This window comes from Citrus sinensis, chromosome 2, assembly GCF_022201045.2.
Source record: "Citrus sinensis cultivar Valencia sweet orange chromosome 2, DVS_A1.0, whole genome shotgun sequence".
In the NCBI taxonomy this organism is placed as follows: domain Eukaryota; kingdom Viridiplantae; phylum Streptophyta; class Magnoliopsida; order Sapindales; family Rutaceae; genus Citrus; species Citrus sinensis.
In genome coordinates this window covers 13152533-13211505 of record NC_068557.1, presented here as the reverse complement: position 1 = coordinate 13211505, position 58973 = coordinate 13152533, and the positions used below count along the sequence as shown (strand labels likewise).

Here is a 58973-nt window from a genome sequence, read left to right as displayed (position 1 = left end):
ATAATAAATTAAGATTTACAAAATTCACATGCAAGTTAATAGTTTTTCATGTATCCTTTAAACTGCCAAATAAATAAACTTTCGCAGATTTCTTTACCTCTTTGTTGTTTACTCATTATCCAAAATATCAACAAACTTTTTTTGTGGTCAAATAATTAACATAATACTTATGAGGCTTCATTGAAAGAAAAACAACATTTTCGTTCTAAAATTCATTAGAAATTTTCTCTTTAGGAAGTAGATTATTCGTACATATTTTAAAATATCACATTTTTAACTAATGTAGTGAGTTTTAGGCCAGTGACTCCCAGATTAATTGGTCTTAGGGCACTAGGTGTTGAAACACCCCTACGAACTTAATTACTCATGTTCTAGATATAGCAAAATTAAACACATTCAATTTTTCTTTTTTTTTTTTGCAATATACAATTTCTACTACCTTAGATATTATCCCTAATAAATCAAAAGAATTAAATGCTGCAAAAATTTTAACTTACAACCCACTAGTATGTGTCATAGTGTGTGTGTAAAGAATGATTTAATAATACCTGTTAAATGAGTAAACAATTAAATGACTTAATAAGCAATTGGAGAGTTTACAAATTTGAGTAATTCAAAAAAAATGGAACAAAAACAACTTCCTATAAATTTCAAAATCAAAATATAATACAACAGGACTATTAGGATGTGTCTCAAAAGTCATAACTCTTTATATAGCCATCCTAGACAAAAGAAAAAAAAAGGGTATTTAAAAAAAAAACACACATCAACTATCCCCACCCCCAACCTAATCTAAACATTATCTCAACGTTTTATAATTTTACAGATATGCATACAAAAAAAAAAAGAAATAATAAAAGAAGAAAACTCGATGCAGAAGCTTAAAAGAAGATGACAAAGAACAAGTGAATGTTACATTTTTAAAAAAAAATAAAACTCTAAGATTAAGAAGATGCATTTCTAGAGGTGCTGATTGCACTCTCCATATCCGGGCATCTTCAACTCAAATTTAGTCTAAACTAGTTTTTACAGCAAAACTTTGTAAAAACATTATCAGGACTAAGACATTCCACATCACCAGAACTAATTAAATGACTCAAAATTATAAAATTCTTTATAATTTTATGTTAGTGATGATTTTGAATGTGAGTCTTGATAAATGATCAGCAACAACATTTTTGACACCTTTTTTTATCTTTGATAGTAAGGTCAAATTTTTGAAGTAATAAATCCAACAAATTAATCTCGATTTGGCATCCTGTTTGCTCATCAAATATATCACAGCTGCGTGGTCAATAAAAATAACATATATAAAGCCAAGCAAATATGAACGAAATTTATTTAATGCAAATATCACAACAAGTAATTTTTTTTCAGTTGTAGAAGAATTTATTTAAGCACTATCCAAAATCTTACTCGCGTAATAAATCATAAAGGGTTTATCATCCATTCTTTGTTCTAAAATAGCACCAACAACAAAATCACTTATATCACAAATTAATTCAAAAGGCAAAGACCAGTCAGGAGATTGCATAATAGATGTAGATGTTAAAAGATAAATTATTTTCTCAAAAGATTTTTTATAATGATCAATCCTTCAAACGGTGCATCTTTTAATAAAAGGTTACAAAGTGATTTAGATATGGCACTAAAGTTTTTTATAAATCTCCTATAAAATCATGCATGTCCTAAAAAGGATCGCACATCTTTAACTATTTTTTGTTGTGGCAATTTAGATATGACTTCTATTTTTACTTTTTCAACTTCAATCCCTTTAACAAATACAACTGAAGTAACCATGTAGTGACATATTTTCCAATTCCACACGAGTTCTTTTTCAACACATCCTTTTAAAACTTTTTCCAAATTATCAAGGCAATCATCAAAAGAATTCTAAAACACAGTTAAATCATCCATAAAGACCTCTAAACAATGTTCAACCATATCACAGAATATGCTCAGCATACATCGTTGAAATGTTGTAAGAGCATTACAAAGCCCAAATAACATTCTTTTAAATGCAAATGTTCCAAAAGGAAATGTAAACGTGGTCTTTTCTTAGTCCTCAAGTGCTATATAAATTTGATAATAACCTGAATAAAGCAGTAGTAGGGATGTCCAGCTACTCTTTCTAAGATTTGGACAATGAATGGTAATAGAAAATGATCTTTTCTAGTGGCTTCATTTAACTTTCTATAATCAATGCACATGCACCAACTAGACGTAATTCATGATGAAATTAATTCACCTTTGTCATTTTTAACAACAATTATTCCATATTTTTAGCCACTATTTGTGTAGGATTTACCCACTAAAGTATAAGGGTGTCTTGTTATATTATAACTCGGTGAGTCCGAGGTCGATCCATAGAGAAAAGATTTAAATTGTTATTTTATTTTATCTAAAAATGAAAATAAAACTAATGCAACTTAATTTAAATAAAAATATGAAATTGGATTAGTTAGGGCTATGAATCTACTCGTAGTAGTAAATAAAAATTTAACAAATTCTTTTTGCCTTTTTTTTTAGATTTAATGCCCAAAAGATTAATTATATAAATTATTATTATTTTCCCCTTAATTTTATTATAGATTAAGTATTTATTGTGCCAAAATTTGGTCTACAATAAATCAAAAGTTCAAAAAATAAAATATGTATAAAATTAAATAAAAAATAATTTAATTTATTTAATTAAAAATAGAATTTTTTTAAATCATATTTATTTCCTAAGAGTTTCACCTTACCCTAACTATTATTATTTCGCTAAGCAGATGATGTTGATGAACAAAAGGAATTACTTGAATCTTGTATAGAGGAAAATATTCAAAAAAGTGATTTTTCTTAACTTTCTGATGTTTATTTAGTTAATTCAATTGAGTCAAATAAGCAACTTGAACGTGATATTTCTAATATAAATTCATGTCTTGATTATGTACAGACTTTATAAAATTATGATGAAGAACCAAAATTTAAGAAGTTTAGAATTATTGTAAACACAAAACAACAAGAAGCGCCTAAACTAGAATTGAAACATTTGCCTGAAGGATTGAAGTATACTTTTCTTGGAGGAGAACAAACTTATCTTGTTGTGATTTCTTCAACTTTAACAAGCAACCAAGAAGGTAAGGTACTAACTATTCTTAAAAAGCATAAAAATGTAATTGGATGAACTTTAAATCATATTAAATGCATTAATCCCTTAATTTGCACACATAGAATTAATTTGGAAGAAAATACTAAAATATGTCAACAATTTCAAAGAAGATTAAACCAACGCATGGAAGATATAGTCAAAACAGAAGTCCTTAAACTGCTTGATGTGGGAATTATCTATCTTATTTCTAATAGTAAGTAGGTAAGTCTTACACAAGTAATGCCTAAAAAATCTAGAATAATTGTTGTTAAAAATAAAAAAAGATGAATTAATTCCATCACGAATTATATATAGTTGGCGCATGTGCATTGATTAGAGAAAGTTAAAAAAAGCCACTAGAAAATATCATTTTCCATTACCATTCCTTGACCAAATCTTAGAAAGAGTAGCTAGACATCTCTAATATTGCTTTTTAGATGGACATTCAAATTATTATCAAATTCTTATGCCACTTGAGGACAAGAAAATACTACACTTACATGTCCATTTGGAACATTTGCATTTAAAAGAATGCCATTTGGGCTTTGTAATGCTCCTGCAACATTTCTACGATGTATGCTAAGCATTTTTGTAATATGGTTGAACATTGTTTAGAGGTCTTTATGGATGATTTAATTGTGTTTGGGAATTCTTTTGATAATTGCCTTGATAATTTGGAGAAAGTTTGATTGGTCAAAAAGTGTTGCTTTGTAATTCTCATCTTCATTTGTTTCCAAGAAAGTTAAAGTCAAAATAGAGTGACTCATTTGTTGTAAAAAATGTATATTCATATGGGGCCATAGAAATTAAGAATCCAAATAACGATGTCATATTTAAAGTTAATGGTCAAATATTAAAATCATATCTGGAACATCAACCATGTGAAGAAGACAGTGAAATCAATTTGGGTGACCCACCAAATCTTGATTAAGTCTTTAATGGGTGACTTTTTTTTTGTTTTTGTTATTTTCTTTTACTATTATTTTGTTGTTTGATTGTTTGATTTTTTTCTCGAATGATGCACACCATACATTTTTTTAGCATTATTTTTCTTGCTTAAGCTTGTTTGTTTGACAATTCAAAAATATTTGTGTGCTTTCTAGGTTTCACTATGGGAAGTACAAGGAATTCATTCAGGCAGCTGTAGATCTTGGTCGTATCATAGTAGAAAGGAAACTACACCTTGTATATGGAGGAGGTGAACGAGGGTTATCAAGACTTGTCTCAGAAGCTGCTTTTACTAAAAGAAGTCAAGTATTAGGCATTATCCCAAAAGCCATTAAACCTCTAGGATGCCTGTCTGGCTTACCAATTGGAGAAGAATTAGTGGTATCAAGTATGCAAGAGAAAATATCTGAAATGTTAAATCATGTTGATGCTTTTATTTTCTTGTCAGGAGATCTTACAACTCTTGAGGCACTAATTACATTTGCATCTTGAGCTCATTTGGACATTTATCAAAAACTCATCGGTTTGTTAAATGTTAATAATTTTTATGATGGCTTGCTAACTTTTATTAACCATGCAATTAAGAATCATTTTGTTTCACACACTGTAAAAAAACTCTTTATTTGTACTTCTACTGCTAATGAGTTACTTGATTTTTCACAAGGTTATACACCAGAGCCAGATCCCAAGACTTAGCGCTAGATTGGTCAACTGATGATGGTAGCAATAGCAGTAGTAAGAAGCGTAAATTAGATTTAACTCTCCGTTTGTAAATATTTTTTGTTGTAGTGTTCATGTGATGTCTTATAAACTCTTCCTCTTTCCTTTTAAAACATTGACGATAATATCTTGTTCAGGTTGGGGGAGTGAATAATTGATAATTGTGGAATATCTTAGTCCTAGTGATGTTTTTATATAGTTTTGCTGTAAAGACTAACTTTGGACTAATTTGAGTCGAAGATGGCCGGATATAAAGAGTGCATAACCTTTAGAAATGCATCTTCTTAATCTTAGAGTTTTATTAAAAAAAATTTAACATTTGCTTGTTCTTTGCCATCTTCTTTTAAGCTTCTGCATCGAGTTTATGTGAGATCTCCCCTGCGTCTTCTTTCATTATTTTTTCTCTTTTATTATTTCTTTCTTTTTTTTTTGTATGCATATCTGTAAAATTATAAAATGTTGAAATAATGTTTAGATTAGGTTGGGGGGAGGGGATAGTTGATGTGTATTTTTAAATATGTGTGTTTTTTTTCTTTTTCTTTGAAAAAAAACCAAAAAAAAAAATTGTCTAGGATGGCTATATAAAGAGTTATGACTTTTGAGACGCATCCTAATAATCATGTTGTATTATATGTTAATTTTGAAATTCATAGTAAGTTGTTTTTGTTCCCTTTTATTTGAATTACTCAAATTTGTGAACTCTCCAATTGGTTATTAAGTCATTTAATTGTTTACTCATTTAACATGTATTATTGAATCATTCTTCACACACACACTATGACACATACTAGTGGGTTGTAAGTTAAAAATTTTGCAGCATTTAATTCTTTTGATTTATCAGGGATAATATCTAAGGTAGTAGAAAGTGTATATTACAAAAAAGAAAAAAAAAATTTGTTTAAATGTGTTTAATTTTGCCATATCTAGAACCCAAGTAATTAAATCCATAGGAGTGTTTCAACATCTAATGCCCTAAGGCCAATTAATCTAGGAGTCACTGGCCCAAAGCTCGCTACATGAGTTATAGATATATTGTTTACTTATTTATTAGAAACTCGAGTAATTAAGTATGTATAGGTGTTTCAACACCTAGTGCCCTAAGGCCAACTGATCTGGGAGTCATTGACCTAAAGCTCACAACATGGATTAAAAATATAATACAATTTAAAAGTGATTTCTAACTCTCAAGTATAAAAGTGTCTTGTTATATTATAACTTGGTGAATTCGAGGTCGATCCACAGAGAAAAAATTTAAGCTGTTTATTTTACTTTATCTAAAAATGAAAATAAAACTTATGCATCTTAATTAAAATGAAAATATGAAATTGAATTAGTTACGGTTATAGATTCACTCTTAGTAGTAAATAAAATTTAATAAATTTTTTTTGCCTTTTTTTAGATTTAATGCCCAAAAGATTAATTGTATAAATTATTATTATTTTCCCCTAAATTTTATTATGAATTAAGTATTTATTGTGTCAAAATTTAATTTGTCTACAATAAATCAAAATATCATTTTATCATACCTTATATTAAGATATTAAGAATTTATTGTGTCAAACTCCCTTGTTTGTCTACAATAAATCAAAATTTCAAAATATAAAATATGTATAAAATTAAATAGAAAATTATTTAATTTATTTAATTAAAAATAGAATTTGTTTCAATCATATTTATTTTCTAAGAGTTTCACCTTACCCTAACTATTATTATTTAGCTAAGCATAATTGAAGTATAAATAATTATTAAAATTAAATTACTCATAATTAAAAGGAATAAAAACAACTAAAATTGAAAATAAAACTAAATTTATTTATAAAAATAATTATGCAAAATATTAAAACACACCTGAAAAACAAGATTACAAGGAAATTGAGAGACATTAAGAAGAAGAGAGATGCTCAAAACATAAAAATGAGACTCTATTTATGGAAAAATACATTTATAATCCAGTGTTTTGTGTTCCATCATAAACTGTATGCATACACTTCTTACAGCCGTTAGATCAAGATTGAACAGTTGGTCAAACTTCAAAAGTCAACACTACAAGTGGCATCAAGTGAATCGTCCGATTTGGTCAAAAAACGGTTGAGATTTGGCGGGTTAATAGTTGGATCGGGTTGACCCAAATACAAAGGTTCGAATCCTACAATTTGCTTCACCAACCATTACCACGTGACATGATCATGGCCATTGAATCATGATTGGTTGATATTTAGTCAAAATTGACAGCTATCCAATACACTCATATCTATTATAAGCTCATTTTATCATCTAATAAGTGCTTGGTTAACAAAAAAAGTCAACTTTTTTGCACAAGCTTAATTTTAAGCCGGTCTTGACTCATCTTAAGGTTTTCGGACCTTTAAAATCTAAATTTGACATCCGTTTATCTGTTTGGAGCCTCAAATATCACATGAATTTAATATTTTACCTAATAAACACACAAAATTAAATATAGTTAAAACATAATTAATAATCCTTAATATATTGCAAAAACACAAATATAAATTATAATATAAGCACAAAATAATATTTTTTATCACTTGATAATTAAACAATTTTTAATACTAATCAAAATACATAATGGTTCTAGAACAAAGCAATTTTATTTTACATCATTGACAAACAAAGCAAATTAAAATCAGATAAAATAAAGCAAAATATTTAAGATGAGAGATAAAGTACTATGCAAACTTGAAAAAAGTCCGACCCAACCCTGACCCTCCCAAAATATAAATAATCGGACTTTTTTTAAGTTGAACCTTTAATTTTAGTAATGGACTCCGAGTCAAGCTCAAGCTCAAGTCGACCAATTGCCATCCATACTTGGTAAAGAAGGTGAGTCAATATTGAGCTTTTTTAAATATGGGCTTTTTGGTTTTGGGGATTTGGGCTCTTTGGGATCTTTCTGAAAGTGTTGTGAAAGAGTAATGCTTTTTACACCTCCTTAATATCAGTATGACAGTATCAAACCCCATTTGCATAATCATGAATCCGTTTGTTAGAAGAAATTATGTTAAAGAACAAAAAATGAATGCTAAGTTCCTAACTATCATTAAATGATTAAATCCTAATATATGATATAAATAATTTTTTATAAAATCATAATAATTTTGAATCAATGAAGAAATAAATTATTTTTGAAATAATATGGTTACAAATTAATTTATTTATTCTAGATCATAGTAAAATTTAATTCAAATCCTACTATAATATTTAGTCCTTTTTTTTAATTTTCATCAAAGAAAGAGCTATAAATATAAAAAGTGGAGTTTCATAAGAGTTTTAAAGGGATGTTAGAAGCTCCACTCATTGTGAAAATCTCAACCGCACGGCATACAATATTAAACAAGGATACATCTTCTAATCTATGAGTAAGCATTTTTAATTGAAATTACATAAATAATCAAAGACAAATTTATTCATTTCTTATTTTGAATGAAAATTCAATTAAATCCTTAAATAAGTTATTCTTTTAACAAATTTTTTATACTCACTTGATTTCATAATTTATATTTATATTTTTGTTTTAATTAAACATATTTTTTAAGAAAATTATAAGAGTTTAGATTTATGGGGACAGAAACTATATAATAAGAACGAAATGATTTAAGATTCTAAGATTTTTATGTATTTTATAAATAAAAACTTTAAAAAAAATTCTTTTTTTCTTTTTTCTTTTTTGCTGAAATTTTATGGGATGATGGTTAATTTTAATAGATGATTTTATGTTCTATAAACTAAACTAGAGGTATGTTGGGAAATAAAATTCAAAAGAGTTATTATAAGGATTTTAGAGGAGTGTTAAAAGCCCACTCCTAACCTATATGTGACCTTAATGTAATCAATAATATGTCCAGAAACTTGACTAAATTTGTTAGGGGATCATATGAGTTCAAAATCAAATTCTTGAGAAGATAGCGGCTAAAAATTAATTTGGACTTACTTTTGAAAAAAAAAAAGAATTAGTGTAAATGAGAGCAATATCATTTTCTAAATACAATTATTTTTTACTCTTTTCTATTATCCAGTGTATAAATATCACTTTAATGGACAAAAAATTTATAATGGCAAGAGCAGAATTTATCCTTTTTTTGGGTGTAGTCCAAAAACAACGCTTCTCAAAATCAAAATCAAAATCACAAAACCAGACCAAAAAAAAAATGATCTTAAAAGAGTAGTATTCATCTGCACAAATCCGGCTTTCACATTCAATTGAAGAATTGAATCATTAGTATTTTGATTCTTTGCATTGAATTTCACAGAGCATCATGATCATTCATTTCCGTATTTTATTACTTATTTTTATATTATTTTATCTGATTAAAAATTACAATAAATGTAACTTCAGCAAACCCTAAATTTAAAATTCAGGAAATTCACGACTTCATTTAATCACGTGTGACACGCAATCAATCTAAAAATGATGGGGAATAATAGTTTCTGATTAGCTGCGGCCTGTGGACAGTCACTGATTTGGGCTTGAATCTGCATCTGGCCCTACCGACTCAGCACTTTGGCCCTACTTACGTCATAACGGAATGCCGAATGCAACTTGTGATCCTACATTTCCTACCACGTAAGACTGCTTTCCTTTTTTTTTCCCAAAAAATAATAATAATAATAATAAATAAAATAAAATTCTTTTTTTTATTTTTACGTATCAATTCCAGTTTTAAAATATATTATTTTCAATATTACGTGATGGGTTCATCTATGATGCTGTAATTTTTTTACAACATCAATAATATTTTTAATTGTATACCATTGGATTTAATCAATGGTACACAATATTTGTAGTAAAATAAAAATAATGGTAAACGGTTAAGAAACGAGGTAGAGAATTTTGTAAAATAACTATGACCACCTTTAAAGTTGAAAACAATATCACTTACATAGCATATTGTATTTAAAATTATTTTTCAATCCTCCTTTAAATTTGAAAATGTGATAATCTTTTTTAAATAATTCTTTCAAAATCTATTACCATTAAGTATAAAATATAATGGTAGGTTATTTAATACAAATCAAATAAATAAGTTGCAATTGCAAAATTTATATATGATATAATAGTAATAAATAACACAACTAAGTACATATACTTAAGTAAATATCATAGTTACATCAATAAACTCATTGTTGAAATTGCTTATAACATAAAAATTACTTGTTCACACATGTTTTAATAAAATTTAATATCGTATATTAAAATACTCATTATTTTATATAATATTAAGGGCCATTGTATAATTGATCATAAAGTATGTATTATTTTTAACACCCATTTAACATACTTATTCCACGAACTTTATATTTATCTTACAATTAATATCCTTACATGGTAGGACTTTTAAGTTTTATAAGCTTATATATTTTCATTTTATTTTCAAATATCACTTTGTTAATTTCATAAAAGTTAAATCTAATATATATTCCTAAGTAGCTTTAGTTTATGAAAGATTATTTTATTGATATCCTTTGATTGTAATTATAAAATTTTATATTATTAAGAGTCATTACTTTTGTTATGATAATTAATAGTGACAATAAATAAAATATTACCTCCAATAATATTTACGTTGGAAAAAAAGTGAAATAAAATCATTTGTATTTTTAAATTTTTATTGACATGATAGGAAATTATCTCAGCCTTATAAAATTTAACTTTCACAAAATTGTTTTCATTTTATTTTCAAATGTCACTTTGTTAATTTCATAAAAGTTAAATCTAACACATATTCCTAATTAACTTTAGTTTATGAATCATGAAAGATTATTTTATTGTTATTTTTTTATAGTAATTATAAAATTTTTATGATACGTAGAGTCATTACTTTTATTATGATAATTAATAGTGACAATAAATAAAATATTACATCAAATAATATTTAGTGGACAAAATGAGGAAAAAAAATCATTGCATGTTTTTTTATTTCCATTATAAAGATATGGTTTGGGATACTTTAACTTAAAATTTTGGCATAATATTTGAGCCACTAATATCTCATAGTCTAATGCATATTGAAAGTGAAAGCAACATTTCATAATGTTATATCCTCCACCGTTGAATTGCATGAAATAAATAGTTTATTTTTTTATAAAAATTTAAATCAAAATATTTCTCACTCTATAGTTATATGACATATATATTTTTCAATAATAATTGGTGAATAAAATATTTCTCATTTGTTGTGACTATATAGTATTATTAATAAAACACATATAAAATAGTTTATTGTAATGCTTTCTATTATCATTATTGTTTAGGTATTAATGGTTTGTAATTAAATTCATACAATACAAATTATTATAAGACTTTGTGTTAAATAACCTACTTGATATTATATTTTATACTTAATGGTAATTGATTTTGGAAGATTTATTTAAAAGAGATTATCATATTACAAATTTAAAGGAGGGCTGAAAAGTAATTTTAAATCAAATATACTATTTAAGTGAGATTGTTTCAAACTCTAAGGGTAGTCACAATTATTTTATAAAAATTATCCACCCACTTGAACGGTTACTATTATTTTTAAATTATTTTTTTAGTATAAATATTATATACCATTGATTAGATCTAGTGGTTCACAATTAACACATTATTGATATTGTAAAAAAATTTACAGTATCATAGAGGAACCCATGATAGATTGTTAATAGAAGTATGTTGCGAAATTTATAGTGCAAAACTAAAAATATACTCCTACCACCAACTTGACTCAGAACCTTCTCTCGTAGTAAATAAGTTGATGAGGTGAGAGTCACTTGATTAATAAAAGTTTGAAAATTTTCAGTTTTTTCTTATTAAAATCAATAAATATTATTTACCACTTACTATTTTTATAATATTAAAAAATTCTCATTCTTATTATTAAATTTTTATTAACAAAAAACATATATCTCTTATTTTTAATACTTAAATTTTTTATTTATATGAAAAAAATTAATTTATAATAAAAATGAATGAAAATATATTTAAAATTAAGGATGTCATAAAATTTTAGAGGGTGTGGCTATTTGAACCCACCAAACTACTCACCAAACTCATTTATTAAATAAACCCAGCCTTAAATTTTAAAATTTAAATTTTACTCAATAAACTTTCTTAAATACCTAATATATTTTTAGTAAACTCAATTTTTATAATAATAGTGATTTTACTTATTAAACCCATTAAATTAATTTATAAACTCTTGATAAATGTTTCACTGAATTTATTTTCGAAGAAAGTTTTTTTCCCTTTTGCTTTCATTAGAAGATGATCACAATAACTTGTACATTACAGCATTCAAAAACAATTTAAAAAAAAAAACTCAACTGTGATATAAATGTGATCAATTTTTGCATAACCCAGTACAGCCCTGTGGCACTGAGACAATTGCTGGAGCAAATACGAAAGAAATGCGTCTGTGGCAAATGCTACACCCAGAACTCAAAACGACATGCTGTCAACGGCAACTGCAGCACTACTTCTCAGTAATAATAATAATAATAATAATAATATGGCCGCCAAGACCTATCGTTGATAGTGGCCCACTGTCAATTGTCAAATGCAAACAAACATAAAATGCAAATGACTGTAGAGCCAACTTTGTTACTTTGGATGGAAATGTGCTATGTGCTCATTCAACAAAAATATATGACTTGAGATAATAATCATATATCTAGATTGATTAGGATTTAATAAAAATATAATTAAAGTTTAATAAAACTATATTAAATGTAAAAATCAGTTTAAAGAGTAAAAATTTTATTTTTTTCATTATAGTTTAATATCAATAACTTAATTTAATTTAGAGATTTTTAATCACAAAAAATTATTATAAAAAGTAAGTTTAATGAATAGTTTGATAAGTTCAAATAACACTATCTAATTTTAAAAATGTATTTAAAAGTATACTGTCGAGAAATTATTAACTATTATATAATTAAGGCATAAGTAATATATATTAATTTTAATAAAAGAACTAATAATCTTCCAATAAAAATTTAGTAGAATCGTAAAAAAATAAAGGACAGTAAAACAGTAAAACTGCATTGTATATATAAAAATTAACGACACTAACACGAAAGTAAATTCAAAGCTCTATTTGCCAGCAAGGAAAGAAATAATCTGATTTATACTTTCACGTCATGCACTACAAAGAAAAAGGTTTCTCATAAAGAAAAACTCTTTATTGGGTACCTAAAAAAATAAAAAGAAAACATTTTTGCACACATGGCAGTAACCCATTGGAAGATTCAATTGTCTTTTTCTTGATCTTTTGCACCCCAGCCAACAAGAGCACCAAAAAAAAAAATCCAATGGAACCCCACCTCTCAATACAATGTTATGATAACATTGGATAAAATATCAGAAGATAAATACTAGCTATCAATTTATTATTTAATATTCAAGACTATAAAGATCAAGTGTTTTAAATGAGAGTGACTAAACCTAATACAAATAATAGCTAAAGTCGGATTTTAAATGTTGTTGCCCCAAATGCCCTTTTCATGAATTTATTAATATATTTTGATGTCCATTTGTTGGTTCAGTTTGTTATGACAAAGATTATGTCAAATGTAAATCCAATTTGTATTAAAGTGTTGTCAATATTTGACACTTGACTTGTTTTGTGATCATGACCTCTTACCTTCTTATCCATGTCTTTATTATGCCTAACAGTTTATAACGTGTTTGAAAGCAAAACAAATTCATGATTTAACATTGCATACATATTGACAACATTGTTGAAGCAATAAATATTATTTATTGTGCTTATTAATATTGTTATGAACTATCAAGTGAACGTAATGGCACTATAGAAATCTTATTCTATAAGATTTTTTTTTTTTGCATGTGTGGAGAGTGCGGTATATACACGAATAAAAGAACAAAATATGAAGATAAATCTTCATTATCTTATCATTAGTAAACAAAGACCTAATCTTGGACAAAATTACAAGAATGTTCGAAATAAAAAAAGAGTGAAAAGATTCTTAACCAAATTATTAAAAAATATATATATAATAATTTGAAATGCTGTCCCAAACCCAGTAGATGCTTTTATACTTTATTCTTTATAGTCCTAAGCAGATATGTGGAATACAAGTAGTTTCTTTTTCAGATTTAAACAAATTAAAAATAATGTGATTTGGTTGTATTGACCAATAAGAAAAGGAGATTTTAGTAATTTGGTCGGTGTAGGCTATTGGATAGAGATTCCGCCGCTGAATGAATGAATGACAGCTAGAGATTTGAAAGACCGCTTGCCTTTTGGACAGACCAATTTTCATTTTTTCTCCGATGTTTCAAACACTTTTGTAGTTTTGTTTGTTGAAAGTAGAAAGCGGGGAGAAAAGAAATCTGCTTTTTCCAATCAAAAGTGATTTTTTATTTCTTCAGGCAAATGACAACAATTGCTTGTAGACTGAGGATGTTTAACTCTCCAAATTTATTTCATTAATCCCTATTTTTTTATCATACAAAATCAAAATTAATATTATCTATAATAATAAAATTTATTATTATTCATTTTATAATATTAAAACTTATCACATATTAACAGAGGTGATGAATTGATAATGAAAAAAAAAAAATAGATGGTGCTAATTTGATGATGATGAACTTATTGTACATGAGGTACTATGATGGTGGTTATGCTATAGAGAAAAAGTGGGAGGAGAAAAAATAAAATAAAAATAGTTTTTTAATTTTAATAGAATAATTTAAAAAAATAGTAAAATAAATTAAAAAATGAAAATTGGTGGAATAATTTGAGGGATCAATATCATTATTCATACTTCTAATTTAGGATGGTCAATTGGTGCAATGGGCTCTTAGAATTGTGGCTCTCTATTAGGAAATAAGATATTTTCCTGATCTGAGTTCTTTTGAGTTTTTGAAGATCTTCTGTCATATATTTTTTCATGGTAGTATATGAGTAAGATTTAATTTTTTTATTTATTAACAACCAATCAGTAATTGAGTTATTTGCTTAGGATATGATCAGATCATGAGAGAATCTTGATCCCTCTATTAGATCAACATGGGTCCCGAAACAACTCTCATTAAAAATTAATTAATGTCATACAATTTTTTATTTCTATAAATATGGAAAATTATTACAATTAAAATTAGTATCACTTTGAAAATGTGCACAATAAGACAACTTTTTGAGTTTAGATATAAACAATTCGTGTTAATGCAAGTAAAAGTTAAAATAAAAACAAAAAAGTTTGTATAATTAAATAGTCATTACCTTTTACATAGTATAATTGCATAACATATCGTATGAAAAATTCGTATTGTAATTATTATAGTAATAAATTAAGAGATAAAATTGTGGTGCAACTGTGGTACCATACCACAGTTACATCCAGTCATTAAATCTAGTTACAGTTATCACCATAAGTTAGATCTAACAGCTGAAAGTAATTGTAATATGGTACCATAATTACACCATAGTCGTACCCTAAATTAAGAATATGATGAAGGTAATAATAATAAAAACTCTCTCTTTTATGGGCTAACTTCAGAAATAGAAGGAGCTCATAGACATGGACATTAAACAACATGCAAAAGAGAAGCCGGCAATCATTCGAACCAAGCACGTGAACCTCCTCCTGGAGAAACTGGCGGCTGCTGTTATTGAAAATAGATCATTTGAGTCCCTAAAGTTTTTGTTTTTGTTTTTTTTTCGTGGGATAAAAATTTAGATTTCCCATTTGGTATTCAAACCAAATGGGTCCCAACACATTCAGAGCAACCAAATTTTGACTTCTACTTCTTCGCGTAGATTCTCTTAGTTAATTTTTTACATGGGTTAATTTTGTCCTGCCTTTAAATGTTTTAATATTTTTCACCGCGTCCCAAAATATTTCAACAATACTCACTCCACACCAAAATCTGTTATTTTGACCGTTTATTCTAACGGTCAAAGAACAAATTTAGAAATTCTTATCCTAAATATTATTTGATGATGATAGATTAAATTTATTTGATAATTTAATTGATGAAATTATTATTAATTACCTTTAAATAAAATTTTTAATGTAAACATTAATTATTAAATTAACATTTTATCTCATTTTATTTTTCTCTAATTCAAGATAAGGGGTATTTCGGACATGTACTTAAATTTTAAATAGCTCCGTTAAACATAACGGTCAAATTAACGAAATTGAGTGTGGAGTGAGCATTGTCGAAATATATGGGTGCGTGGTGAAAAATGTTGAAACATTTGGGGGTAGGACAAAATTAACCCTTTTTACATATAAAGTTTTACCAATAAATATACAGTTGTTTCATTGTTCATTAGGAATTTATTGAAAATTATAAAATTTATTGTATTAGATAATTTTTCTAGTAATTAAGAAAAAAATCTTTAAAAAAAGTTTTTAATTCATAAAAGCTGCAGTTAAGTTACAATCAAACGACATAAAAAAAAATTGAAAAGAGTTTTTGACATTATAAAATATTCATTTGATCAATAAAGAAACCAACACAAAATACATACAACTCAATAGTGTAAAGTTAAAAAAAGGTCATTAAAAGTTAAAAGAGTGGGACGAGCCACTTAAGTGATGCAAATAGATTAAGGGCTAGTTTAGTACTGCTATAACTTTTGAAATAATAATTATTATTAGTTGTGCTCTAAAAATAATCAACTGTGAACATAATGAGTTAAATATTCAGAAAATTTTATTTTTAAAAGCGTTGTAAATTTTAAAAAAGTTGTACGTATTTAGTAAATTTCATTATTAAACTAATGTAGAAATATAGATGACTGAATTTGACATAATGCTAAATAAAATTCATTTATACATTAATAAGTATGCATATAAAATATTTTTTATTGTGTATATAAAACTATTATAACTAAAATCAATATTTTATATTATTAAATTTTTTATATTTTGTTATCTTAGTATAATTAGTAATAATAATAATTTCTTTAAAGTTAATGATTTTATTTCTTAATTAAAGGATAATTTTAGATTTTTATAATATACATAGAATTGTATTAATTGTCTATTTGATATGGCTTATCTAATGGTTATAAGTGTTTATTTAATTTCATAAACTCTTATAAAAATTCTTGTTGTTGTTTGATTTTTTTAGTAGAGCATTTAAAGATTAAATAAATTATTTTGCTTCTATTAGAAAAAACTCAAATATTGAACTTTTGGCAGTGGAGGTTGAAATTTTTTTTTAAATGTTAAAATATCTAAATATCATCTACTTATTTAACAATCTTATTTTATATTTTTCATAACCTAACTTTAAGAAACTTACCGATTAAAGTAATTTTATAATTTTTAATAAAAGTTCTCATCGACAACTAAACAACTAAATTTTTTTTAGGTAAAAGCTCTACTTGTAAAAACTCTATTAATAAAAACTCTATTTAAATAAACTATATTTAAAAAGTTATATAAGCTGGAGTCTAAGTATAAAATTGATTCTCAAAATCAGATTCTAAAAATTATTCCTTTTTTATTGTTAAAATTTATTGTAGAATAAAATGATTTTACTAGAAACAATTTTTTTAAAATTATCAAATATTAAAATTAATTTTAAATCTCTTAAAAATAATTGCAAATGGGTTTAGCCATGTTCTCAATTGAGAACAATTTTAAAAAAATACACAAAAAAGGATATGGACTCATACAATCACCCAATTATAATTTTATACACTTGGAACGCTGATGGAAGCGCGTGGGGGAGAACATAAAGAAAACGCTAGTACAAGAGATAATGAATCGAGATATGTATGTATGACTTGCACGCACACTTTTACTGTTACTTGGTAGAAAGAGCGAAGAGGAGAAGAGAAGCAGCCCAGAACAAAAACAAAAACAAAAACAAAAACAAAATGGCAAATTAAATAAAGCAAAAGAAATAAATAAACAAAGAAAAAAAGTTCCATTGTTTCAGAGAACCTCTTTCTCTCTCTCTTTTTCTTTCTTTTCACATTTCTCAGCTTTTCCTCTTCTTTTTCTTTCAACATCAACTGTGTGTGAGGCGCATCTCTCGGCTCATCCTCATCAGCTTCAGCTGCTTCTTCTTCCATTTTTCTTTTAAAGTTAAATTAATATCATCATACTATGTGATGTTAATATTATGTGCTTACGTACCTCAAATTCATTAAATCTTCGCCTTTAAGTTTCGCTCATTTTACACTTTCATCCCCCCACCCTCCACTTTTCAAAAGTTTCTCACTTTTTCTCCCTTATTGTTGGCTTCATTTTCTTCAATTCTACTAGCCATTTTCTTTCAAGTCCTTACTTCTTCAGCTTCCTTGTACGTTCACTTCTTAAGAATCTGGTTATGTTTTTTTTTTTTTGGGTATTTTTAGTGTTGAAATCTGGCTTGTAGTTGGGCTTGATGAGTAGTGTAAAGATTGTAGATCAATGATTAATGTGCTTGTTGCTGATTTATTTCTTTTTTTTGTTTCAGATTGGTGAGTGTAGATTCAGCTTAATGTTGTGGAACAAGAATTAATTGTCGGTTGGCATTTGTTTTTGTGATCAATGGGAGTCAAGAGATCTAATATTGAGTGCAAGAATTGGAAGATCTATGCAAACTTCTTCGTGGGGTTTGTTCTGATCTGGGCAGCTGGATTTTCGTGTGCTGTCACCAATCCTAATGATGGTAAGCTTTACTTTTAGCTAACTACTTTTCTTTACTCTGTAATCTGTGTGCTCACTGACAAATTGTGTGTGCCTGTTTGTCTTATGTTTACATTGAGTTTGGAATCTAATTTGCTGCATTGGTTTGCTTGAATTAGTTGCGGCCATTAATAGCTTATATGCTGCACTGGGTTCCCCTGTACTTCCTGGGTGGGTTGCTAGTGCGGGAGATCCATGTGGTGAAAGTTGGCAAGGTGTTCAGTGCAATGCTTCTGATATAATTGCTATGTATGGAAATGCCTTCTTTTAACTCTTTTGCATATGATTTTTCTTGATGATTTAAATATTTACCTCTTATAGTTTCCTTTTTTGGATCTTTAGAATTCTTAATGGCGCTAATTTAGGAGGAGAGCTCGGTGAGAACTTGGGTGCCTTTTCTTCTATCAGAGTAATGTAAGCGGTTGTTACTTCCGTCTCTGCTAAACGATTATATGAATCATTTATTCTTTTACTGCCATACAAATTGTGTAGTGTTTGTTTATTTTAGTAGATTTCAATGTGAAGAGTACAACAGGCACATAATGGGGTAGTTGCCCACAAAAAGAGGCAATGGAAATTAAATATGTCGGCCTTTTCTGGAAGCCAAGAAGTTGCTTGAGTTTAGAGTTTGAAGTCATAGTCTAATGTATATGCATTATTTTCCATTGCTACATTCGTTGTGTATATTGTCTCTGACTCTTGTTTCATTATTTTGTTTCAGAGATTTAAGCAACAATCACATTGGGGGGAGTATCCCATCCATTTTACCTGTTACTATGCAGAACTTGTAAGTTTTTCTGTGCTTTAAAAGAAAAATGCCTATGCTATCTCTTCAAGGCATTAACAGCCTTAGTTTTATGTCTGCTTTGCACACCTCTATGCAACTTATAATATTCTTTACCTTTCTGTCAGTTTTCTTTCAGATAATCAGTTCTCTGGAAGCATCCCGAGTTCTCTAGCAACTTTGACTCTACTGACAGACATGTATCTTTTTCCTTCACTTCAATTGCTTTGATGCTTAGCAGGCAATGCTCTCAGTTTTTGTAGAATTATTCCTAAGCTGTATCTGTTGATTGATGCCTTTCAGGTCTCTAAACAACAATCTTTTAAGTGGTGAAATACCAGATGCCTTTCAGTCCCTTACAGGGTTGATCAATCTGTAGGTTCAATTAAATCAACATTGTTTTTTAAATATATATTTTTATTGATGGTTAATCGGTTCACTTATGTTCGTGCAGAGATTTATCTAGTAACAATTTGAGTGGGGAACTCCCTCCGTCTCTGGAAAATTTGTCGCAGCTGACAACACTGTGAGTTTTTTTCTCTTTTCATGGTTATTTTAGTGCACCTGTTATACCTTTATGTATAAATCTAACTTCTCGATTGACAGACATTTGCAGAACAATCAGCTGTCTGGGACCCTTGATGTCTTACAAGATCTTCCTCTCAGAGATTTGTACACTTCTTAACCTTGTCACATCTATTTTTTACGATTGAATTGTCGGTTTATACAGTGGTTAACAATCTGCATAACCGTATTCTATGGTATTGGGAATTTGTAGGATTTTTTTTTTGGCTTATCTTTTTTCTTTCTTTCACAGGAATATAGAGAATAACCTATTCTCTGGGCCAATACCAGAGAAAATGCTGCAGATCCCAAATTTCAGGTGAGATTCACAAATTTATGGTTTATATATGTGGAGAGCATTTATGCTGTTGAGTGTGACTTCCAATGGGGAAATAGGTTATTTCAGGGGTTTCTTTCGTACTGCTAAATTCATGGATTCTCTGAGTTTTTGTCATTTAGTTAAAATTAGAAATTTCTCAAAGGACATGCAGCTGGTAAGAATAGGCAAAAATGTTGATAATGGCTGCATGTGTCCTGATACACCACATGGAAATAAAATCATTCTGCTCAGACTGGCACATGTAAGCAGAAAGAATCCATAATGGGTTTAGTTATAGAGTGGCGCTAGACATCACATGATGACTGGCTGTTTGGCAACAAAAATGACGTGATATGACAAATGAGAACTTTGATGTCCTTGTGAGACTGCGATTTATGCTAGTAATTTGGTTACATTAATGTTTGACATGGTGAATTATTTTCCAATGCTGCAGCATTGATATATGCTCTATCCAGGTTGGAAACAGTAACTAAGTCTTTGAGGGTGTAAAATTTGTATATGCTGTGTTACCTGTAGTTTGAAAATGTGATATCTGTAATGCGTATTTGAAAATGTTTGATTTTACTTTGTGGTATATGGTTTTGTTTCTGACATTGAGATACACCTGCAGAAAAGATGGAAACCCATTTAACTCAACAGTTGCTCCATCAAGACCTCCTACATCCTCGGTAACTCCACCGCCTGCACCACCATTTTTTGGGCCACGACCTGTCTCTGGGTCATCACCGGTCTCTCGGACACCACCTTCTCAACACACACCTGGAAAACAGGCTGATGGACCAACTGCTTTAGAGGATTCAAATTCTGGAAAAAAAAAATCTTCGACAACTAAAAAAATTGTTTGGATATCAATTGCAGGAGTTCTGTTATTTGTAATTTTGGCATTGGTGTTTTTACTTTTTATGCCGAGGTGTATCAAAAGACGGGGTGAAGTGGACAGAATTTTCAAGCGGCATCAAGTTGGTGCATTTAGAGGCAACAACAGAGAGGAAGCCAGGGACAATGGGACCTTGGCCCTTCCAACCAATCAAATGGAGAAAGGCAAATAAAACTTGCTTTTAGTCACTCAGTTTTTATATGAGTTATGTGCTGCATTGTCAGGTTTGAAATCATTTTTATTGGTTGTGATTGGATCTTTTGAACTGCTCCAACAGATGCATCTGTGAAGCCGAAGGAGGATCATCGATCAGAGATGAGAAGAATGGGAGCCATTCCACATGCACAGAATGAACAAGAGAGAAATAAACAAAGGATGAGCACAATACCTAGACGGGATGATCATGAGATAGACATGAGTTCACTAGATATGATGATGATGCCACCACCACCTCCTCCTCCCCCACCTCCACCTCCTCCTCCTCCACCCCCTCCTCCACCACCTGTTGTAGAGAAGGTCATTGTAAAGCCAATTGTGCCCGCTGAAGGAACTGCTGTGAAGACTTCCACTAAAACTGCAAAACCTTTCACAACTGCAAGGTCTTTCACCATTGCATCCCTTCAACAATATACTAACAGCTTTTCTCAAGAAAACCTTATAGGTGCTGGCATGCTGGGGAGTGTTTATAGGGCACAGCTTCCTGATGGAAAGGTATAAATTCTTTAATTGGAAATTCATTAGTTTATAGCAAGTTCCTTTTGGTGATTGATTAAGTGAAACCCATCTTGGGCATTGAATTGTTGCTCTGTATGCTAGATCATTGGTTTTTTTTTTTCATCAGTTTTATTTCTATCTACTATTGCTGGACTGATATTACTAGTATGTTCCCAGATCATTTCTTTTCCTGTGTAGAACTTTGAATTTGTTCAATTTCTCTGTTTACTCTCACTTCCAACTAATTTCTGAATGGAAATTGTGATTGAGCTTGTATATGCAACTTTAAAATTCTAGATACATATTTCCTCTCACATGATGAACCTTTTGTTGTTAAACTGTCTTTGTATGCTTATGGGCATAGAATTTTAGTTCTGATGTGTGATCTTTGTGGATGCTTCTGCAGCTACTAGCAGTCAAGAAACTGGACAAGAGGGCTTCAAGTCAGCAGAAGGATGATGAATTTCTTGAACTGGTGAACAATATTGATCGAATTCGACATGCTAATATAGTCGAGCTCAAGGGTTACTGTGCAGAGCATGGCCAAAGGCTTCTTATATATGAGTATTGCAGTAACGGAACTCTGCAGGATATGCTACACTCAGATGATGAATTAAAAAATAATCTTTCGTGGAACACCCGCATTCGGATGGCACTTGGAGCTGCTAGAGCCTTAGAGTAAGTCAAGTAACTTCCAAGTGGGCATATTCTGCCCCAAAGTCCCAAACTAACTTCTCTAATTCAGGGATTCAAGATTTATCAGCTTCCTGGTTGATTCAGACTAGGTTTTCTTTTTTTTTTTTTTTAATTTTATCCTTGCTTAAGTGGCTAGGTTTGGTTATTACATGTCAGAAATATTAGAACATGATAGAGATAGATATATTTAGAAAATAAACAAGAAAAAAAATCAAATCTTTTATTATTTAAGGTTCAAACTTTTACTTCAAACAAAAAAAGTTTCAAACTTGTACACTTATACATACGTGTATGTGTGTGTGTATATATATATATATCCTTTCTCGTGAAAATTTATAGGTAAAGTGTATAAAAGATAAGATGAAAGACACGATACATGAGGTTTATACCAGGAAAAAAAATCTTGAAAAATCATAAAAGAGTCAGAAGGATACAATAAATTCAGCAAATGGTATAGCTATGGTGAACCATCCATCTAGACTGCAATGACTTATCTTCCAATTCCTCGTAGTGTAAACTTGAAAGCATAAAAATGAAATCCACTGGTGTTAGCTTATGTTTATGGGGATAGTAATTGAAATTACCCATTTCCGTGAATTAAATCAGGGATTGTGGGATGATGCAAAATATTTAAAACTATTTTTGCAGTTCTCGGATGATAAGATTGATATTTTAGGAAGTAGAGTTCCCAAATCTGTCAATGTGCTTAAGATACAACACATTTCAGGAATCATACTTTTAAACTGTTAATGCCAGTAAGATAAAAACATGTTTTGGTTGGTTTTCTTGTTTTATTTTTGCTCTGAAATGAACTATGCAGTCTTTCGATGGCTGATCTTGTTCATTACTTTGTATGAGAAGGTACTTGCACGAGATTTGTCAACCACCTATTGTACACAGAAATTTTAAGTCGGCCAATATTCTTCTTGACGATGATCTTGCTGTGAGTGTTTCTGATTGTGGTTTGGCCCCACTAATATCATCAGGCTCAGTTAGTCAGGTAAGTCATAATCTTACGATCATGAGGGCCGGTGGTGTTATGCATAGAAATTTCTGAACTTTTCCTGATTTGTACTAGCTTAGGTTTTGACATTTTCTTTTCCTTTTAGATTCATAGATTTGAACCTGAGCAAAATATTAACAGACTTGAATTCATAAGTTTGAATAATAATATTTTCTTTTAAATGATGACCAAGTGTTAGGGACCAGGACCAAGTGTTACATGTATATCCTTATAATTGTCAATAGCATATTGATTTATGTCTGACATATTGGAATGCTGCCAACAAGTTGAGAGATCTAAACCAAAAGTATCTGCATATTGATAACTTTTTAATATAACTTATTGAATATTATTTATAACAGCGTGAATAAATAAATTAGGATAATTTGTATGCTGCCAACAATACCAACTTCATGCAAAATGTATTTATATCTTACCTACATTAACTGGTTTAAAAGTAAGGTTCTCAAAACTTGTCTATGTCTTAACTACTTTTAACATGTTTATGGATTAGTTTTGTGGTTTGCTTGTCTAGAAGTGGTAAAGTTTTGATAGATTTTCAGGGTCTTGCTACAATGGAAAGTACAAATTTGACTTGCCAAAACAATACCCATTACTGGACTCTGTATTATTTCACACAAGCTTTAACCCCAACTTTTTGCTCTGGTCACTAGTTTTTTTTTCACTCTTTCAGCTCTATCATGTCTGAAACAATTTTACTTTCAGTTGTCAGGACATCTGCTAACAGCTTATGGTTATGGAGCTCCAGAATTTGAGTCAGGAATTTATACTTGTCAGAGTGATGTTTACAGCTTTGGGGTAGTTATGCTAGAACTCTTAACAGGCCGTAAGTCCTATGACAGGTAAAAGAAGTGAAACCATATTTAATTTACTTGTATGGACATAATTTGTCAGTTAAATAATATATGAACATCCTGTCTTAAATTTCTCACTTTAATGGTTTTTATCTTCTTAAAAATGCTTTCTAGAACAAGAAATCGCGGTGAGCAATTCCTTGTAAGATGGGCGATTCCCCAGCTTCATGACATTGATGCATTGTCCAGGATGGTTGATCCTTCCCTTAGTGGACAATATCCTGCTAAATCGTTATCCCATTTTGCTGACATTATTTCTCGTTGTGTTCAGGTGAGTGTTTCATTTTTGACTTCTATATGATGGTCATTAGGATTATTACTTTAATGTGTTAAGTTGCAACATGTTTTACTTGTGACATGGCAAAAACGATTCAGTTCATTTGCATATACGATGTAATTGTTTGTTTAAACACAGAAAAAAATGTTTTAGGATATACGGACATTCAGATCCTGAAATGCTTAAAATTATTACAAGACCAACTTACAGTGAATTTAATATCACAGGAGTAAGCAGATTACTTTCGTGGTTTACTGAATGATATATGTTTAAATTCATGATCTTAGACAATTGACAGTTCTGTAGAGGATGACGATGATTAGGTTATAAAATATGTGTAGCAGTGTTTTTGTCTTTTGTCCATCTAACCTTTGAGTGTATTTTGCAGTCTGAGCCTGAATTCAGGCCACCAATGTCTGAAGTTGTCCAGGATTTAGTAGACATGATACGGCGGGAGCGCTGCAGCAACGAATCACTTGGGGACTGATGTAAATTAGGAAATAAATGTAGTGGTTTCAGCTTGTGAATGGTGACGGTCCATAGATTTTGATTTGCCCTATTAACAATCAAGAAAAGCACACCTCCTGTAACGAGGCCGCAACAAATGCCCCTTGCTAACCACACCAACAGTTCACATCACGCTCTTAAGCTGACTGAGGTAATCGCTGCAGAACCTTATGAACCTTGACTGTGAACTGTGAGATTTTTCAGGCCAATGACTATTCATTCAGTTTTCCATTAGACTATACTCTGAAATGTACTGACCCCTATTGTTTCATCACTATTATTGGTTACCAATTCTTGTTGATAAAATTTGTTTGTGGTGTATCATAAAACATTGTAATGTATGTTTGATGTATTATAAACCCTTTTTTCATTATCCTCAGAACCTGGTAGGATCTGGTTATGAAACGCACTTGTTTGACAGTAAAATTGGTTAATTGCCGCAGGAGAGGTTGCATTGCCCATTTTTTTGTTGCTTTCAATCTGTTGCATGAATAAGTTGAGTGTATTTTGTTAATGGTAAAGGAGACATTTAAAGAGTTTTGAAGTGTGTTGAGAAATATTTCAAGTGCATCACTTTTCACAAAAGATATATCTGCCCCCCAATATTTATGTATGCTTTTCTCATTCTGCATGTAATCATATGAATCGATGCAGAATGCTAGGAATTTAGATTCTGTTTGAATAATCAAATTTCTAGAGTAACAATTGAGACGGAGTGGTTCATGTGGTTTATTTACTTTATTTTGAATTTGAGGAAAGATTGATCGCGGTTACAATTTGTATCGATTAAACAAGTTGTTGGAATTCACTAGTTAGTAGTTATTCTAGATGGTTTCATAAGCATTAAGCATAGCCATATGATGAGTTGAAAGGGGCAAAGCTTCGGAGGTGGGGAAAACCCGCTATGTTCTAGGAGCATTTTCCCACTCTTTTGAAATTCAAGTTCTCATTTGTAATGACAATCATGTCTCATGATAAGGATACTTGAGATTTTTCACTTCTATGAGTTTCCTTAATGTTGGATGTCTTCGAGGCAGGCAGCAATGAGAGTGTCTTGTAGTTGAGTAGGTGGCTAAGTAATGAGAACGAGCTTTTGATGTAAATAAACACAGTCGGCCTAAGACCATCTTAATTTTAGTGATAATTTTTATGTATTAGATGGGACAAGTTTAAGGGACATGATTTTAGATATAAGTTTATATATAAATGTTTTTGTTAGTTATTATATTATATTTCTTTAACAAGAATGATAAGAGTTATAAATAATTTTGTATAAACAAATATTTATAAATTAATGCAACATAAAGAGATAAAGAGATTGGTTGAAATGTAATAACTATTAATTTTTACAAGCAAAATTAATGGACCCCACATAACTCAAAAAATTCTCTCACCTGTTGTCTTGCATTGTATTCCTCCATCACTAAAATATTTTGGTGCTACAATTAATCAATCTTGAACTTCGAAATAAAAATCTATGTTGTTTCTTCAAATCAAAATCTTATATAATCACCCATTATTCCCTCCGTTGCCTAACCGTATAACTCCATGGAGATTCATAACTTTCTTAGAGAGAAGGTTAAAAGCTGGATATGCTTGATGGGGTTACTGTCTTTGGAACTCATTCTTTATTGGACCAACATTGAACTTCTGTCTTGGTCTGTTGCTCTAATCAATCAAAAATTCTATGTGAAGAACAATCACATTAGAGAGAATTCATCAAAATATCAGCGTATCATTTTCCAGATATGATTTTCCTCTTCTTTTTTCTTTTATCAAGAACTTGTAAAACCACTTTTTTTTTTTTTTCAACTTTTAGGGCACGTTTGGTTTCTGTTAAATTTCATAGAATTGAATTATTTTGGTACAAATACTACTAATTTTATGTTTGGTGCTAAAAAGTTAAATTGGATGAGCAAGTATGGGCTCACCACAAAATCCTCAATAGTGACAAAAACGTATCTTAGAGAGACCTTTGGGATTATTTTTTTTTCAAAGCTAGTATGTTATCCCAAACCACTTAATTTAAATTGAATACTTATCTACTATAATTATTTTTATTTATGTATTATATGAGTAATGCAACTTGTTTTTTTAACATTAAATTATAACATTGTTTTAAATTTATATATATACAATTATATTATCGCTAAAATAATTTTTATATAATTTATATTAAAATTTAAACTAATATCTAAATATTTAGTTAGATTTTATTTATTTTTAATTAATTTAATAAAAAATGATATATAGAATTTAATAAAAACTCCTATTATACCAAGCATGAGACATTACTAAATACAATACATAAGGGTGTTCGCAGATAAGATTTTATAGATTGGATATTAATCCTTATTTGATTTATGATTTTACAGATTATAAATTTTCAATTAAATCCAATCCATAGATTGGTAAATTCAATTCAAAGTCGATCCATGCATTTGCGGATCGAATGTGTGTTTGACCCAATTCATATTGAATCCACCATTTTGCTAATTAAAAATTTTTAGCTCTGTCCAATTCACAAGCTAATTAAATAAAAAATCTAATATAAAAATAATTTTACTACTTGTTAAATTCAAAATTAATTGTTTAAATAAAGCTATACTAGTACAATTACAGTTTCAAAATGTAATATAGCGAAGAAAAAAAAAATCTCATTTGTCTAGATCGATATATGACAAGATTGAAAAGTTTGAAAAGAAAGTAAGAAATTAAGCTTAATTACCTTAAGTGGCAAGGTGAAATGATGATGGCTCTGTGCATGCAACGGGATAGAGGTTTGGTATTATGTGCTAAAATGCTTTGATTGGCGTAGGGTTATTTATTTTGTTTTAGCATTTTTATTATTTAGAAAGCTATATTTGTTTATTTTATTATTTTTATTTTATAATATTATTGAGTAAGATATCACGTATCATTTGGTGCTAATGTAACTATTTATTTATTTATTTATTTTTTAGTAAGTAGTAATGCCATATTTAAATGTTTTATTTTTTTAATTAAATAAATATTTTTTATTTTTTTTATAGATTCGTTGATTTTTGTGGATTTACATAAATAAATCCATTTCTAATCTACAGACTGCGGATTTTTAAATTTTTAATTTAATCCAATCTATCAATTCACAGATTAAATTTTTGCATATAAGATTTTTGCGGATCAAATTGATTGACTAGATCATATTAGATTCTAAACACCCCTGTAATACAATCCAATCACATCCTATCATATATCCAATTTTATTCTGCATGTCAAACTTTCCCTTAAGACATAAAATTTAGAAAAGATAAGACAACAGAGGGGCAAAGAAAACTAGTAAAGAGTTTAAAGACAACAGAAGAAATTGAAAGAAAGGAGATATCTAGTAATATAAATGAAAAAAAGAATATTATAAGATATGTCCCACTCAATTTAAGTCATCAAAATAAGTATGATTTAATTGTTAAAAAATTGTGTATAAGCTTGCGTTTAAAAACTACCTCTTGAACTTGCCTCTATATATATATAAAAAAATGTTAATATATTAAAATAAAAAGATGTTAATATATTTATTCAAATTTTGAACCAAAAAAAAAAAAGGAAAAAATTTAAGCAATAATTATTTCAAAGTAGAGAAGTAGCGTTTCCTATTTTTATTTTTAAAGGTAATAATCATAAAGAAAAATAAGCAATCATAAAGAAAAATAAATAATCATAAAGAAAAATAAGTGAGTTTAATAAATACACATCTCAAAACAAATAATAATTGGACTGTCGTTATTATATACATGGAAATTATTAATCATTCATCTTAAGTTTACTTTATTATCAAAATTAGGATTGACAAATGTCACGACTGAGATTGGCCAATCTCGATCTCATCCTAATTATGGATTGGGAGGAAAGTCCATCCAGAATCCGACCCCAAACAATAAATTGGGACAAAATGTGTGTTTTGATCTTGTCCTAATTAAAATCTCGATTCCTAATTAGGATCCCAAACGTCTCATATGATGTGAGTTTATTGCTATATGATGTAAGATTCTATCATAAATGACATATCATATATATATATGACCGATAAGTCAGATCTATTTGCTTTATTAAATCGACTTGTTATATTGTTATCATCGACACATTTGATATATGTGCTTCATTAAACCAACTTGTCATATGCTTTTTGTAAGCCTAAGTTACAGTCACGGCATTCAAGATTCCAATCAAGATTTTCAAACATCCCGAATTCCTTTCTTAAAAGTAAATGAGGGTAAATTTAGGTCTTGAATCCATACCCAAATAATAAATCGGGACATAGAATGTGAACCCAATCCCATATCATTTAGGACGGAATCTCGAATCTCAAACATGATTCTGGAGTTTTGCCAACCTAATCAAAACTACGATAAAAGCTTGAATTTATTAAAATGTTCACCTTAAGTTCACAATTTGATTCAATCACCTATTAAAACATTAATTTTTCTTCATAATAATGGTGTTAAAAGGATAATTTAAGTATTTAAACATGTTAAATATTGGAAGATTATCAATCGTGCTCCTTGAGTTTACTTTGTCATAAAAAATATTACAGAAGCTTGAATTTGTTCAATTTTTCACCTTAAGTTTTCAATTTATATTAACCATTCACCAAAATGTAGTTGCCGTTTATAATTGATGTTGTCACAAGAGTAAATGAAACATTTAACATGCTACATAAAAAATAAATAATTGTTTTAAAATATTAAAAAATTATTTTTTATAACCAATATTCAATTAAATACACTTAACACTATAATTTCTTCCTTAATTAAAAAAAAATATCTAACTTATCTTCTTAGTTTATCTTCACAAATTTAGATAACCAAATTTAATCCAAAAATTACTCTGAACCCTAATTCACAAACACCCAATCAATCTAACATCCAATTAAACCCAATGCATATATTTTCAACTATTGAAAATGGTGGAAGTATTTAATGATGAAGGATGTTGGTGGTTAAGGATTTGACATAAATTCTATGTTGAGGATTTATGATTTTATGAGTCCTAAAAATTCATAGAGAGAAGATAAAGAAGAAGATAGTGAGATGTATTTTATTTTGTTTTTGGTTTGATGCGATGGGTTCGATACAAATTGTGGTTAAGGATAAAAATCATTGGTACATTATGTTTTGAAGCAAAGGGTTTGCTAGGTGTAGATATTTTATTTTATTATTTTATTATTTATGGTGCAAAGTAAAAAATGTCCTTGACTTCAAGGGTAAAATAGTTATTTTAATTTAGATTCTGTTGAATATTTTAATAATGTTGATGTTTTAATGGATGGTTGATATCAAATTTAAATTTTGCAGTATTTTTTTATAAAAGAGTAAATTAAAAATAGATAACTGATAATTATTTTTTGAATTCAAGAATAAAATGATTATTTTACTTAAATTTTGTTAAATATGTTTATAGCGTGGTGTTACGGTTGGCAGGAGAGAAGGAAAGAGAGGAGAGAATCAAATTCTTTGAATTTTTTTCTTTGTTCGATTGGTGGCAGTGAGCCATAATTCAAATTTTGGTGAAATCGAAATTATTGCAACCTGGGGAATTTTATTTCTTAAGTGATGAGCCAGGAATTATATTTCCGCTCATTTAAATCACATGATTTTTCATTGTTACGGCTGTGTTTACTTTCTGGAGTGGGAGGGAGGAGTGTAGATTCCTCCCATTTTAGTGTTTACTTCAATAATTTGAGGAAGGATTGAGAATCCCATTCCATGGGCCCTACCAATTTTTGGAGTGGTGAGTGGGAATCCACTCCCACCTCTCCATTTTCTACTATTTTTATCATTTAATTTAATATTTAATATTTAATAAAATAAAATAAATAATATTATATTTATTTGAATAATATTATTATATTTAACTAAATAATAATTTGCATTGATTCTATGTTAAAATTACTTAAAAATAATATTATTATATTAATAGAGAATTAATAAATATTACTATATGTTATCTTCATTTCAAAATATAATATTATCATATTTATTTTTAAAATAATAGTACTATATTTATTTAATATTAATAATTAATAATAATGAATAGTTTATTCTAATAAAATATTAATTTTGTACTAAATAATATTATATTATTATTTTATATAATAATAAATTTAATATAATTATACTTAAATAAAATAAAATAAAATTTCATTTTATATTTACCCTCCTTTTATTAAATTTACTATAATTAAATTTAATAAATATTGAAATAATAATATTATAATTTGGCTTGATTCTAAGTTTAAATTACTTAAAAATAATAATATTATATTAATAGAGAATTAATAATATTACTATATACCATCTTTATTTGAAAATATAATATTATTATATTTATTTAATATTAACAATTAATACTAATAAATAGTTTATTCTAAGAAAATATTAATTTTGCACTATGTTAATAGTAAAAATGTTTCATTTATATTGCCCTTATCAATAATTTTTAATTTATATAATTAAAATTAAAATTAATAAAAATTGTGATGTACATAATTAAGAATATTAATAATTATTATAAATTTACAAATATAATAAAATAAATATTTATTCATTAAATATATTTTTTATTAACTTTGTAATTAAAAACTATACTTCTTTAAATAAGGATAAAATTGTAATTTGAAACTATTTACTCCAAATCCAAGACAAAGTAAACACATAAATTGGATTCTGATCTTCATTTTATGCTTCCATTCAAGTGTAAACAACCTACTCCCACTCCACACTCCTAATTCTAAGATTTCCACTTCTCAGGATTTCCACTCCAATCCAAAAAGTAAACATTACCTTAAAAATCGTGGGATTGCGAACGTACAGACTAGATAGAAGCGGCAAACCTGAGATATACTTTCAACTCTTTAATGCGTGCCACCATTTGCTTAATTTATTTACTTGATTTTTAAAAAAACATCAACTTTAAAATAAAATTATTATCATTTATGATTTATCATCGTTTTTTTTAGTCAAATGCAGCAGCTTTTTCAAATGACTTTGAGATTTATTAGGGCTCTCCCTTGAAGTTGTACAATTTTGATTAAAACTATCCCAAAATCTTATACAAGAAAGTATTAATTAGATTATTTTTAATAATTACTAAATAAAGATATAGCTAATATTATATCAATAATTTGTAATTCATGCTTTATATTTTACGAATTCATACTTTATATTTTATTAATTAATTTTAATTTTTAGGCATTTCATTTTTTAATTTATATAAAAATTTGACGTTACATTTATTGTTGTGTAATTTATGAAATTTGAAATTGTATTATTTATTTTATTGATTAAATTAATTTATAGTTTAATTTTTTTAATTATATTTACAAATAAATTTTGAAAATTTAACACCAAAGGATAAATTTGTCCAAGTAAAAAAAAATTCAATTCCTTTCCTCTAGTTATTCCATGCCAAACTGAACAAGAGAAATTGAATTCCCACTCTTCTCTTTCTCTCTCCTCTCCTCTCCTTACTCCTTTATTGTAACCAAAAACAGTATAACAATGTTAACTGTAATAATTAATATTTTGATGGATTGTTGATACAAATAGTAAATTTAAGATGAAAAACTGAATAAAATAAATTTTTTTATAATATTGTTGACAATAAAATTCAATTCCTTTCCTCTAGTTATTCCATGCCAAACTGAACAAGAGAAATTGAATTCCCACTCTTCTCTTTCTCTCTCCTCTCCTCTCCTTTCTCCTTTCTTGTAACCAAAAACAGTATAACAATGTTAATTGTAATAATTAGTATTTTGATGGATTGTTGATACAAATAGTAAATTTAAGATGAAAAACTGAATAAATTTAATTTTTTTAATAGTATTTTTGACAATAAAATAAATTTAAGGTGAATTATTGATAATTTTATAGATATAATATCGAAGCGACTTGCTACACGATATTAGATGTCCTTCACAAGAATGTCAGTTACTAAAGTTGGGATGACTGCCAATTACTAGAGAAGGGGTGATCAAATTTTCTTCGTCATAAGAGAAAGTGAGTTTGGAATTGTTGGGGAAAAATTAGGTTTTTAAAATTTTTATAAAACCTTTTGAAGATCGCTCTCATATAATATATAAGAATTTGTAATCTAGAAATCGTACCTTGAAAATCCGAGTTGGCTTTTTCTGCTGAAATGATTTAGGCTCCTAGATCACGATCCGCCACCACCACTCCTGTTAGATCACGATCCATCACCACCACGCTTGTTAGATTACGAATTGTCACTAATGATCTTCCAGGTTATGACTCAGGTTCGATCTGCACTTGACGTGTGGGCGCCTTTATCACTACCAAAGCAACTAGCACGAGAAAATTTTTCTTTCAACAATAAAGAGAAAAATCTTTTTCTCTGATCTGTAAAAGTGGCTTCTCTCTTTTCTTTAAAGAAAATAAGCATTTTATATCACCCTTTAGTGAAAACCCTGGGCTCCAAATAATCAAAAAATAAAACCCACGTTGTTTGCTTTTTCAATAGGGGACCCACCTTGTAAAATAACATAAGGCCCCTTACACAAAAACTAATTAAATGGAGCCTCCCACTAAATGATATATTTAGGCTTTTGACCCAAATAGCTAGTCATCTTACTTATTAGTCCAGTAGTGGTGCAGTCAATTAAATGAGCTAACCCGGGGATCATTTGGGAACATACAATAGTGGCTACAATAATTAGGCCTGTAATTAAACTAGCCCAATTATTTAATTCCAAATCTACTCCACTAAAAGATTGAAACTGACTTCCATAATTGTATGCTCGAATAATAATTCGTCCCAAGCCACATTGATTTCTTTACTGCACAATCCTTTGTACCATATCGTTAATTAAATTGATATCTCAACCGTCCAATCAATTTAATAACATCTTATTCCTTGATACTTACTGGTTTTCTCTAATGATCATTTTCAACATACTAAATATGTTGACGCACTCTGGCCAGAGAATTTTATGATCAAGTGCCGAAAACCCATCAAGAGATGTGTTGTACAAATTCTATATTGTTAATCTATAATTCCAATACTCATAAATGCTCCCACCAAGATACCAAGTAATCTAGACTACAAGTATGTGTCATGCCCATTGGTAACTCAAATGAAATAACAATTACAATCATGAAATCATAATTAACTCAAGATTAAGATTACAGTAAAATCAATGCCTATGAGATTTAATAAGTCTGACAGTTATTACAAAGTTAATTAAATCTCATATGTGATCCTGTTCAATGTAGTCGTACTACATCAATAAATTCATACATGATTAAAACAAATCATTCAATGAATTTATTACAGTCTATACCTAAATAAAGTGCCCAACTTTATTTATCAACTGCGAACAAAATTTATTTAATCATAAGATGACTTGTATTTATGTCTTCTGTGAATCCACATAGTGATCACATAAATACATATAATATGATTAAATGGACTTTAATAAAAATATTAATGCAATTAAGATATTTGAATAAAATACCTCATTAATTTTATTAATCAGAAAAAATATTTATTACAATTAAATAAACACATATGCTTTTAAAGAGCATATTTTCCTAACAAGAATTTGGACTGATTTCGTAAGATTTGGCTTATGTTAACTGAGTAAAAACATTTGGACAACATGTATTTGGATGTCCGGAAACAATTGGTATTCAAAACTTTCTACACTTAATATATTTTACTGAGATTCATATGAGGCAAACGATTCTTTGGTTGAGCGGTGAATATCTACTTACCTCTTTCCTGAATTTGAAAGTTTAAATCTTCTAGTGTGCATGTAATAATATATTTTCTCTTATTTTGTGAGAATGAATTTTTTAAATTATATTTCGACTATGATAGATCGAATTTGAAAATTAAGTGTCCTCCTATATTGTGTGTGGGTACATATTTTCTTCTATTCTTTGGGAGCAGATTTGTGAATTAGACTTTAATCTTGATAGATCGAGTTGCAGGCAAATCTCTGCATGATTTCTTCTAATGTATTTATTGATTAATTTGTACTAAGATTTTCTTTAGAAAGGTGTAGGAGAATTTTTTTTTAACTTTTTATTTTCACTCCTGTCAACTTTTCTTTTTGCAAAAAAAAAAAAAAAAAAAAGAAAAAAGACGATAGCTATCTTCTTGTAAACTTCGCTTTGAAAGAGAGGCATTATGGCATTATAGTATCGTCGTGAAAGTGAGAGGATGTCCTCAACACCAATATTTTATTCTTCCTTATTCAGTTATTCTTGTTGATTCATGAATAGTGAGAAACAAAGTAAAATATATTAAAAAAAATGAGGACGTTTAAAAATAGCCTAGAATCTGTCCTGAAATGTCATTTCATTCGAATAATCTGTTACCGTTCCCTTTATCACGCGCGAACACTATTCCCTTTTTTGGTTTTCGTTTTTGTTCCATTTTCCTACGAAACAAACAGCCACGAGAAACCCATCCATCCGAATCAAACCTCTGTTCGAATCATTCTCAACCACATTGCTCTTCCTTAAACCACATTCAGATCCAAATCGCATATTTCTTCAGTTTTGGATCCTCTGGTTTGCTCTCATGAGTCCTTACAACGACAGCGGTTACGACGACGACGTCAATCCTTTCTCCGTAAGCCTTATACATTTATACTCCACTTAATGAAATTTAAATTTCTTTTGTTGTGATTGCGCTTTGCAGGATTTTCTTTTCTTTTCTTTTTTTTTTCCTGTTTTGTTTTGAATGTTTTGATTGCTTGTCTGAATTGTTAGATCTATTTCACGTGTTTGATTTGAATTGTTTTCATTACGCGTGATTTCGCGAATAATAAAATCGCGGAAATCAGAGTGAAATATTTGAATAGAGGATTTCAAATCTTGAGATTTGGTTTTTGTCTTTTAGAATTACAATTAACGTAGTGTGCGTGCCGTTTTCATTTGTATATTAAGTACAAGAGACTAATTTTTGGTTCATGAACAAATTGCATGAAAGATATGTAACTATTCAGTAACAATATTTATAATTCCTTTTCAAGTTTTTGATTTTATTACAAATAGCTTGTATGTTTACAGTTTATTAATGTCAGGACACAGCAGTTAGGACAGGACAAGGGCGATCAAATTATGGTGGTGGTGCCTTTTATATGACAGTAAGATTGCTTCCTTTTCGAACTCTCCTGGCTGTTTTCTCCTTCGGAGTGCAGCGTTTCATTCCAGAAATGTCAAACATTTGGCAACATATAGCCTGAGTTAGTGAATTAGCTTTAGTTACTGATTCTAGTCCGCCGTATAGTCAAAGAAGTTGTTTAGTGGTGACTAATAGTGGAGGTAATGATGTGTTTTTGTGAATGTGTAGCTTTGTTGGTTATGTGATGGGGTTGACAATAACTGTGAAAACTGGTACTAGGTTTTCTGATATGGCTATTGTGATGATTCGAAAATGGTGGTGACATCACCAGTAATGGCTAGCTATTTTTAGCTGAGTGAAGGGTTTGTTGCCTGTTGCAGTTGTTGTTGCCATCGGATTACTGGAGGTAAACATGGGAGGAGTAGCTAACTAATTCCAGAATGATCCTGTCAACTTTCCTGGTCATGTGCTCTCCACATCCATTTCCTTGGCGTTGAGCGAGAAGTCTTGTTAAGTTATAATGTTTACACCTCAACCATGAGATTTTTCGTTGGTATTCCTAAATATTATCGTTCTGCTGAATGCCCTTTTGTTAAGCATAGGTGTTGAAGGTAAAATAAATATACAACCAATAAACAGGGATCTATAGAATGGCAACACTGAAAACAAGCTTATGCTAAAAATGCTGAAAAAAGAAATTAATGCCAGATCTATGAGAGATTTACCAGATTTAGCTCACATGAGCGTTTAAGATTGGTCTGTAACTTTTTGTAGGTAGCCTGCTTAAGCATAGTGGTAATCAAAACTATTGAAAAATCCACTGAACTGATTGTGATTCTTATCTTTTCCCCTCAATTGTTTAGGTCATCTTCTTCTATGAACTCTTTATGGATGGGTGTTCTTGCAAAGCTACATACGTTTCTGTCTTGACACTTTTGAATGTTTCTTGTGTATCTAGGGCTTGCATTTGATATATTGATTGTACATGGGCGCTTTTATATTTTCTTTCTTTCCTGATTTACATTTACATTAACTTTCCAGAGTGTTCCCCCCGCAAACTCAAGGCTAGCACCTCTGCCTCCAGAACCATATGACCGTGGTGCAACAATTGATATTCCCCTAGATTCTGCACAGGTATCTGTGCACATTCATGATGTTGAATTGCCTTGCTCTATATATGCAGTATTTGAGCAATTTTTTTTTTCCTCGGGGTGAGGGGTTATATTTCTTTTTAATTCCAGGATTTGCAAGCAAAGGAGAAGGAACTCAAAGCAAGAGAGGCCGATTTGAAAAGGAGGGAACAGGTGATTCCTCATACTGTTTTGGATTGGCTGGCTTATTTATTTTATGTTCCATACTAATTAACAAGATTAGTTGGCCAGTGATTTTATCATCTACCGCATATCTTTTCTTTAGGAGTTATTGAAGAGCTTGTTAATCATAATTGTCTGTGGCCAAGGACTAATATTCAGCTACTCATGGACTTCTTTTCCGCATGTCAGAAAAAATGCAGTGTTGAAATTGATTTTTGAAACATTTATTGACCTATGGTTCATTTTTTTCAACCATCTTTCAGTCTTCATAATTATTTGTCTAAATGTATTCCCTTTTGCTTTCATCTGATTTGTAGTGGATGCTATAAGATTGTGAACCTTATATCTGTGAGATACTAAATGTTGTCTTTGCACACTTTATATTATTGTTTTTGAAGTAATAGAAAACCTCATATACTAAGTTTCTCTATGTGCTGCAGGAACTAAAACGACGTGAAGAAGCAATAGCTCGAGGTATATGCAATTAGCATGTATATAAATTTATATAGATGAAGAATGAGATTGTAGATTACCTATGTTGTTCTTTTTGGTTTTGGCAGCTGGAGTTCTAATGGAAGAAAAAAATTGGCCACCATTTTTACCAATTATCCACCATGACATCACAAATGAAATACCAATTCATCTACAGAAGATGCTGTATATTGCATTCACAACATGGCTGGGTATGTTTTCTTCAAGTCCATATTCTGGAAGGCTCAATATATAAATTTCAAATCTGTACGCACCTTTCAAATGTTCTTTTTTAAATTTCTTGTAGTAGATTTTCTTGTTACAAGCTCTTTAGCATTGTACTTGCCCAACCTGATTTGTCTGAATGTTGATCATTTCTGTGTCAAGGCATATATTTTTATCTTCTACTTTAAACCATATTACCGGCTATGTAAATTACACAGGCATGGTTGGTCGGTCTGTCAATTAAACATGACTAGCTCCATATTCAGGTTTTTCTATTGATTCCCAAATGAATCACCAAGAGATAGATATGTGCATAAAATTTTGACAACTGTAGACTAGAATGAGTATTCCTGTTACAATTGATTTTTCCAGAACAATATATATTTTCCTTGTAAAGAAGAAGATGCGGCATAACTAACTCTAGAATAACTTAGAAAATATATGCAGTTTGTAATTCATCATGCTGTATCAGAGATTAACTTGAGAAGAATGTAAACATCTTTAAATCTGTTAAAGAATTGTCCTGATAGCATAAAGAGATAACTTCACCTGGGCCTCTTTTATGTGCTTATGCAAAGTATAATGTGCCTCTTATGAGATCTTCTGTTAATAAGATAGATGTTGTAGCTTCAATGGTTAGTAGAAAGTTCATTTTGATTGGATTGTCTAAATAATTCTTTTTTTATTTTTTATTTTTTGTCTGTGCAGAGAAATCTTTCGCTGGAAATTAGTCTATATGATCTTTACTGAAATGTTCTTAAATTACGTGACATTGTGTAGGTTTGGCTGCATGTCTTGTGTGGAATTTTGTCGCAGTTACTGTCAACTGGATGAAAGGAGGAGGTTGATTCTAAATTTCACCTTATGATTGGCCATAAAGTTGTACTTTCTTTGTCATCATGTTTCATCAACTCTGTAACTTTTGTTCTGTTGTAGATCCGGTAATTTGGTTTCTTGCACTCATTTACTGCATTACCGGGGTTCCTGGAGCCTATGTGTTGTGGTATCGCCCTGTTTATCGTGCTATGAGGTACTGCATTTGTTTATTTCAGAGTTCACCTGATTTGTGTTATCTGCCGCTCAATAATGGGATTTGAGAATTACACTAGAAAATGATCACTACTTAAATTTATGCATTTCGTGGTTCTTAGTTTTTTAGATTTGTATGTTTGGTATAGTTTGACCGGAGTTAGGAATTGTGAAGATCAGGATCTTAGTTTTGTTGATTTCAGGCATAACTGTTCAAAATTATATTTTACTATTGTAAATACTGATGGATATGTGATGTCCTAGGCATTATCTTGTAGAAGTATGTAAATTTGGACTAACTGTATGAGTAAAGTTTGCAATGAATTTGAAATGCCAGAACTTTGGAGGAAAATTTAAGTTGCACATAGTAATAGTTAATAACTCTGACCAGACGGCAAGGGGTCCAATTTTCTTTTGTCTTGACCTTACAAAATGAAAATAATTGTCTTTCTACTGCAATGAGTGTATTCCCATATTTTATCTTAACCTTAATATATTTTGTATGTTATATAACTTTATTCCAAGTACAGGACTGATAGTGCTCTGAAGTTCGGGTGGTTTTTCTTGTTTTACACGGTAAACTTATAAATATTCTTATTATAGATATTTTTTTTAATTATATTAGAAAATAAATTGATTTAGTTCCCTATTTTTCATGAATGCAGATCCACATTGGATTTTGTGTTTTTGCTTCTGTCGCTCCTCCAATTATTTTTAAGGGGAAATCTCTTACGTAAGTTATCTTTGATTCTTTTGCTTGTTTGCAACATAGCAGGAGTTTATTGTTCTCTTCCTTTTGTTTGTGGAAAAATGTAATGGCGGTCAAAAGGAAGGCATTTCAAGTTTTGCATGAAGTTCAGACTTCAGATTATCTATGATTTACTGTAATATCTTTCCCTAGTATTTTTTAGCAGAACTTTTATGTTCTTTGATTTAACATGAACAGAAGTGTGTCATCTGTCATAGCTGGCTTGTTTACACTTATTTTTACCGTCTCTTCTTTATTGTTGTGGAAAATAACTAATATTTCCTGCTGAATAATCTTGTAGGACATTTATTTGGTTGTGGTTCATTTTCTTTTATTTCTGCAGCTAACTTTTTGTATTGTCTAATTCTGTGGACAGAGGTATTTTGCCTGCAATAGATGTTCTGACCGATAATGCTTTCGTTGCAGTAAGTTTGTTAATGTTGATTCTTTGCCTTTTCTTTGATGTTGATACTAAACTCACTGCAAGTGCTACAAAGTTATGACAAGTTTGTATTTGATTTGAGTGTTGCTGATTTGATATTGACAACCACTTTTTAGAGGCTCAACAAGTGTCAACTCGTAATTGCAGATATTCTATTTCATTGGTTTCGGATTCTTCGCTATTGAGTCACTGATCAGTATCTGGGTTATTCAGGTTTATGATGGAACTCTGTTGTTTCAACAACTGTATTTTCAGTACTTCAGTCTCCTGAACCTTAATGTTTCCTTTCGACCAAATTTGCAGCAAATCTACATGTATTTCCGAGGCACTGGCAAAGCTGCAGAGATAAAGCGTGAGGCTGCTGCAAAGACCATGATGGCACTATAAGATGCCACAACCATGGACCGACGACATTTCTTGTGGATAGAGCTGAGCTGACTTTTTTTTTTCCAAAAGATTTGCACTTCCATTCAGTTAATTCCTTCAGAGTTCAGATTGTTGATTTGTTCTGCATATCGTCAAATTAAGAATCTTGACAAAATCAGAAAATGTGCATAGGCCAATATGAGTGTGCTGTCGTGGTCTGAGTCGATGTCTTTTAATTTTTTTAGGGCCAAAATAATTTACATGGCTGGTTTTGTATGAATCCATGTGGAAGTATTTTAATATTCAAAGAAAAGAAAAGTAGACAGAAATATAGAAAGAGAAAGAACTTTAGTTTTCATTCAATGTACTCTCGAATGAATTTTAAATGAATTATGAATGATTACAACCGATACCTCTTGTTTATTGGAAAATGTAACCGAACATTTAAATTCTCAACTGATCATTGGAATTCTGAATTCCTAGAATTTAGAACTCAGGACACATAACTTATGGAATTCAGAACTTATGTACCAATAATGAACTGGGGGATAGACAAATAAATTCACAATACTTCGCTTTTGATATCCACCACTTAATAATAGTTGTACATGACTATTACTAGGGAAAAAGTCTATGGGATAAAACCCAAGTAAAAGAAATAGAATTTGATAAATCGCAAAGTAGCATTGGTTAAAAACTTTTGTCAATAAAAATCCAATGGGAAAATCTATGTAAAGGGAAAAAAGAGGACAATGCACATGTATCTAGTCTAGTCATAGAAGTACTTTTTTTGTAAGATTGTGCTCCCACTAATGGGTACTCCCTTGATCAACTTGATAATATGTTCAAACGACATATGCAATGTCATATACTATTTTCTCAAATGTTTATATGGATAGAGCTTTAGTGAATGTGTATACAAAATTATGTTTTGGAATGTATCTGTTTGATATCAATATTTTTATCTTGTTGGAACTCATGAGTGTAGAAGAATTTCGGTGGAATATGCTTTATTCTGTCTTCTTTAGTATGAGTTGAGTAATGCAAGTAGTATTATCTCATATATTACTGTCGAGATTTTCGTATTTGAATATAATTTACAAGGTTTTTTAATGTGATGAATGATGTATCACAAAAACCATACACATTCATGACTTGCTTCATGTAGCCTGAGAATTTCAAAATGGTTCGAGGATAAAGTGACAACAGTCTATTTCTCATATTTCCATTAAGTTATTGTACCATTATAAGTAAAAAACAAATTCTGTTTGTGAACAAGCTTTATAAGGATCAAATAAATAACTTGTATTTGCAACAAGACTCGATTTTTTTGTTATTTCATTAGAATAAAGTAAACTCAAATCAATAGTCACATAAGGATAATGGAAAATGTGCTTGATGCCATTCTAGTATCATCTAGTTGGTTCAACAAAAAACTTAGCTAATAGGTTTACTGAAAATGTTAGGTCTATACATTAGGCTAAATACGTCAAAGGACCAGCGACATTCAAATATGTTACTTCAAGATCAAGTGCTTTTTCATCATCCTCTTTAAGATAAAAAAGACTGTTTTTAGGATCAAATACTGCACACCATTGGGTACTCAATGGGTGATCTTTATCTATATTAAAAGGATTCAATATCTTCTCAACATAATTTGATGGAAGGATGAAGATAACATTAGATCTATTCTCGATTTGCAACCAAAATGGTGTCTAGTTCTCCTTAAATCTTTCATTTCAAACTCCTTTTTATATAATAAATAATCTTTTAGATATCTTTGGTAGTTTCAGTTAAATTCATATCACCAACATAGATTGCTATAATAGCAAATCTAGATTTTAACTTCTTTATAAATACACAAGGACAAATGGGATTATTCACGTATCCTTCCTTGGTTCAGTATTCATTAAAAAGATTATACCACATGTATTTATATATTTTCAATTCGTGCAAAGATTTCTATAACTTTATAGAACCCAAGCTATGATGTGGGTATTGAGATGCGTAATACAATTTGAATCTTTTAGAATATATATATATATATAAAATAATAATAATAATAATAATAATAACTCTAACTGTGATTGTTTAAAAACAAAGATGAAGCCATGAAGAAAGACAATCATGCTAGAAGAATATATCTATGGAATAAAGCTTCTTCCATTTCATTTGATTCTTTTTCCTCTAGTATAACCGATGGTGTCAAACGATTATACAAATAAGCTATCACCACATCCACAAGACTCATATCAGGCCTTTCAAATACAACCAAACTAATCAAGGATCATAATGTAATTGCACACGTTATTGGTGAATACTTCTCTTCATAATTAATAGAGAAACCTTATGCAATGAGTCGTGCTTTATATCTAACGATCTCCTTCTTTTCGTTGTGTTTCCAAAAATACCAATTAATATCCAAAAACTAATAGGTATTTGGACTACAAGTAAAAAGCATTACATTTGGCTAAAGAATTTAGTTTCACATGGATTGCTTCATCCCATTTGGGCCAATAATAGCTCTCTCTATGTTCATTGTTCAATTGTAGCTCAACATCATTATTTAATAAATCAAAAGCAATTATAAATGCAAAAACATTTTCTATAATTGTTTCTTTACGATTCCATACTTTTTATGTGTGATAAAAATTTGTAGACTTCTCTAAATTCTCAGCCACATGACGACATCAAGGGTTTGGCCCACATGTGGAGGGTATTTTCCACTTCATGAGATAGTGTTATTTTAGGGACTAAGGTCTTGACACAATTTAAAAGTAATTGATTACTTTCAAATATAAGAGTGCTTAATTATAATATAATCAGGTAAGTCTGGAGTCGAACTATAAGGAATTTAAAAATCCAATTATCAATAATTAAACAAAAACTATTTATAAGATGATTAGTAAGAAGAAATATACCAAATCAAAGAATTACTAGGATTGCGAGATTTACTCTTCTTATTCAAATCATACATTTAATACTCTCTTATATTTATAATTTGCATTTTTTCACCGACTTTGATATTATGGGACCTAGTTCTTAAGTAACCACTCTATAAATAAATATGGGGTTGAGTACATAATGTCATAGTAATATTGAAGTATTCACTACCATATGTGTACGTCAATATTAAGTTTAATATCTCTCTTGGAAAGAAAATATTAAGTAGAAAATACAAATTATAAAAATGTAACTAAAAATAAGAGAGTTATTGCATCTAAAATTTGAACTCTTGAGCTTCACCTTTACCTTAGCTTAGAAATGAATTAGTTACTCATGCTGGCAAGCAAAACACTAATTCTATTTGAGAAAAATTTGAAACTACAATACAAAGAAGTTGAAAACAAGAGAGGTGATAAAAATATATTTTTATTAATTGTACTTTTCCCTAAAATTCACTACAAAACTCACACCAAAACTCTATCCCTTATTTGTGACCCTTTGCTTTTATATAGACAAATTCTGATTTCAATTAAGTGTAGACATTTGCATGGTAACGCTAGTGAGCTAATCAAGTGTAGATATTTGCATGATAACTCTAGTGAGATGCAACAACAGAGTTTTAACGAAGCAATCTAGGGGTCTAAAACTGTAACCACTGTGGTGCATTATGGAGCGTTGGATTTAACTTAATCAATTGCTATAACTCAAGTTAAATCGTACCCTCTATTGGCTCTTTTTGTCAAAGCGATTGAATTACTAAATTAATAAGTGTTGAATCTAGTGCAATAGGGTGCATGTAAGCTTGAACACATGGTGCAATCTCAACATTTCAGAATCATTAATATAAAATTGAAGGAATCTAATATAATAAATTCTAACAACTCTTCCAAAGGTTTTTAATTCTCTAAAATCTAAATTTCACGTTCATTTTCCAATCCGAACACTAAGAATTCATGAATTCAAGCATTTTCCTACAAAACACAAAAATCACATGTAAAAATAGATAATTCCTAAAATGAACTAGGGATTCGTAAATGTGACAAAGTTTGTTAGTGTTATCAACTCTGTGACTGCAAAATGATGACCTTAACCTTAAATATACACTTCCTAATGTTAATTAGGTCTCATCAGTGGCCTTTTGCTCTGAAAGAACACTTTGACTTATAGCCTAATCATATACAATAACAAGATCTTGACTTTTTTTTTAGTACTATTTTTTAAACCAAGTGATCTACCATGTTTCAGGCATGTTATAGATGATTTATTAATTGTCTTTTTATCAGAATGTTCAATAGGAACAACTATCTGGTTGTGTACATTTAGTGCTAGCATATGTAACTTGGTTACTTTGGTTGTTTATATAAATGCATTTGGCAAGTGATTTACAATTTGTTGTAGTGAATTATTCTTCACACTTTATTTTCACTCTGAGTAGTGCAGGAATCTAGATGAGACAATTTTATTATTTGCCACAAAAACTCATGCCCATTATCATACGATGACATTTTCTCTCCTGACAAAGGAAGTTTTATCTTATCAAAATACAAATCCACAAAATGTATTGTAAATAAATCAATGGTAATAAGCCTAAGATATCTGATAATAAATTTATAACAGATTGTGATTAAAACCCTGCTCTAAATATTGTTGAAGTCTTATTTTAGTGTGCTAGGGAGGTGCAACAGGTACTTGTATAGACATGCAAAGGAACATAAATGAGATATATCAGGTTGATGCCCTAGAACCAATTGCAATAGGTAATATTAGTGATAGGCAGTAGGCTTCAAGCAAATTAATGCTATAGCATGCAAAATACCAGGTTACCATACAGAAATAGGTAATTGAGATCGTAATAACAAAGTTCATGCAATTACTTTGAAGACATTTGATGAAGGATTTTGCTAATTCATTCTAAGTACAAACATGTGGTATTAGGTGCTTTACATCAATCATGACTAACATGAGTAAACTTATTAGCATTATCAAGGCATACAGTCTTGATTGAATTAAGCAAGCTAGCAAATGCAATCATATGCATAGATAATAAACAAACATATGATCATAATACTGATGCATCAATCAAGACCATCAAATAATGAAATAGACTACTAAGCAGGTGAATAAGTCCACATATATCTACCTAAATTCTTTAAAAGAATGATGGAGATTCAAGCCAATCTTAAAAGAAAATGGTCTCACTACTAATTTACCATGTGAACAAGTAGTGTAATTATTCTCATTGGATAAAAAAATCTTTAAATTCTTCAAAGGGTTTCCATGAGAATTTTCAACAATTCTATTTACAATAATTGAACTGAGGTGACCCAGATGGTCATTTCAAAGTATAAAAGCTTTTGAATCATAAATCTTCTGGTTCATGACTGTATAGCTCTTAATTGCTTTATCATCGCATGATATAAGTCAGATGAGAGAGTAGAAAACTTCTCCTATATACAATTTTGGCCTAAGTCACTATAATTAATATAGAGATATTCTGTATTATTCTCATATACTCTCTCTATATGAAACTTATTACAACAAATATCTTTGAATCTTAAAAAGTACCTTTTAGACTTGGGTGAATGTAGAGCATCATTAATACATAATTTTGTACCATATGTTAACATGAACATAGTCTTCCAGAGCCCTTAATTAAATGTGTAGGAGTTGAGATGATATTCACCTTAGCTTCACTTAGTGCATGCTAAAATCATGAGATATTTGTTATAACGAAGAATAATTAATAGTCGCTAAAAATATTTCTCCATCATGGAGTTCCATTGGAAGATCCATATCCTTTGAAGAGAAAAAAATGTTAAACATATTAATATATAAAAGACGAAATATATATGATTATATAAAGCTCATAAAATTTAATAGTAATCTTAATTTGTATGGATATTTTTATCACCAATTAAGTCATCTATTTAGGCATTATGTATTTGAAGAAGTCTGAGATGTCTTGATGTGTGCTACCACCATGACTACACATCATAACTGAATAACACTAGAAAGTGTATATTTAATAAAGGTTAAAATTATCATTTCTTCACTTACAATGTTAATTGATGCGCTCATAACTTATACATTATCTTAATGCTCACCTAATACAATTTTATGTTAAATTAATTTGTAGTATGTTAATTTTATTTTAGTTTTATGTTGTAAATATATTTTAGGAATAAAGAAAAAATGAGAGTTGAAAGTAGGAGACAAAAAAAATGGATTGTATTGATTATGGAAAAAAAGAAGTGGAGCCCATTGATAAAGTGATAGTAAAATGGCAGCCACCACTTTTGGCCATCACTTATTTCTTTCTTTATTTCATCATAATAATAAGAAAAAAAGTATAATAAGAATAAGAAAAAGCTTTGGCTTCTTGTAAAAGGGGAGTAGAAGAGAGGGATAGAGGAAGAGTAACGTAAGACAATAGTAGAGAAAATAAAATTTTCTCTTTTCTTGTGCAGTTAATTTTCTTGTAATATATTTTAGAAGTTTGTTAAGTTAAATAGCTGTTTTGTTTGTCAATACTCGCTAATTTTCTAAGTTATGGTGAAATGTGAAGCTCAAAAATTTAAAATATGTAAGTAATTATTCTCTCAAGCAAGTTTATAGTTCATTATTTTAATTATATATTTACAAGTTATACTTTTCACTTGTTATTTTCACTTTATTTTAATCCGTAGATCTAGATCCACTTTAGATCCATATGGTATTTAAACTTAATGTTGACACACCATTATGCCTATGGCACATTATGTACTTTATCTCCATATTTATCTATAACTGGTTAGTTAATAATAAAGTCATATAATAATTAAAAAAATTATTAAATATAATATGAAAGAGTATTATGACCATAATTTAAATAAGCTTGTTGGGGGTGTGATTAGTGTAATTTGTATGTTTACTAAAGGGTAAAAATGTTATTTTGTGCTATACTATAATTTACATTTGTAATTATATAATATATTATTAATTTCTAATTATGTTTTTAAATATTTCATTTTTTGTATTTTTGTGTGCTTATTAAGTAAAATAATAATTTCACTCAATTTGAAGCTCTATACAGATAAAGGATGTCAAATTTGGATTTCGAAGGTTCATAAAGGTTAGGTCATTGTAGAGGAGGATCCACATTTCTTCTTTTGAAATTATAAGTTTTTATTATGTTAAGTGTAGTAATTGTTTGTCGAATAAGTTGAGTGTGCTTGGGTAGATTGAGTTAAGTTTATATTTGGTTGGTAGAACAAATATATAGTCACAAAACAATTGGCTTTGTTTATGTATATAGTGTGAATTGATTATAAACTATTGTAAATGGAGAAGGGGGAACATACTACTACACCTTTGTTCACTGTTTTCTCTCAAAATTCTTCTCATCTTCTCTCTATCTTAATTATTTTTTAATATTTTATAATATATTTTCAATAAATAAATTTAATTTAACTTCTAATTTTTAGTTGTTTTTATTTCTTTTAATTATGTATAATTTAATTTTAAGAATCATTTTTATTTTAATTATGCTTAGCTAAATACTAATAGGTAGGGTAAGGTGAAACTCTTAATAGAAAAATATGATTTAATTAAATTTTATTTTTAATTATATAAATTAAATTATTTTATATTTAATTTTATTCATATTTTATATTTTGAAATTATGATTTATTATATACAAATAAGGAAATTTGACATAATAAATTCTTAATATCTTAGTATAAGGTATGGTAAAATGATATTTTGACTTATTATAGACAAATTGAATTTTGGCATACTAAGTACTTAATTCATAGTAAAATTAAAGGAAAATAATGATAATTTATACAATTAATCTTTTCAGCAATAAAAAAATAAAAGATAAAAATTTATTGAATTATTTATTACGAAGAGTGAATTCATAATCCTAACTAATTGATTTTCATGGTTTTACTTAAATTAAATATTGTGTAATTAAATTATATTTTTAGTTTCTAAATGATTAAAGGAAATTAACAAATTAACTCTTTTCCCTGTGGATCGACCTCATATTTGAGAGTTATAAATCACTTTTGAGTTTTGTCAAATTTTTGACGCCGTTGTAGGAGAAAGACATCTGTTTGTTTTTCTTTTATTTTTATTTTTTTTTGTTTTTTCTTTAAATTTTCATTTGCCCTTTTTTCTTTCCTTAAATTATGCTCTACCTGCATAAATTTCTGAAATTTCATTTTCACCCTACACTTTTCTGTTCTATACTTTTAAAAATTATAGCTTGACCATAAAAGTTTAGAAGTTTTTAAATGGATCCCTAACCGAAATTTCCCATAACAATAAGATTTTGATCTACAACTTGAACTCATTTGGACTCAATATGGATGAAATAAACATGAATATTAACTTAAAAAATTACAACAAAGGCTAATAATTTGAATTAATTACTTAATTGGCTAGTAATTTTTAAAATTTGATAAAAAAGAGTCTGCATCCAGAGGTGAGTATTCATTTTCTGATGCAGAGGTGAGTATTCATTTTCTTTCTTTCTTTTTTAAATTTATGCAATTTAAGTTTTGTGTTTCTATTATTTTTCATTTTTTATATATCTTTATTTTATTTTGTTAATTTATATGGTTAGATTAGCTGCCTATACTGTTATGTAATTTTTGTTAATTTGTTTATATGACTGGTTCAACTGCCTGTTTAGTTATTTTAATTTTAGTTAATTAATTTTCATTTTATTTATTTTTATTTTGTAGTTTTTTCTTGTACATTTATACTAGTTTATTTAATTTTCAATTTGATTTTATTTTTAAATTTGTGTAATTTGATTTAGTTTTTCATATGTTACTTATTTGTTTGTGTATGAACTTTATAACATAATTTCACACACACATCATCAACATTGTATGAGACATTGGTCTTGAACTTGAGGTGGTAGATTAATTCGTAAATCTCAATCACTACCACCAATCATGGAAGGGATCCAAGAAGAAAACCTTTTGGGCCAACTTAATATTCAAATTGATTAAGGAGACAATCATTCTCAACATAATGTACATGATGAAAATCAACCAAGAATTTTGAGAGATTACATGAATCCAACCAGAACTGGACCACACTCTTGTATACTACTTATGTAAGAATTATCTCAATTCAACTTCAGACCAAATATTATTAAACTTTTACCAATATTTCATGGTTTAGAATCTCAGAATCTGTACTTACATTTAAAAGATTTTGAGGAATTTTGTAATATATACACAAATCAAAATTATAGCATGAATATGATTAAATTAAAGCTTGTTCTCTTTTCATTAAAAGATAAAAGCTAGAAATTGGCTATAAAACCTTAGGTCTGGATCAATAAGAACTCGAAACAACATGCAAGAATAATTTTTTAAAAAAGTTCCTTCCACTTCACATAATAAATTCATTTAAAAGACAAATCACTTCTTTTACTAAAAAAAATGGAGAAACATTATACCATTGTTGGGATAGGTTTAAAGAATTGCTTAAAGTACGTCTACACTATGATTTCGAAACTTGGGGATTGGTCACTTATTTCTACAAGGGTTTGCCACCCCAAAGTAAACAAGTTGTTGAAGTGATGTGTAATGGTGAGTTTAAAGATAAAAATCCTAAATATACATTAGATTACCTCGACCAATTAATATAAAATGCGCAACAATGCGATACTGTTTGAACTTTTGAATTGACAATTAAATCACAACTATCTCCATCCAGTGGAGGAATCCATAACTTTAAGGAAGATCATGATTTGCAAGAAAAATTTGCATCCCTAGCTAGGAAGGTTGAACCTTTAGAGAAAATAAGAATGATCAAGCAATATCTATTCAGGAAAAGGTCTAATGATCATTTCATTGAAGATTGTCCCACTTTGCTTGCACTTAAAGAATGTCTCTATGATTAAGTTAATACCATTGACATTTTTAATAAGTCAAACTCATATTTACAGGATGATAATCTTGGTTGGAGAAATCATTCAAATTTTAGTTTGAGAAATAATAATAATGCACAATTTTCACAAGCACCACCTCCATAAAATTTCAAAATACTCAGTTTTATGCACCATATGTTCCACCACCAAAGAAAAATCTATAAGACACAATGGATTCATTCATTACGAAGCAATATGTTATTAAAAATCAAAATGTATAGATCTTTTTTTATTTGAAAGATACTCTTGCTAGAGTTGCTTTTGCACTTACAATTAAAAAAAGGTGAATTTTTACCTCAACCACAAATAAATCCTAAGATTTAACAAAATCCAACCATGGACCAAGTCAAGTTAATTACAACTCTTCGTAGTGGTAAGATTGTTGAAACACCTATTCCTGAACTTCGTGAAGTTGAAGACAATGAAAAGTCAAAGGGTAAGGAAGTAGTAAATAAACTTAGACGTAGTGAAGAAATAACTATTGTCTATTTAAACCAAAAAAATAAACCACTCTTCTGAAATTTAGGAAATCTTTAAGTAAATGAAACTTAACATTCCTCTGTTAGATGCAATTAGTAGGTACCTTCATTTGGCAAATTTTTGAAAGACTTGTGCACTACCAAGAGGAAATTGCAGCTAAGAAAGTGAGATTTCATGGCTGAATAGGTGAGTAACATTCTATCTACTAATAATATGTTGAAATATAAAAATCTTGGTTGTCCTACTATTTCCTGTATTATTGGTGATCACCGAATTGAGCATGCTTTACTAGATCTTGGTGCTAGTGTTAATTTGCTTCTATATTCAAATTTTCTTTAACTTAATCTTGGGGAGTTAAAATCAATTTCAACTACACTTTTGCTTGCCAACAGATCAATTAAAATATTGAAAGGAATAGTAAAAGATGTTTTAATACGAGTTGGCAAATTTATATACCTTGTGGATTTTATTGTCTTAGAAACTAATTATGTTGTAAATAACTATAAACCAATTCCTGTAATTTTGGGTTGAGCATTTTTAGCAACTGCTAATGCTTTGATCAATTAAAGGAATGATTTAATGAATTTGTCCTTAAATATGACTCTAGAATTGAATGTGTTATGTAGGCCACATAATGAAGAATATGAAAATGAAGATGATACTGGTGAACTAAAGCAATTACATGAATCGTGTATAGAGGAAAATATTTGAAAAAGATTTTTTTTTGAACTTACTAATATTTATTCGATTAATTCAATTGAATCGAATAAGCAACTTGAACTTGATACTTCTAATATAAATTTGTTGCTTGATTCTGCTCAGACTTTACAAAATGATGATGAAAAACCAAAATTTGAAGAGCTTGGAATCATTGAAGAGACAGAACAACAAGAAGTACTAAACTATAATTGAAACCTTTGCTTAAAAGATTGAAGTATGCTTATCTTGAGAAGAAAAAACTTATCCTGTTATAATTTCTTCTATTTTAACAAACGACCAAGAAGGTAAGTTATTATCTATAATTAAAAAACATAAAAATGCAATTGGATGGACCAGTTGCTTTTGAAAAAAATGTCTTTTGGACTTTGTAATTCTCTTACAACATTTCAAAGATCCATGTTAAGTACTTTTAGCGATATGATTGAATATTATTTAGAGGTCTTTATGGACGATTTGACTATGTTTAGGAATTCTTTTGATGATTGTCCTGATAATTTAGAAAAATTTCAAAAAAGATGAGTGGAAAGAGAACTTGTGTTGAATTGAGAAGAATGTCATTACATGGTTATTTTTGGAATTGTTTTTGGTCATGTCGTATCTGTTAAAGGAATCGAAGTTGACAAACCAAAAATAGATAAATTGCTTCAACAAAAAATAGTTAGAGATATATGATCCTTTTGAGGACATACATGATTATGTAGGAGGTTTACAAAAAACTTTAGTGCCATATTTAAACTACTTTATAATCTCTTATTAAAAGATGCGTCATTTGAATTGATTAATGATTGCCAAAAGTTTTTTTGAGAAAATAATTTGTCTTTTAACATCTGCAACTATTATGTAATCTCCTGATTGGTCTTTACCTTTTAAATTAACGTGTGATGTAAGTGACTTTGCTGTTTATGCTGTTTTAGGACAAAAAAGGGATGATATGCGCTTTGTGATTTATTATGTGAGTAAGACTTTAGATAGTGTTCAAATAAATTATTCTACAACTGAAAAAAATTACTTGTTGAGGTAGTTGCATTAAACAAATTTCATTCGTATTTGTTTGGTTTTAAATTTGTTGTTTTTACTGAACATACTACTGTGAGATATTTGATGAGTAAATAAGATGCAGAACTAAAACTAATTCATTGGATTTTGTTACTCCAAGAATTTGACATCACCATCAAAGATAAAAAAGGTATCAAAAATGTCGTTGCTGATCATTTATCAAAACTCACATATGAATTCTGCACTGATATAACACTTATAAATGATTCTTTTCTGAATGAATTTTTATTTTCTTTTACTTCAATGTTATGGTATGTTGACATTATTAATTTCCTTTTTATAAGTAAAATGTCTTTGCAATGGAATACTCAAAATAAGAAGAAATTTTTGGTTGAAGTAAATAAATTTTATTGCGATGGTCCTTACTTGTTGAAGTATTGCTCTGATCAAATTTTTCAGCAATGTATTCCTGACAATGAGGTAAGTTGTGTTGTCAATTTTTATCATTCTAAAGCATGTGTGGAAGTTTTTCTTTAAGGAAAACTACTATTAGAATTTTATAATGTGGATTTTATTGGCCTACTATATTCAAATATACATATGAATTTTGTAAAACTTGTGGAAACTGTCAAAACTTTGTATCAATTATTAAAAGAAACATGATGCCTTAAATCCATACTTAAGATAGAAATATTTGACTGTTGGGAAATTGATTTTTCACAATAATTGAAACCTTAAAATCAAACATGGAAGAAATACAATGTAAATTGTATAAGCATTTTCCTTCTCTCCTTGAAAATGCCCTCTAGAGAATTTGCAAAGCTCATTGTGAATGATTGTGTTTGTTAATGATCAATGAGATTCTTGTTGATATTCAATTAAAGTAACGGTCTGATTGGCCGGTGAGTTTACTGATCCATTTGCTTCTTACATGTCTGGTTTAAAAAAAAGCACACTTGCTAAAAGAAGTAGAGTTAATCCACTTGGCTTTAAATTGCTAATTATGTCAGACTTGATTACAATTGAACATATTGTGAAAAGGAATGGTTTCTGAAAATTGTGAAGATAAAATTGAATTCATTAAAGATGGCCAAAGTAAAGAATTATTAGATGATATCTTATAATCTTTTAAAACACATCCAAATAGATATGTGCAATGTGAGATTCATAATTTATGGATACTGTTCCAAAAAGAAAGTACTCAGTTTAATCTTAGGAATCTAACTCTAAGAGATCATGTTTACCAACTTATAAGAAAACTGGATGGAAAGCATATTCTTGACCTATAGAGGGTGTTCAAGCTGTTACTAGAGGTAAAACTAAAGGAAGATTTGAGCTACAATCACAATTACCAATACATATCCATTTATTTTACTGCTATTTTATCATTGCATTAATGCTCTTATTGGTGTGATTTTGTAACTAATCATTATTTGTTTTCTTTTTATTGTTTGTTTTTCTTGCTTTTGAATTATTAAGCCACAAGCTTTATGCGTCATTTGACAAATACATTAACCTATTTACAGTTGCATATCATTATGGATGTCACCAAGATTTTTAAATATATGCTTCTTTTTCAAACCTTCACAAATTATTTTTAAGGCTGTCTCAATGTGAGCAACTTCTAGTAGTCAATTCAAGAACATTTATATGCTTACTTCACTATTAAAAATACAAGGAGTTTGTTCATAGTAGACAGAAAACTACACTTGGTATATAGAGGAGGCAATCGATGGTTATCAAAATTTGTCTCAAAAGGTACTTTTATTAGAGGGAACTAAGTGCTAGGCATCATCCCAAAAGCCTTAAAACCTCTGGATTTTTACCTAGCCCACTAGTTGAAGAAGAGTTAGTTGTCTCATATCCCATTATGATAGAACCTTCCAGCTCCTAAATTTCTATCAATTATCAATTGAAAGAGAAAGGGGTACAAGCAAATTGTGAATCTCTTAGGCCATGAAATTCTTCGTTTGTAAAGTGGGAATACAAGCCTTTATATATAGAAGATTGGGTTTTTCTAGCTTGGTTTGCTAAGCATAAAGAAATGGTTCTTCTATATCTTGGCGGATCATATATGCCATGAAGCACCAGGCCCGGTTGAGTCATATAGTGAGTAAACATCACTATGTGACCAATATGGTCTTGATTCCTTCACTTCTTAACCTATCCTAAGGGCATTCCCGATTAGGTGTATCTTCACAGAGGAATCGAACCAATGATCCAAGCCCCAAGGGGAGTCTAAGAGAATTTGAACTAAGAATAAATATTTATTTAGATCCAATCCTAAATATTTATTTCTTAACCATGCAATTAATAATCATTTCATTCAACTCCTACTTACTTTTCATGATTTTGAGTCTTAAAATCCATTTATGTATTTAAAAGAATTGAAGAAGTTTACAACATTTGCACTGATCAAAATTAAAGCATATCATACTTAAGCTTTTGCCTTTCTCACTAAAAAAAAAAAAAGCTAAAACTTGATGACTATAAAACCTTAGGTTAGGATCCATTAAAACTTGGGATGAAAAACAAGCAGAGTTTTTGAAAAATTTCTTTCCACCATATAGAACATATTCTTTCAAAAGACAAATCATTACTTTCACTCAAAAGAGAGAAGATACTATTTACTAGTGTTAGGATAAGTACAAATAGTTACTTAACATTACTCACACTACGATTTTGAAACATAGAGGTTATCGTCTTATTTCTATTAGGGATTGACATCCCAAAGTAGACAGGTTGTTGCAATGATGTATAATGGTGAGTTTAGAGACAAAATTTTTGAAGCTACATTAGAATATCTTGACTATATAGCAGAGGTAAAACACTGGGATACAATTGGTTCTTATGAGTCATCAAGTAAACCATAATCATGTCCATTTGGTAGAGGCGTGTAGAACCTTAGGGAAGACCATAACCTTCATGCCAAATTTGTATTTTAGCTAGAAAAGTCGAAAGCATTATTGTAAAAAAGAGTGATCATGTTAAATTTGTTAAGAAATTTCATTTCATGTTTGTAGTTCCACTGACCATTTTAAATAGAACTCTCCATCCTTGCTAGGTCTGAAAGAAAGTTTGCACGAACAAGCAAATGTCATAACAGTTTCAAGACCATCCAAATTCATACACCTACATCTCCGATTGGAGAAACCAAAATTCCCAAAGTTATCCGCTTTAAATCGCACCACTAGGAAAAAATCTTGAAGATACTTTGCCATCATTTATCAAAAAACAAAAGTTTATTAATAACCAAACCATGTAAATTTTTACTTAATCTTGGTGTTAGTGTTAATTTGCTTCCTTATTCATTATATCGAAAACTTAATCTTGGTGAGTTAAAACCAATTTTTACCACTCTTTTACTTGTTGATAGATCGATTAACGTACCAAAGGGGATAATCCTAGTTGAAAATTCATATATCTTGTGGATTTTTTTTTGGTTTAAAAATTAAAGCAATTGCTGATGAATGCAAGCATATTCTTGTCATATTAGGTTGACCATTTCTAGCTACTGCTAACACTTTGATTAATTCTAGGAATAGAGTAATGAATATGTCCTTTGGCAACATGGTGTGAAACATAATGTGTTCAATATGTACAAACGACCTTGTAATAAAGAATATGAATATAGTGAGAACAAAGATGTTGAGCTCATCAAACTAATCATTGAGGAACACAGTTATGATGAAAATTTTACAAACTCTATGGGAATCTGCTTTACTGGTTCTTTTGAATCAAGTAATGAATTAGAATGTGATACTACTAATATATGTTCTATAGTTGATTATGTGTAGATACTTAAAGAAAATAGTGGGCAATTGAACTTTGAAAATATACACCTTGAATAGACAAAGGAAGAGGGTACACCAAAGCTTGAATTGAAGCCTTATCAGAAGAATTAAAGTATGCATACCTCAAAGATCAACAAACCTATCCAGTTTCTTTCTGACTCAGAAGTGACTGAGCAGGTAAGCTATTGGCTGCTTTAAAAAGACATAAGACTGTAATTAGTTGGACCTTGAAAGATATTAAGTGCATCAATCCTTTAATTTTCACACATAGAGTACACTTAAAGGAAAATGTCAAAACAACCCATCAAGTACAAAGAAGGTTAAACCCTTATATGAAAGAAGTGGTAAAGAATGAGGTCCTTAAACTACTAAATGTAGGAATTATCTATCCTATCTTTGATGGCAAATGGGTAAGTCCAATATAAGTAATATAAAGAAATCTAGAATAACTATTGTGAAAAATGAAAAAGGTGAGCTAATACCAACAAGAGTCCCAAGTAGTTGGTGCACATGTATTGATTTCAGAAAATTAGATGATGCCATTGGAAAAGACCATTTTTCCCTTTTATTTTTAGACCAAATTCTAGAGAGAGTAGCAGAACACTCATACTACTACTTTCTTGATGTCTACTCAAGCTATTATCAAATTCCTAAAGCCTTAGAAGACCAAGAAAAGACCACATTCACATGCCGATTCAAAACTTTTGCTTTTAGCAAAATGCCTTTTGGACTTTGTAATACTTCTATAACATTTTAGAGATGCATGCTAATCATTTTCAGTGGCATGGTTGAAAATTATTAGGATATTATCATTTTACTACCAAATATGTTAGTACCAAGGTTTGCCGAAAAGTGCATTTTATTACCAAAGTTTTTGCGCCGTTATTAATTCACTACCATTCCGTTAACAACGTTAAAAATTTACTGATGTCATAAGGGCATCAAAGACATTTCCAGCTGTAAGAGTAAAATTGTATGTTAATTTGATAGATAAATTATCATTTTACTATCAAGTTTTTAGGGGAATTATCGTTTTACTATCGAATTTTTAGAGCAATTATCATTTTACTACCGAATTTTTAGGAGAATTATCATTTTACTACCAAACTCTTGGGGTAAAATCGACTTTTAACTTAATTTCCATTAAACATTAACGTTTTCTTAACGAAATGGTAGTGAATTGATAACGGCGCAAAACTTTGGTAGTAAAATACACTTTTCGACAAACCTTGGTACTGACATGATATGTCACTAAAACTTTGGTAGTAAAATAATAATTTTTCAAAATTATTTGGAGCTTTTTATGGATGATTTAACTGTATTTGGAAGTTCTTATAATAAACGTCTTGATAATTTGGAAAGAGTTTTCAAAAGGTGCAAAGAAAAATGACTTGTTTTAAATTGAAAAAAAAATGTCGTTTCTAGGATTGTCTTGGGCCATGTAATGTCTTCTAATGGAACTAAAGTTGATAAAGCCAAAGTGAAAGTCATCTCAAAATTACACTCACCAAAGACAATTAGCAAAATCTATTCCTTTTTAAGACATTCCGAGTTTATAGGAGGTTTATAAAAGACTTTTGCTTGGTATTAAAAATTGTATGTTCATTAAGGGGTAAAAATGTTATTTTGTACTTATATTATAATTTACATTTGTAATTATGTAATATATTGTAAATTTCTAATTATGTTTCTAAATATTTGATCTCATTATTTTTGTGTGTTTATTATGTAAAGATAATAATTTCATGTAATTCGAGGCTCCAAACAAATGAACAAAAGTCAAATTTGGATTCTGGAGTCCGAGAAGTTAGGTCATTATGAGGAGGATCTGTGACTTTTGTTGTGAAATTATAAGTTACATTATATTTTGTACTTATATTATAAGTTACATTATATTTTGTACTTATATTATAAGTTACATTATATTTTGTACTTGTATTATAAGTTACATTATATTTTGTTATTTGGGTGTGTTTATTAAGTAAAAATAATAATTTTACGCAATTCGAGGCTCCAAACAAATGAACGGAAATCAAATTTGGATTCCGGAGGTCCGAGAAGTTTAGTCATTGTCGAGGAAGATCTGCTGCTTTTGTTGTGAAATTATAAGTCACATTATATTTTGTACTTATATTATTATTTACATTTGTAATTATGTAACATATTATGAATTTCTAATTATATTTCTAAATATTTGATTTTGTTATTTTTGTGTATTTATTAGGTAAAAATAATTAATTTCACGCAATTTGAGGCTCCAAACAAATGAACAGAAGTCAAATTTG

At 29.2% G+C, this 58973-nt stretch overlaps 2 protein-coding genes across 3 annotated transcripts; both read left to right on the top strand.

The window, feature by feature from the left end:
* The first annotated feature begins 17607 nt into the window (after nt 1–17607).
* Nucleotides 17608–25473, top strand: LOC102612239 (protein STRUBBELIG-RECEPTOR FAMILY 3). 2 transcript variants are annotated; one of them, XM_006491567.3, is made up of 17 exons: nt 17608–18095; nt 18252–18446; nt 18583–18712; nt 18806–18877; nt 19185–19250; nt 19376–19447; nt 19551–19622; nt 19702–19773; nt 19854–19919; nt 20065–20130; nt 20762–21192; nt 21306–21739; nt 22149–22420; nt 23300–23438; nt 24168–24304; nt 24431–24587; nt 24982–25473. In XM_006491567.3, the coding sequence occupies exons 2-17, from the start codon at nt 18326–18328 to the stop codon at nt 25078–25080; spliced, it is 2406 nt and encodes an 801-aa protein (XP_006491630.1). In that variant the 5' UTR covers nt 17608–18095; nt 18252–18325; the 3' UTR covers nt 25081–25473. The 2 variants fall into 2 exon arrangements, with proteins under 2 accessions (XP_006491630.1, XP_015389846.1); XM_015534360.3 differs by lacking the exons at nt 17608–18095; nt 18252–18446; nt 18583–18712 and having other exon boundaries at nt 19387–19447.
* A 10070-nt stretch (nt 25474–35543) lies between these two features.
* On the top strand, nt 35544–41222 carry LOC102621745 (secretory carrier-associated membrane protein 1). Its single transcript, XM_015534356.3, has 13 exons — nt 35544–35732; nt 36187–36249; nt 37269–37361; nt 37469–37531; nt 37981–38014; nt 38101–38223; nt 39017–39079; nt 39173–39266; nt 39796–39841; nt 39931–39998; nt 40390–40438; nt 40603–40668; nt 40759–41222. Exons 1-13 carry the CDS (start codon nt 35682–35684, stop codon nt 40840–40842), a joined length of 897 nt encoding a protein of 298 aa, XP_015389842.1. The 5' UTR covers nt 35544–35681; the 3' UTR covers nt 40843–41222.
* Nucleotides 41223–58973: the final 17751 nt, after the last annotated feature.

Excerpts from the sequence above, each read along its gene's own strand:
- LOC102612239 (XM_006491567.3), top strand. The coding sequence starts at position 18,326 with ATGGGAGTCAAGAGATCTAATATTGAGTGCAAGAATTGGAAGATCTAT. Across the intron at positions 19,448-19,550 it reads TTGACTCTACTGACAGACAT|GTCTCTAAACAACAATCTTT; the intron begins GTATCTTTTTCC and ends GATGCCTTTCAG. Across the intron at positions 22,421-23,299 it reads GGAGCTGCTAGAGCCTTAGA|GTACTTGCACGAGATTTGTC; the intron begins GTAAGTCAAGTA and ends TTGTATGAGAAG.
- LOC102621745 (XM_015534356.3), top strand. The coding sequence starts at position 35,682 with ATGAGTCCTTACAACGACAGCGGTTACGACGACGACGTCAATCCTTTC. Across the intron at positions 35,733-36,186 it reads ACGACGTCAATCCTTTCTCC|GACACAGCAGTTAGGACAGG; the intron begins GTAAGCCTTATA and ends TATTAATGTCAG. Across the intron at positions 38,015-38,100 it reads TGAAGAAGCAATAGCTCGAG|CTGGAGTTCTAATGGAAGAA; the intron begins GTATATGCAATT and ends TGGTTTTGGCAG.